Raw genomic sequence first — 71,752 nt, 5'->3', positions numbered from 1 at the left:
GCTGTCACTGCCAATAGTGGTACCTGTTGACTTCATGACTGCTGGAAGGACCAACGATGTCCTCCAGTCCTTTTGCCTCCATCAGGGCACCTTCCTGCATGGGGAAAGCAGCACCAAGACGCATTGTTTACAGCGGCATTGGGAAGAGAGATGGGTGGCAGGGTTGGGCAGGGTTGGGCAGGCGCAGCCTGAGCTTGCCGTCAGAAGTTTATCACCACTTGGCCACCTACCATGTCTGCACCACACCATCAGGGCTGGGTCATCTCTCACGCTGCCTGGATGGAGCTGTGGTGCAGGGCAATGTTGTCTTGCCTGCTTGGCTCTCTTTGACCTTGCAGAAAGAACTAACTCAGTCTTTCTTGAGCCACCTGTGACTGCCTCCAGGTACTGTTCTCACCAATATGAAAATAAGAGGAGAATTAAGCTACGTTGGGTTAAGTGAGCTCCTAGCTGGGTGACTGGTTGACTCTCTCTGCAGGGATTTCAGAAGCATCGCTATGCTTTGCTGCCCCATGAGATGTGGCTTCTGGGCTTGCCATGGTCCCCATGCTCCAACCTGCCCTGGGGCAGTGCTCCTCAGCAACTTGCTGCTTCTCCAACTCCTGCTGGAGACCTCAGCCTCAAGCTAAAGGTAACGTGATAGAAGTCCTTCAACAAAATGAGATTATCAGCTGTCGCAATCCAGTTTGCTCCTTTAAAAGATGTATGTCAGTTTACATCAAACCCTTTGTTGGCTAATGGAATATATCAAAGGGACACTGTCAAGGATTTTCAGGCCACAGGTTTGACCTACCTTAAAATAGCTGTTATTAAATGGGATAGGTATTTGAAATCTGGATTTATTTTTTTTTCTTAAGGGGAAAATGACACTCTGCCAAAAGAGAAAGAAAAGAGCTCTATTTTGTTAGGGTCTGTAGAAACACAGTCATTTCTGCTTCTGCAGCTTCCAAGCCTGGCTAGCTGAAGCAACCTGTTGCTCTAGCTGCACTGTCATTGCTGCTGAGGCTGATACACATGCAGAGAGATTCTGGCATAAAGCTCCCTTCCATTACCATATTTTTTCTATGAATGGCACTGTTTGTCCTGCAGAGTGGAAAATCCCTCTGCTTGAAAAAATGGTCTCGAGGGACCACCTCTAAAGGGAAGAAAGAAATTTATTCATCCAGGCTCACACCGTCTTGGTCCCTCTGCCGAGAATGACAACCAGTGTGATTCCATGTGTCAGCAGAGGTCCTGGCTCAGGAACTGGGCTGAGAAATATGGGGTAATTTGATGTTGACATTAAAACCTGTCACCATCTGAAACAGCAGGGGAAAAAAATAACAATATTTGCTAAAAGGCAGAGATAAAATCACTAGATGAAATTACTGCTTCAGAATGACCTTCTAAAAATACCTGCGGTGATCAGTCTGGATGGCTGGAGAGCTCCAAAACGGGAAGGTGGAGACTCTGCTCTGTAGCCAGGTCCTCCCTGGAGGGAGGTAATTTGCACCTTGCAAAAACACTATCCCCAAATAAATTACAGTCATAATGAACCACAAAGACAACAGAGGAAAGGAGACCTTTCCTTGTAAACAAAGAAGCAGGAGGGAAGGCTCCAGCTTCAGCCAAGAGCCTGGTCGTTATCTCCCATTAGTGCAACAGCTAATAAAGAAGGTTAGGACCTTCTCAGCCAGGCAGACTGGGGCTGCAGCTTGGGCAGACCTAAGCAGTTTCTCTTGGTGCATGCAGCCAGTGTGTCTCCCAGTCACCTTCCCCTACAAACCAGACAATGATTCATTTGCTGCTCTACTTTTCCTGCATCCAATGACACCTACTTGAGATTTCCAGGGAGCTCTTTGCAGCAGGAGCCCTGTTTGCATTTCCCACTGCCTCTCCACAAAGGTGACATTACTGACCGACCCATGGTAGGGCTGCATCTCCTATTCCTTGCATAAATCCCTTTTGATTTCACAATCTCTTTGCTATAGGCAGGAGCACCAATATGCAGCTGGGTACAAATCACCCCACAGGCCCGTGTACACTCTTAATTTCCAGCGCATTAGTAGCACACTCCAAAGCTCCATTCCAAGACACAGCCAATAAAAATGAATTAACTGAACAGTCATTAGGAAATAATGTGGTAGCGTTAAGGTGAGTCACAATATAATTACCATTATTTCTAATGGAGTTACCATGCCATTACTGCAGAACAACACACCTCACCTCTGCCTTCGAATGGGCACACACCTCATTGCACACACACTGTGGTGCATGGTCGATTCAAGCACAAAAATCAAGGAGAGAGATCCAGTGTTTGCTCAGAAAATTGCAGGCCCAAGTCAGATGTGTGCAAAAACCACAGGTGCTGTTAGCGACAGGACTTGTTAGAAAATCTGGCTCTGTGTCAGTGGCATCAAAATGAGCCTTTTATTGGCTGCAGTGAGTTTTGGATCAGGACCCTCAGGCTTCTTGACATGGATTCCTAAAGAACGGTAGATTAGGCATTCATGATCTATGGGTGTTTAAGTACGTTTTGAACCTGAAAGCCAAATTCAACCATGTTCATGGAAGGAGTAGCAGACAGAAGGTCATTGACTTCTAGCAGACTCCAGCAAAACATGTGGCTGAGGCAAAGGCATGGGCTCCCAATGGCCCCATGAAGGAGAAGGCTGTGGCACCTGCTTCCCGCTTCAGCCTCCAAGGAGACTTTTGGCTTTAGCAGTGTCCTCCACAGGTTTTGGGTCTGCTGATCTCTGGACTCCTGTTTTACGAGGTGGTCGGTGGACTTTTCACAATGTCCATTTCACAGCCAGCTTTGGGACGCGTTGGCTGGTTCCTGAGAGATTCTCTGTAAGGAGCCTGCAAAGGCAGGGAGTATGGGATGTGACATAAATGTATTCTGCTAATGCTATAAATTAGTCATCTCAAATATGTATTTAATATAATAAATTTGGAAGACAGCTACTGTAGGTTAAGTGGCAACTGACAGCACTTATAATGAGGATTAATATACATACAGGTCCTACAGATTTGTTAAACTTCAATAAATATTTATTATAATCCACTGGTTCTTAACTTACACTTGAATAAATTGGCTAATGTTAAATAAATAGAGAAGCATGACCAAAAGGAATGGGCAAAAGCCTGTCAGTGACACCATAAGCTCATGATGCATGAGGGGTATGTCCTAACAAAAAACAGCCTACTTAGGTTTGGCTTCAATGCCAGGTGGTTTAACAAGATTTGTATTAGAGCCTTCATTTCCAGATGTGTTCCAGAAGGGAATTTCTTTACAATTTAAATGAGATGATACTTTTCAGTCAGAACATGGTTAAGGGTTACTTGTGTCCTTCCTAAAGAGCTCCAATTATTCCAACAATCCCAAGAGGAAATTAGTTATTTTTGACTGTATTGCATCCTGATGCAGCCTGAGCATGGAAAACTAACCCAACTTTTGCAGCTTGAGGAAAAAATACCATTTACTTTCCCTTATATTGGTTCCATATTTTTTAGGGAAAAGGAACTAGGGCTGTAGCTGTAAGTTTGAAATGTAGCAAGCACCAAATTTCTCCCATCAAGCTGTTGTGTCCCAGTAGTCTGGGAAAGCTGCAGTTGGAGATACCTGACCAGGGTCTAGGTGCGGTCTAGATGCCATCTGACCATCTCTCAGCATGGCATCTCTGACATGGCTCTTCCAGAAGTGCTTTGGTCACAGCTAGTTCAGGTACATTGTGCTTAGATGGAGGCACAGCAGTGTGCCTGGAAGGAGTAGATTTCCAAAGATACTTGGGTGTCTTAGGATGTGGGAGGAAGTTCAGCTGAATTTCAGAAGTGCTTTGCCGTAAGTAAGCATCTAATTCACTGCTTGTGCTTTTGGAAATGTTACCAAGCACCTATCTGTCTGCATGGGTTGGTGCCTAATTGCTGTTGAAGGTCTGGCAGGGGCAGGGACTGCATTAAAATCTCCTCAGATATTTTAGACCGCTGTGAAAGCTCTGCACAAGGCAGAGATTAAGAAGAACAGCAAATTTTTGAACTGCCTATCACGATGAGTACAGAGCACCTTGTTTTGCTAAATTAATTTTGCTCACCGCTTCACCTATGCTTTTTTTGTTGTTTTTTTTCCTGACTTATCAAAGGATTCTTGGATCTTTCAGAAGAACTTTTACCCATATCTGATGATAAATTACCTTCTGTAAGTGCAACACGGCGCACACTCTGCTGGCTGGCACTGCCGTTCATTACCATCTTTCATGGATCATCTTGTTGGCTTACTCTCCCATCATTATGTTTTTGCCTATGACAACCTCCTTGACATTGTCTTACTGATATTTTCTTAGCCTTCCTGCACCCTTTTCCTACCACTGTCACGCACAAGCTTGCAATGAATATTTCCTCAATCCCATGTGACAGATAATAATGTTTTTCTTAATTGCTAATCACGTCTATTAGTGAGTTACTTGCAGGAGAACAGTTAATTCCAGACCTCTTAGAAATTCTGCAGAAGGGCTGAGGGTACGTGCCATGCTTCCCAGGGCGACTCCCGAGCCTCAAACGCTGGTGAGCTGGTGATCTCTGCACCACCGACACTGTATCGAGAAGTGATGCGGTTTCATTCCCAGCCCTGGACAAAAGAGAAGGAGATATTAACCTTATGGATGAGGTTGACCCCATCCAGCAGCACAAGTCTTGTGTAATATATTCGGGGGGGGAACACAGACCTTGCAGGAAAGCTGAATTTGTAGAGAGTGGCTGATCTGAGCAAGGGCTTGGTTCAGCAGAGCATCAGGTACAAAGCTGCTGGCACTGGTCCCTCAGAGGATGTCTCGCTTGCTCCTGGGCAGGCAGTGGAACCTCACCCATGCCCCTGGCTGCAGCAGGTTGCTCATTTTTAACACCCTCGGCACAGTGCTGCAGGATTTCCTTAGCTCAGATGTCAGAAACTCAGAAAGAGTGTCAAGGATTAGATAAAGGTGGTGGGGTGACATTCAAAGCCAGGCAGTCCCAACAACTTCAGGGAATTGAAGTGAAGCCAGAAGTAAAGACTGAGTGAGAGCCTAAAGCATCTGTGCAGCACAGCCTGATGGGGAGACAACCGTAGGCAAATGAGAGGAAGGGAGGGGGTAAAATGAAGCAGTGAGCATTTGTAAATGGGACTCCTCAGGAACTGAACATGATTGCCTAAAAACTCCCACACTTCCTCTGAACAGCTGCTTTCTCTGTGTTAAATAAATCATGCATCTTGTTACCTTATCCCGTACACACGGAAAAGATGTGTTTGAGCAAAAAAGCACAGGGCCCTTCCAGCACTTCATTTCTCCCACCAGCCTGCACATCTCTCATGTCAGTTCCTGATCTGGCTTCTCTCCCATCCTCCACAGTTCCTCTGCTTCCAATCCTGTCTTGTCCAACCCTGGCTCTGGCCAGCCATCAGCAGTGACCCCAGGTACTCCTGGCCTGAGATTTGCCATGGAGGAGCCTGATAAGAAGCCTGAGAGCAGGTTCATGCTCAGTGGGGTGGTGTGGAGGTGCTCAAGGGGGCTTGGACCATCTCCACGGGTGGCCCTGCCACAGGCCTCATCCTTCCAAGGATGCTCTTCTTGCTCCTCAAAACCTCACTGAGGACGGTACCCTGCAGCAGGCTGCATTTGGGGGCGCAAAGGGCACCGCTGCATTTCAGCTATGAGTTATTCAAGGTAGCAGGTCTTTGCAGAGAAATGCTGCAGTGCTCCATTAACGTCAGGAGATATTTCTGTAGCGTGCACCAAGCCACGAGTGTCCTTTTTGCTGTTAAGCACCACCAATGTTAATCTGGGAGGGAGCGGGAGGCGTGCTCGCTCAGGGAAGATGTGGGAAACCAATTACAAGTTCTTACACAAATCCAAATGTGTCTTCCTAAATACACCGCCTCTCAAAATGAGGCTGAGATTTAGCTTTCACAATAAGCCTGAACTGTGAACTTTTTAATTTGCACATGGTTTCAGGAAATCTAACTCATCCTATCAGAAAAAAAAAAAAAAAGCCACTCTAAAAAAAAATGCTCTTTTGCTTGTTTCTTTATTCCAGGAGCAGAGTAATTTATGTACTCATTTAATTTTGTTCTGCCACAAACAAAACCACAGTATATAATGTGATCTCTGTTGCTGGAATGCTTATTGTTGGAAGGACATCGGAGAAGACATAAATGTCCCTGACACAAAAGAAGATCCCAGGTTTCAGAGAGATCACACAGATTAGAAAATATGGTTGTTTCGGTTAAATTTATGAGTGGTCCTTTGTTCTTTCCTTTATAGTATGATAGCTTAATAATCTTTTAAAACCACAGTAGGAGCCAGGTACCTGAGAGATTGGTGCTTTATAAATACTTAAACAGATAGACCGCTATGAAAATCTTTTGTTCTGCTGCATTTTTGCCCGTTGTTAATATTGCTCCAACAATGCAGGGGAAAAACCTCTAATAATTGAAAAACATTTGTGTTTGGAGATGAGGTGGTTAGTGTCTTCAGAGAAATATCTTCCAAAACAAAGAGCATTATATTACACACGCAAACTGCAGAAACAACGTGCCGGTTTTGCATATATGTGCATATAGAGATACTGAAAATCTCCCAGCCAGCCAGTGAAACAGCCGTATTTCATTGTTACGATAGCATCCAACGGCTGTATTTCACAACTTCTGAAAAGTCGAAGAAAAACCCAAAGCAGCCTTTACATCTTGCTGAACAAAAAAGCCCGCAACATGTGAATGAACTCGAGTCAGCTGGTGGGTAATTGGCTGAGTTATCTCTAATGTCACTGTTTCATCCTCCAACAGCAAGATGCTGATAAGCCCCGGAGGTGGCTGAGCTCACCGGGAGGATGTGGGGAAGCAGCCAGGGCTGTGCCCTTGCTCCCAGGGCAGAGCAACCCCTTATCCTGCCTCAGTTTCCCAATTAAAAAAGGGAGAGCATCACTCAGCTGAGTCCTACATTAGGATTTTGAGAGGGAAGAATTTTATTTTCTTTCTCTTGCCAGAAACACCAAACAAAAGGAAAAGGCTTGGGGGCGGGCAGGAAAAAAAAGCACCTTTTGCATCATATCCACATGAATTGTATGTCACACATGTTATATCCATGTCCATTGGAAAAGGCTGGAGTTGGCCTCTGGGAGAAGTTAGGAGAGGTGTTTTTAAGCACCATTATGTTACAAAATGGTGATGCAATTGCTGCTTTCATGTGATGGGAGCGTTGCAGGCAGCTGCTTCCCTCGGTCGGTCTTTGCTGGCGGGGCTGAGATTTTCTCAAGTAACGCGAAATTTTTCAATGGGCTCAGTTAACGGAGAGGTGGGACCCTGCGCCAAAAAAATGTGCTTTTTATTAAGAAAATGAACTTAAATTACCAAAAGGAAGAAAATTAGCTTCAGGAAGATGAAACTGAAATAAACACTCTTCTTTTGGGTCAAACTATATATCAGGTGTTATAGTCGTGTGATATAAGAGCCAGATCTCATGCTGACTTAGGGAACTTTGCAGGCAGCTCCAAAGCCTAGCTGGTCTTTCCCACTCATTAATAAAGGACAAAGCGAAGAAAAATTTATGAAATAAAGAACAACTCATCTTTTCACTAGGTGTTTGGAATATGTGGGTTTTGGTAGGGATGAGTCAACTTGTCAAGACCTTAATTTTCAGAAAGAATTTATCTGTGTTGAGACAACTACCACTGGCAAAAGCTAATTCTACCTACTGATGGAATTTTGGGTCAAAGTAAGAAAAAGAGACAAAGAAGAGAGAAGGCACATCACCAGCAACCTTATCAGCCAGGAACAGGACAGAGCCACATTCAAGCTTCTGTGCCAATAAAAAATTATTTATTCATACAAGTTCTTATGGAGAACAGAGGAAGACCAACCACTAGGTGACCAAGAGCCTCCTCCTACCAGCGAGGTGGGAAGGTGGCTGGGCCAGCAGGTTGCTGAGTGGTGCCTGGCTTTTCCAGGAGCTTCCTTGAGCTGGAGGTGTTTGGGGGTGATGGGAGGGTGAATGGGGTGCATGGTTCAGTCAGTCTGGCTTCATCCCAGGAAAGTGCAGCATCTTCTGCAGGACACGGAATAACCGATTGACCTGACTCTTATCACAGGGTACTGTCCATTCTTTTGGTTCAAGATCAGATTTTGGCCCAAAGAAAACCAGAAATCAATACAAAAAATGCTCCAATTGGGTCAATAATCTGCATTTTTAGTTTTTAATTATTGGAAATATTTATATTACAGTAGCTTGGTATTTTAGAAGGCTATAAATGCGTTTTTATATAATCAGCATTTTTAAAAGTCTATAAACATCCACTATGTTTGCCTAATGTACTATAAAAGCTTCCAAAGGAGCTGTTATTATCCAACTTGTCACCTCACACATGCTCCGAGGAGGAATTTTTTTTTTTCTCGTCTCCTGTTAATAAAATGAAGCAAACCATTAACAGCTTTGGAGCTGCAAGAAGAAGTAAAGGGGCTTGTAATCTTGGACTCCAAAGGAAACGTCTGCAGCTTTGCTCCTCGCCTCTTTGAGATTCCCAACACGCAACAACAATTTCAAACAGACAAAATCAGTTTAGGTTACATAAATTCAAAAGCCCAAGCCTGCTTCTTTTAAAGTAACATCTTGCATTTTGTTTGGAGTGTTGCAATCTCTCACATAATATTTTGAACTGGTTCGGTTTTACAGTCTGCCGTGCATCTTCCTCAGGTTTCTTTGGTTAAAGGAGCTTTAATGCAGAATTATTATGTGCACACATGCATACATTATTATTACCTACGCACATGCATATATGTATATATGTATGTGTGTATGCAAATATATATATATAAAGTCTAGCAGGCTGTCGTGGTTGCACATTCAGGACTCATCTCTCCTGGCACTCTCTGCATGCCAAACTCCCAGCATTATCGGCGCATGGAGCAAGCTCCAAACAAAGTCCTGTTAAAAAGATGCCATGCATTTTGGAGAGGAATGCAGATATTTTAGTCCCTGTGGGCTCAAGGGTAAGTGTGGTGTAAATCACTTAGTGAAAGGAAGAAATCTGTGTGCAAAAAGCAGGTTTGGGTTTTAAACAATCTCAATTCACATCTCAGAGATTTGCTTTTGGTTCATCTCTGTTTATAGTTTGCTCCTGTTCCCAACATATCTTGGTGTCGGGATGGATTCTCAACCCCGGGGAACCTGTCAGGGATGTGATAACAACTCACTCAATCCAAAGAAGGGCACGATTGCGCCTGCGATAGTGAGTGGCTCTTAACAGCTCCTGGGCCACCGGGGCAGGGTCCCGCTGGAGCACAGGGAGCTGCTCCTCCCGGGGACTTTGTGATTTCGGAGGGGGCTGAAAATAGTGTGAGAACCTGTCACTTTCGGCACTCAGGTTCTCAAAAACCCCAAGATGCTCCCAAGAGGGTAACAGGCAATGAACTCTCCCTGCGCTGGCTGGGCTGGTATTTCGGATAAAGGCCTTTGTGGATGAATTTGGGGTGGCCTTGGGGTGACCCAGAGTGGAGAAGGGCTTCCATGGCTTTGAAAGGGCATGGGCTGGGAAAGCATTGAAAGTCCTGGCTGATGCCTGAGGGGGAGCGGCTCAGACATCCCTGCTGTGATGGAAAAGAGAAGGACAAAAAACCAACGGATGAGGTTTATGCCGGAAAGTCCCAGCTGTTCTGCAGGGAAGTGAGCTGAAGGTGTGAAGGAGACGTTGGTGGTCACAAAGACCACGTTGGGGCAGAGTGGGGAGCGGGGACAAGCACTCGCACAGGCTCTCTGCCTGCTACTAGTCCCATGGGGAGTGGTAGGTTTGGTCCCTGGGGTCAGATAGAGCTGCCCGAGGGCTGCTCTATGTTGTGGCCACCGCAGAGATAGCTCTGGCACCTCAGGGACACTGGACGTCATGGTTTTGCTGCCACACACGCTGTCCGGGGCTATCTGAACAGTGACAATGTGGAAAAGCCTGTCCTTGGGACCAGGAGGGCAGAGGGAAATCCAGGTTCCCAGCGCGGGTTCAGGAGAGCTGTCAGCTGAGAGAGAGCCAAAGCAGCCCAGGACAGAGAGCAGACGTGTCAGCCGTAGTGGCTATTTCTGGCATTGTCCTCGGAGCTGGGGAGCTCAGACATCAGGGCATGGGGAAGCACCGCTGGGACCTCCTGGGAGCCCTTCCCACCTCGTGGTACTATGGGGCGGTTCCTGAAGGAATTTCCCATCCTTAGATGACTTGCTATCAGCTCCCAACAAGTACAACAACCTCAGATGAGTGTTGTCTGACGGTCTCACACAGATGTCCTAAGCGGAGGTGTCCGCCGGGATCGGCACCGCCGGGTGTCTGTGCAGCAGTGCACAGGCCCTGTGGGTGGGCGTCTCCATCACACGTCGCTCCACGTTCACTGATTGCTGGTGGGAACAGAGGGTGTTGGGCACCTCATTGGGGTTCATGCAAACTTCCCACCCCTGTTCCACATCCAGCCACCAGCACCCATGTCTGTGTTGGCAGATACTGGTCCCCCCAGGCCCGATCCCCCAAATCCTGCCCATTGCGGTGGCCCATCAGCAGCATGAGGTGCCCTTGGGGTGTGAGGAAGTGTCATGGTCCTTCTGGGTGAGCCTCAACAAGGTGGCATGGTGTAGAGACCAGGTGTGGGTAGGGCAGGGGGGACACATTGGATTCAGGAGCTGCTCCTGATGGGGGTCTGCTGCAAACAAGTAGGACGGGTTGGCTGAATGCAGCCAATGCCATGTCTGTCATTATTTACCCACTCTCCCAAGGTGACCACCCCAGGGCTCTGCTGTCCTGGACATCTTTACTTTGAAGCTGGGTCTAACTTGAGTTTCTAGAGACGTTCACCTGCTTCTCTGGGTGCAAGCCATGGGCAGTGCCTGTGCTGCCAAAATTACGCCTCCTTGGTGTACCACTGGGTGAATCTTTGGAGGCTGGAAAGCTCCCATGACCTCAAGGCCCAGAAGACACCACTATGTTGGTGACCTGCATTAACCCATCGTGACGGGGGTGTTTCCCTGGCTAGCAATGGTGCTCCCCAGTGCTCCCCATGTAGGGCAGAAGGTCCAACACCTTCCCAGCCTTCAGCACCTTTGGAGATGCAGGAGGACAGATGTGGCTGGACAATGAGGTGCCCAGGACCTCGTGGTGAGGGACTTGGCCCCAGCATGAGGTCTTCAAACCCCAGCTCTTTCATAAGGTGAAAGTCAGAATCCCTTGAGCTTCTTCCCCACCTTCTTGCCTGGATACCTTTCTACCACAGAGGAAGAAATACAAATTGAAATAAAGGAGAGGAAAAGAATAAATACAGGAGGAAGCCAAAGGTCTTCTGGCACGGAGAAGGTCTCTGCTCTGTGTCTCCCAACGCCGGCGCTTACCAAACATAGCCAGGGCCCCGCGAAACCTCGGGCCAGCGGAGAGTAGTAAGATGAGCTCCCGCTTTATTTGGCCTAGCTAAAAATAGCGGAGGGGAAAAAAAAGGCAGAGTCAGGACCCTGCAGGACCAGTAGTCAATGGGCTGCGAGGAGCGATTGAACTCCAAATACTGCTCACAGCCTCCAGCTGACAGGCTATTTTTTGCCGTGGTTGACTAAATATGGTCAGGGAGGGAAGAGCACGGGAAGGGGCCGCTGGCCCGGGAGTGCGTGTTTCGGATGCTTCGCTGGGTATATAAGCACTGGAAAGGTGGACTCGCCTTCTGACCAGCGCTCCCCCCCTCCCCTCCGCCACCCCCCCGGGGTGGGTGTGTGCTCCCCTCCTGGCAGCCTGACCCCCAGCCCGGGCTGACCCCCGGGTGCGGGGGGGTGGAGGGGTGGTGGGGGGGGGGTGAGGAGGAGGAAGGGGGGGGGCGCAGGCACTTCTGCAGGCGCAGCCCTTTCGCATCAAGGTGTGCTGCAATCCGGGCGGGCAAGGTTGCTTCTCCTTAACTCCTGAGGCGCCGGCAGCGCTCCCCGGAGCCCCGCTCCCCCCGCTCCGGCTCCGCCGCTCAGCCCCCGCTGTACCGCGCTGCCTCCCGCCTTCCTCCCCCCCCACCTCCCCCCCCACCCCCTCACCCCCCCCCCCGCCAAGCCGCGATGCAGCAGCGGGGATGGAGTTGTAGTGGTGCTGGGTGGAGGGGGTGAGGTAAGGGTGGATGGGGAGCGGAGGGTTTGCCTGATGATTTTTTTTAATTTTTTTTTTTTTTTTCTCCAAGTGAGGACTAATACCATTCCTGGGCCTGCTCTCTTTTTCCCTTCCTGCATTAGAGATTGGCTATAAGGAGAAGGCTGACGGCTGCAGCATGAAGCGCATTATTACCTTGTGATTCCATGACCCTCCTCTATGCATCCCTAACTCTCGAAAGCTGATTCAGCTTTCAGCTAGTGCTCTGGTGAGTCCTCTGCTGCAACAGAAGCTCCTAACTGGTATGTCTTTTTTTTTTTTTTTTTTTTCTCCCCTTTCCCTCTTCGGCTCCCTGCCTTGTCTTTAACCGCTAGCAGCTCAGCTTGTTTTTAAACACTTTTTCTGGCCAATGCAGGACTGAGTGCCCATCCAACTTACCCGGGGACTTAAATGTGGGCTTTTGCATCCGGCAGATGTATGTGCGTGTGTGCCGCGTGTGTGTGTCTGTGCAGGGATGTGCTGGGTGTGTGTTTAATCTGTGGATGGGTTAGGAGACCTTCCTCCCCCCCCTCCTTTTTTTTTTTTTTTTGTGTTCTGCTGTGGCACACTCCGCATTTAAAAAAAAAAAAAAAAAACTAACAAACTGCAGAGCAAGCAGTGCACTAGAATAATCTGAACTGAAATGTTAGAACTTTGACATGCAACCGTTCTGCAAGGTTAAACCGGCCTTTAAATGCCTAATTCAGACACAGGCTGGCTAATGACACCTGGGGGGATTGGGGCTTTATTTATTTATTTGCCACAAACTAGTGCTATGAGCTAATACCAGCCAGAGCAAAAGGGTAAAATGTGGTTAAACTTAGCCTAACTTGCAATGATCTCAATGCTGCGGTGATTAACTGTTAAAATGCTGAGAAATGAGCATTAATTACATGTGCATGGTTTGTGGACAATCAGAAAGGGAATATGAGGAGGAGGAGGAGAAGAGTTAGGTTTTCCCTGCAAGGGTTTGGAATTCAGGTTACACTTCATACATCAATTGACTGTTACTGCTTCTGCAGCTCGGAGTTGACTATGGTCATTGTATTTTATATGATAGTGGTGATACCTAGTCACATAAATATATAGACTTCAGTATTGTGGGATGGATACTGTGGTACATACACACATGCACAGAAATTTAGGTATGTTTTATAGCATGCATATGTATATTTTACACCTCTTTATACATAGGTATATAAATGCTATACATAAGCAGGTGTAACATATCATCCAAATACCAGTGCATCTCCAGGCTGTGTTTAGAGTACGGATACATGTATATGCCTGTGCTGGAGAGGGTGTACACTCAGTAATCGTGTGTAATCGTGTAGGCAGAAGTCTGTGATTTGTGCTGTCAGTTTAATTGCTGGGTTTCTCTCGAGTGGATGGTTGTGTCTGTGTCTCGCAAGGACTGAGCCCTGCGCCCAGCCCAGCCCCGCTGCCATGGGCTGTGCTGGGGCGAGCACACGCCTCTGCCTCAGCCCCGCTTGCCTTTCCCTTCTCCGGTGCCCAGCCCTAAATACGGGCTGTCTCCAAAGTCCCCAAAGTTTTGTGCTGCACAGCTCCAGCTCGACTTTGCCACCTGGACCTGAGCAGCACCTCGAGCCTGGGGCAAAGGAGGGATATAACATACAGCATCTTGCTTTTCATCCCTCCCACCATCCTCCTTCCCCCTCCGCCTCCAGGCAATACCTCAGGCTCTTCCCTTTTATTTGCCCCTTGGCCTCTGCACTATCCAGGTCTCCATCCATTTTTCTCCTTGGAACAGCCATAATTTTATTGCACATGTTTTTCTGCTAAGAGCAAGCCCAGGAGCTCAGCAAGCCTAGGTGGGTCGAGGATGTTGGATGACGCTCGCCCACTGCCACTTACTCTTGGTAGTAGCTGCAGGATGGGAACCACAGGGTGCCTCTGGCATCACCATTAAAAGCGCCGTCACGCCATTTATCTGTTCCTCCACCAAAAGGCAGCACAACCCTAGAAAGCACGAGCTTCCACACAGAGCCTCAAAGCAAATTTAAACCTCCAGGATGAACTTTGCTGCCGTGGTTGTGTCATTGTCTTCAGTTTCAGTAAGGATTTAAAAAGTCATTTTTTTAGCTCTTACACAGTTCTCTCCTCAGGGGCCAGCAGCCGCTGTCCCGCTCATCTGCAGAAGTTGGGGACCATTCAGAACAGCCCATGTCAAGTGCATTTGAAGAAAGCAAATTGGGTATGAGTGGCAGATGTTTAATGGTCCAAGAACTCCAGTAGCTCTTCTACTGTTGTTGGTCTGAAGAAAATTCAATACCATGGAATGCCTTGGCTGTGCAAAACCCCCCACCAGCACTTTGATTTTTGTGGGGGTTTTTTTTGAATCTTAAGCACTCAGACTTTCCCTCACACTCCTCAGCTCTCCCTTTGCTTTAATTTCACTGCAGTCATGCATTACAATAGTGCCACAGCTCCATCTCTCTTCCCCTTAATCCAAACTAAGGGTTGAAATTTGCCTTGAAATGAGACAAATAATGATGGTTAAAAAGGCCAACAAACTCAGGGAATGAGGAGGGGAGCTGCACAGAGCCAGAATCAAGGCATGTGCTGGTGTTGCATGAGTGGTGTAAAGCCATTTTGGGGGCTGGGGGCTGAGCACAGTGGATTTACACCCCGGTTCCGTGCGGCCTTTGCTTTTCGGTGGTGCTAGAAGTTGATGGGGCGCAGGGAAATATTTACTCCCCAGTTGGCAGTGATATTTTAAAAAGCAGTGGAAAAGCATTGATGCAATTAGGTATTCCAAAGTGCTTAGTTTGCCGCTTGCTAAGTTTACTTAAACCCTCTTTAAAGGGTTCATTAGAAGATTGTGAGGAACGGTAAAATTCATTAACACGAAGGCGGCCATTCTGCATTTGCCTGTAAATTGGTATCGATCGGCAGCAGCGGGGCGAGGGGCGGCGGGCGCAGGTGAGCGTGCCCTGCCCGCCCTGCTGAGCGTGCAGGCAGCGAGCAGGCAGCGCCCGGCGTGACCTCCGCCGTCGCTCCCTGCCTAAATCCTGCCTATAATAGTCTCCTATTCAGCCCGGGCAGCGTTTGCAGCTCTGCCACTCGGCCCACATTGTTCGGGGAGCTTTAAAGCTCAGCGCGGCTGCGAGGAGGCGAGGGAGAGGGGGAGAGCCAGCAGCTGCACGCGGGGCTGAGCCCCATGGGTGCACAGGCGCACGGCGGCGTGCACGGGCACGCATCCCACGGGGGCTGCGGGAATAACTCAAAAAGACTTTGGCCCAAGCTCCCGGCACCTTGCTTTGGCTGCCTTTTACGTTGCACATCTGCAGGTGTCTCCCCAAAAACCTTTAGCTGGCGTGGAGCTCAACTGGATGACTTATTAGAAGCAATTTTTAATTTTTTTTCTTTTTTTTTAAATACCCTGAACTCCCCAAAAGGCGTGTGCTATCTTTTGGGGTTTGCTTATCTGCGAGGTAGTGTCTCACTCACAGTGACCAGCAGAGGAAAAATCATTGGATTCACTAGGTAAGATGCTTTCTTCTTCCTATGCTTTAATCTCTACTTACTGATGAAAGCAATTGCTTGTCTGGGGCTGATGAGTTTTCATACTCTGGCAAATGGAGCAGTCCTTCCCAGTGTCGGTTTGTAAATCAGTAGCTAGCCATTTGATTTTTGTCTTTCTGAAAGCAGATTGGCTTTTTGTTTCCAAATTGCAGGATGGAGGCAATTGGGAAATAATACATATTTAACTTTCCCCCACATGGCTTTGTCTAAAATTATATCTCTATGCATATAAAGGAAACCCCTTCCACTAAACCCCGATTTGGTCTTTTTAATTGCTGAAAGTTTACGATTTGCAATGAAACACCTACTTTTTAGGTGGAGTGGGAGGCTGGCTTTTACTCTGTGCTGTTTACGTGACAAAGAGCCCCTGCCAGGGCAGCCACCGGACCGATGCCGCTTTGTGTCCGGTGAATTATCCAGTTCCTCTTCCCAGGGACCAAAATCCATCACCTGCCGAGGGCAAAGCCCGGGATTACCGGCCAGGAGCAGGAGCCGGGGCGTGTGTGTGTGTGTCTCTGCACATGGGCTGGGCAGGAGGAAAGTCTGCTGGTTTAAACTGAGCCGTAACTCACTCTCGGGATGTAAATTGTAAATCAGCGTTATTTTTCCTCCTGTGACCATATAAATGCGCATATTGAAACTACCTGCTTGAGAGACATACTTCTTTATATGCCCATATGAACCTGGCAAGCTATGGAATGTAAAGAAGTATGTATTTCAGGTGGGAACCCTTCTCAGAGGAGCAATGTGTGGCCCCGGGCAAAGCGGGGGAGAAAGACAGACAGATTATTTTATATATATATTTTTTTTTAACTGCCTGACCTGGCAGACCGACTGGGGAGTCAATTGATGATCTTGTTCCAGCGCGTGTATTGTTCTGTCACTTTGCCTGTGTCAGCAGGTGGAAATGCTCATCAGGACATTAAATATTCAATATGCTGACTGCGGCATGGGCTTTGAAAGGCGATGCCAGAGGAAAGCTGGCTGTCCGCTCCTGGGTTTTAACAGGGATGCAGGCCAATCGCTCCTTTTTCCTGCTTCCCCGTCAACCCTTTTTTCCCCCAAAATAAGGCTAGTTAGCAAACAGAGCTGGCTGATCTTTAAATCTAGGAAAAACAAAAGGAGATGGAGGAGGGGGAGAAGAAGAGAGAGAAAAAGGATACCACAGTTGTGACTCGGGCGTGCAGTGTTTTAGCTTTAAATTAGCGTGCAAACTCCACTTTTTGAATCTTTCCCACGTTAAAACTTTTTGTGCTTAAAACTGGAGAGAAAGAGATCTTCCTTGTTGGTGTGACGAGCCATCGAGCCAGCAGATCGCTGCTAAAGCCAGAGGAGCGCTCTGAATATAAGGGACTTATTTTCCCAAAGGAAAATAAGAAAATTAGCTCCTTTAATTCTAGAAGCCTTCACTGGTTTTGCTTTTCCTTTTTAAGATTTTCCAATGTAAAATAGCTGGCTATTTTTCCAGGATCCTACAATAATGAGACAAGATGAAAGAAACTGGGTTTAAATACAGGTTTAATGTCCTGCGTAGATGGGTGTTGCGTCCGAGGGTTTAAAACTTTCAGCCCCAAATGTCCTCATGCTTCTGTGATGCCTGTAATGACGGGGCAAAGCCGAACTCCACAGAAAGCCACTCCCCAGCTCCCCAAACTCACGTTCCCATCTCCGCGGGGCAGCTGAGAGCAACATTTTCCTTTAGAGTGATTTCCCTGCAATCGCAACACCCCTCTTCAGTTGGCTAACGGGCTCCGAAGGCATCGTTTGGTAGGTGTGATGCCTCGGCATCCCGCACCGAGGTTAATCAAGTCTTACCCATCACAGCATCCTCTCCCGGGCACAGGGAGCGGGCGAGACTCAGAGTTTGGATTTTGCAGAATCTTTATCTGGCTCTATTCATGGCGAGCGCCGTTGTCACTTGTTACATGTACGCCAAAGGGGATTTAACTGTAAGCAGGCGCTTGTGAATAGCGGGTTAGAAAAGGCAGGCTGAGTTATCGGGGAGATTTCCTACATACAGGATTTGGTGGGGTTTATTAAGAGCTTTTTGTTTGTTTGTTTAAAGTAAATACCGTGGCTGGTGGAGGTATGGGAAGTGCTGAGCCCCTTCCTAGCAGAGGAGGAGCCTTTTCTTTGCCAGGTGGCTTTGGGAAGGCCGGGTTTGCGCTGAAGGATGGTTGATTTGCACATCATCCTGTTTGCGTTTTAGGATGCTCTGGTTATGCTGGGCCCTGGCAAGCTGGGCCTTTCCTGGCTGGCCGTGGCAGGGTCCCTCGGGGCCTCGCTGCAGGGATGTGACGTCCCCTGGGCTCAGCCCCACCAGCAGCCGCCCTGTGTGACAATGGTCCCCAGCTCCCGGGTCCCCACAAGGATGGGTGCTGCGGGGCTCCAGCCCCAGTTTGGGGTCAGATTTAAATGTGAAGCTGGTGGATGTTGGGATGTTGAGCCTGAGCAGGAAAGTTCTGGTGCCCAAGCACCGGGGTTGCAGTTTTGCTGCCTTGTAAATCACTGATGTTAGCTTGAGTCTCTGGATGAAAAATGAGGACAATTCTCACCATTCTGGTTAAAAGATAAAATTATATGTTATATATAATTTATATAAATGATAAAATTTCTCTCCTTTCTTTGCTGAGCCTTTGCCCCATCTCTTCTCCTTTTCCTACCTTCTTTCCGTGTCTTTTTTCTTTTTTCTTTTTTCTTTTTTCTTTTTTCTTTTTTCTTTTTTCTTTTTTCTTTTTTCTTTTTTCTTTTTTCTTTTTTCTTTTTTCTTTTTTCTTTTTTCTTTTTTCTTTTTTCTTTTTTCTTATTTTTTATTTTTCTATTTTTTCTTTTTCCTTTTTTCCTTTTTTCTTTCTTTCTTTTTTCCTTTTTTCTTTCTTTCTTTTTTCCTTTTTTCTTTTTTCTTTTTTCTTTTTTCTTTCCCCCCTCTTTTTTTCTCTCTCTTTTCTTCCCTTTCTTTCTTTCCTCACCACAGCTTTTACTCAAACTCCTGTGCCACTGTGTGTTGCTCTTGCAAAGGTGCTCATGGTCTGATTTACAGTAGATACCTGCATTCCTAATGCAATTTTTGTCTCCTTCCCCCCCTCTCTGAATTAATATGCTTGTTAATCACATGGAATTGCTAACTTTAGGAAGTCACTAAGTGCTCAGATTTATTTTTTATGTAAATATTTTCAAAGCTATAATTTTGAGCGCTGTCTCGCAGCATGGGAGCGGAGGTGGCAGGGGAGGCTTCGCCGTGGTATGCGTCCCAAGGCACCCGGGCTCGGATGATGTTAAAAATGAAATGGGGTGTCCGTGTGGCCCCCCCAGAGCCACGGCAGCCCCTTGCTGTTGGCATCGACGGAAGCATGTGATGGCTGCAGGCCTTCGGCAACCAGTTTGCGCCGTTCTTCTGTTTCATGGCAGCTCCTCTTCCCTTTCACACTTCTTTGGATTAAAACTGCGGCCGTTACATTGCACTAGGTCCCCTCTATTTGGTAGCTAAAAATTAAACCACTTCTCTTTCGCGCTTTATAAACTGGTGAGCATCTCCCAGCCTTGAGTGCCGTCGCGGGTGCGCTGCGAGGAGCTTCGGTGCTGGACCCGCTGCCGCGCAGCAGCGCCGGGATGCTCAGGTGCGCCCATCCATCCTGCAAACTGAGGACTGTGCAGTGCCAGGCGCGGAAAGAGGAGCTTTGAGAATTGTAAAAGCCATAAATCCAGTGGACCAAATTAGTTAAATTTTTCTATTCTATGCCTCACAAAATCCAGCCGTTCTCAAGATGAATGCTCCGCATGTAAGCGGAACTACCGGCAGGTATAAGATGGATATTTTGCACGTGCACATAAGAGCAGAGGGACAAATTTGTGCCGTGTGGTTTTCCCCAGCGGGTTTGGGTTTTTTGTTAGTTTTGTGTGTTTGTTATGTTGATGATCTATTATTACTGTTGTTAGTATTACTTAATATTGGAAGACAGGTGGTCCCATAAATTCCAGCACCCTCTTTTGAAAAAAAAATAAAAGGGGGGGCATGTTTGCAATTCAAGTTTAATAGTGCATTCATCAAGAGCAATAAAGCATTTTATTGCACAAGTATTTCAAGGGATGTGCTGGCCCTGGTAAAAGCATTAGTAAAGGGGTGCATCAGCAATCTCATTTAAAACTGTCGACCCAACGTGAAAAATGTTGCGTTGAAGAATAAACTGCTATTAAGCATGATTAGATTGACCTGCAGGACAGATATTTTAGCTGCAGCAGCACAAGTCGATCAAAGTGAGCATCGCTTAGATTGCAAATTTTTTTTTTTTAATGCCCTAAATTAAAAATGAAAGAGCCTCAGAATATTTAGGACCAGAGAGTGACTTTGGGGGTGAGGTCTGTGCATTTGATTCGAAGCGGTTTAGAAAGGTGGGGAAAGGGGGAAAATGTATTAATTGCTGCCCCTTTAGCATACATTGAAAGTATGTTACTCAGATCAACCAATCAAAAAAGAAATTGTGCTGACTCAGCATTCGGGCTAGTCTGCACGTCCGATTGCAGAAGAGATCAGCACTGCACTGCAGTATCTTTCCCTGCCTTTGACACCAGCCTAGCTGGGCAGGGCTTCCCTTGTGTTTCCCAGGACTGGTTTAGGCCAAGAACAAGAGAAGGCCCTGAAGAGAGGAGGAGAGAGTCAAGGTTGCACGAGCCTCAAGCTGCTAACGATCATTTTTAGTCAGTAAGAAAGAGCTTCCATGCTAGGTTTGCCCTGCCAGATGCAAGCGGCATGAATTGCTTGGGAATATATCTATTTTTAAAGACTTTCACCACATCTTGCACTTAGCAGTGACTGTGGGCGAGGGGGTGGCGTGTTCCTCGCAAGAGAAATATCCTCGCTCCTAAGCTTGGATCCCTCCCCTGAAAGCCCAGGGCTGATTTAAGTACCGCACTTGCAATTGCCTCCCAGAGAAGATGTTAAGTTTAACATTTGCCGCTTGACGCTGAAGTTGCTCTTGGCTGCGGCCAAGTAGGAGCAATGCTGCGAGATGCTTTCCCGTTGGGATGCAGGGGATCACGAGAGAGCAGCCCAGTGCTCCAAGGATGGGAGCCGAGGGCACAGCTTGCTGGGCTTGCAGATGAGTCGTGTAGCTCCTCTGCCTCAGTTTCCCCCAAAGACAGAGTAGGTGCTCACCGTAGAGTTGTTGAAGCTGTTGTTTGCACTGAGAGGCTAAAGCTGGAGAAGGCCAAAGTGGGTTGATGCAACTACCCAAGGACAAGGTCGTTCTGGGTTGGTAAGGACTTCCCTGCTTTGGTGTTGGCTTGCACAGTGATGTCTGGGACATGTTTTGGGGAGATGGCACAGCCTGGCTGGACTGTGCCCCCTCTGCCCTCATGGGGAAAAGCAAAGACTCATCCGGACTCCCCAACATCTCTGAGTGGGTGCAGGGTGAGAGGTGCCAAGGCCAAACCTCAACCGGGACCCCGCGGGGCTGTGGCTGCCTGGGGGATACCCAAGCAGGAGTGAGCCGGGTGATGGGGCCCATGAGATGCTCCAGCACCGCGGGTCTGCCCTCTGCCTCACGGATGCTGGTTGTCAGTCTGGGTCCAACACTGCTCAGTGCCGCATTGCCAGGAGACTGTGCCAGGGAGGGTGCGCCGTGCCAGTGCGGCCCCCAGCCCTGCCCAGCTGTACCCACGCACAGCCGTGAGCTCCTCGGTGGATACCTTCCCCGTGGGCTGCCTCCTCCTGCCCACGGCTGCGCCCCGCGGTGCTCTGAAGGCGTTTCTGCTTGCACTGTTTAACCAGCGTCAGCGTGCATCTCTGGTTCAGTTTGTATTTTTGCAAAGCGGTCTGTATGGAGGAGCAGAGGCTGATGGTGGATATTCTTGTGTACAAGGGGAAGGCTTCCAGACGCAGATATGTCTTGAATAAAGCAGAATTTCATAGTGAAAGGTTTTAGCAGTCGGAGCAGTTGCTAGTGGTGCTCAGGAAGCAAGCTACATGCTGGGACTCAGGGGAAGCAAGGCGACTGACATCTCCAACAGATGCAGGGTTTTCCTCTTTTTTTTTTTTTTTTCCTTTTTTTTTTTTCATGAAGCACAGGGCTGTGCCTGTAAATGCCTCGCCATGCCCAGATATGGCTTGTGCTGGGACCTGTGCCGCTATCTAAAAAAGCCCTGGGCAGACTGATGAGCCCGGGGGGACCGGGGAACAAGTGCTATAAATAGTGCTCATTCTCAGCTGCCCTTCTGGTGGGACCGGATTAGGTGGCATCTGGGCAGCCAAGAGGCGCGGGACTCGTGACCACGGCCTGCAGAAGTCACCCAGCAGCTGTAAGGCTGGGAGCCATCCCTGCAAAGCCCTTACATAGGCAAGTCAACCCTGGCATTTGGGGAGTCGGATAAAGCTACAGGAGCAGGAATCCAGTGACCTAAGAGCAATCAAGAATAAAGTTCACTGTGACGGCCGGGGCAGTGCTTCCAATCTGAGAAGTGACCTGGCATCAGAGGTGGGACTTGGCCTTCGGCCGTGGAAGCTGTTCGGTGCAGGCGAAGGAAGGCGTTGGGAGGGAGCTGGCAACGTGGGAAGAAAAGTGTCGCAAGGAGTTGCCAAGATGAAGAAACTGGTGTCCCCTTCTGGGATGCTGTGGGTTAATTTGTTGGCAGTGAGATTATCGGAAGCTCTGATTTAATATTTGTGTTTACTTTGGGTAAACAAATTAACAAAAAAACCTCAAGTCTTAATAATTTAAGGCATCAGCTTGATTTAGGCTAGTAGAAACTAACGAACCTCATGCAGTGATTTCACTCCTAACCTTGCAGAAGGTGGAGTGTGTGTAGTTTATGTCCACGTGGATGCAATATAACCGGTCCCTATACGCGAGGGGTACGTGTAGCTGCGGGAGTGTGATCCAGCTCCCATACCAGCAGTGGAAAAGGACTGTGTTTTGCTTGAATTAAGCTCAGACTTGAGTAGTTGATGGGAGAAGATGGAGCAGGGAGCGGGGATGGTTTGGCTGAGCAGAGGAGATGGCTGTGCAAGTGATACCTGGAGGGAATATACTGAAATATGTGCAACGGGGGACTGGGAATAAAAAGCAGGGAGTGACGCTGCAGTTTGTCCCTGAGCGGGTCTGCTGCAGGACAGGGACCAGGACGCGCAGGCAGGCAGGGCAAGACGGGTATTTATATCCGGGCTTTGTCCCTTCCTTTCCTCAATGGTGTCAGGGCTGTGATGCACGGGGAGCTGCACCACTTTGCTTTCTTTAAATTAAGCCAGCTTTGTCCTAAAGTCTTGTCTTTGAGACAATAAGACGCACCCGCTAAAATCTATTGTGCCATTTTTGCAAAGACCAGCAAAAGTCGCCCATGTGCTGTCCCCTCCCTGTCCTCCACACTCATTTGGCCTATTTGAAGCTGAATTTATTCCTGGGAAGGTCCCCATCAATTTGCCTTGCTCTTTTGTTGACAAGTTTATTAAAAACCTGGGCAACTACATATTAAACTTTTATCAGTGTCGAGGCAGAATACGTCCTTTGAGCGGCCACAAAAGTTATGGATTGGGTCTTAACGTTTCTTGTTCCACCATTCGGCTGAGTCAGCGTAACAAATAAAAGCTGCCACTTCTTTTTTTTTTTTCCCTTTCTTGAGAGACAGTTCTCTTAACAGTGTAAATAACAGTGTCCAATAACACAAAAAGGTTTCAGGTCTGGGTGAACATGAGCTTTTTTTTGTTGCTGTTGTTGCTGTAAGTCTTGAATAGTTTGAATTATTAACTTAAAATGGGAATAAGATATGAACCCTGGAGAAAGTTATTGCTTCTGAGCTCTGAGCCAGTAGTTTTGGTAAAATAAATGATACTTTATAGTGTTTATATAAAAAAAATGCCCCCGAATTAATAATATTTGCTTTACCACAAATGATGTGCTTCCATCCACTGCAAGGGCATGAAGGGTTTGGAGCAATGCTTGGTTGGGGATGTACCTTTTGTGCCGCTGCGATATGGGATCTTTGCTCTTTTTCTTTAGTCATAAGATGAAACAAAGAGGAGGCCAATATGTTGCACCAAAGATGTTAAAAATAAAGCGTTAGAATCGCATAACCTAGTTCCCGTTTTGCCATGCAGCTGAGTTTTTAGAAGTTGAAAGAAGCCTGAAAAATAATCGGTGAGAAGGAGTTTGAACTGATGTAACAACAGACAGGCAGGGAAAAAAGTGAGTGTCCGTGGGACTGAGCCACAATTCTTAAACTCCATTGGATAAATAAATAAATAACTGTCCCCAAACAGCATCTTTCTCTGCCTGTCACTGTGTCCAAGGATTTTTTAGTTCTTAAACAGGTTTGCTGGCATAATTTGTCAAGTCCAACAGGGAGGTTTCCGTGTGACAGAGGATCATTTTTCACCACGCACAGTGGTGCACCAAAGCAGTCCTGCAGGCTCTGAGCAACTCCATAATTAGATAACAGTTAACATACGTGTATTAGATGGATCATCATTCATGCTATAGGATACAGCAGAGCCCTCCACTGCCAATACTGTGCCGTGCCGAAAGCAGGCAGGGAGCGTTCTGGACAAATACGTCTTCCTCCAGGAGTTTATCTGCATCACCATTTGCTCCAATTATAACTAATTGGACACATATTGCATTTTCATAGCATCTAATTTTCTATTGATTTTAACGGGACTGCTGGTGTTTTGTACTATTAAGTGGTATCTCGTATCAGTTGCTGTTTAAAAATGCTGAGTACACTCCCCTGTATGGAATTATGCAGTCAGCAGATGTTTTAAAACCTATTTAATTGTTTGGTCCATAAAATGCACAAACTGTATTAGGGAACGGCTTTGTTCTCTTTTGAGTGTGTGAGTTGAAAAAAAAATCCAACGCCACAACTATTTCCACTGCTTGTTTCAGGAGATGCAGCTCCGAGACCTTCTCAGAGCCTTGTGTTTCAGGTAAAGAGCTTTGGAGGATCCATCTTGGTGCTGTGTGGAGCCAGAGCATTTGCAGCTCCCTCCAGGTACCGATGCTCTGCATTGCCAGAACAGATCAGGTCTGTGCTTGAAATAGGATGGTTATTTTTACAGGAAGCCTAGGACCAAAATTTGGATTAAGACAGAGATTCTTATATGAAGATCCAAGATTTTGATAAGGTCACTTTTGGCGTTCTGTACAACTAAGGAATAAGGTGATAACTGTAGGGTTTGGGGCTTTATTTTTTGTCATAGATATTGCTGTGTATCTTGGCAATGCATCCAAATAAAACTGGACTATCAAATTAGCCACTGCATTTGAGCAGATACTCAATGAAGCAGGATGAAAGCAATAGTCCTCTGTTCAGCATCATTTAAAGAAGAAAAGATTTAAAAGAGAGATTTAGGGGAGGAACGGAGATATGGCCTGGCAAAAACGTGTTTCCAGCAATGCACAGTGGATCATTGAATCATGGATATTGGATAACGGTATTAATGGCAGAGAAGGCAGATAAAAGGTGATGGAAATTATATTATGGGTCAGCTGAGTTACCCTGGGGTGCTGGTGAGTTTGCTGTCAACTTGCTGCCTTCGCTGGTCATTAGCAAGAACCACATTGTGTCTGTGGGAGACAGGTGAGTTCATGGGGGTGTATAAATTAAATAGACACTTTATTAAGTTCAGGTAATAGTTTTGATTTGAAAGACTGAGTGGCTACTGCAATGTCAGCAACTACTTTAGTGCACAAAGGAACTGAGTGCTTTTTAATTAAGTCAAATAAAATCCAAGCGGAAGACTCTCGAGCCTTGTCTGGAGTCTACTTTTTGGGTTGAATATCTATAATTTTAGAAATGTTAATAAAACACAGTCTACTTTTTCCCTGTAATAATATAAGCTAAATTAATATTTGATGTCTGTAAGGAAAAGGATAAAAGCGGTGAGGTTGTATTTTCTGGTTTACAAATGGCAAATTGTGCAGAATACAGCGACTGTGGCATTGATTTAAGCATCCTCGCAAAGACACCATGCAATAAAGTTGAATCATCTGCAGTACAAGTATGGCTGTTTGGTGGAAAAAATAGCAAAGTGAGAGAGTAGACATTTTCCTGTATTGTCAAAAGCCACTTCATTTTGGGGAAATTTCCTCCAATTTAGTAACGTTTGGATGGAAATCAAATAACACATTAGCTTGAGGAAAGGGGAAAAAAACCTTCCAAAGCTAATTACGAAGGGAATGTGCACTTCATTAAGATAAAGCTGTAGGAAATCAATGTTCTGTATTGTTGTTTTTCCCTTTTGATTGGATTTTAGAATGATAAATTGTTAATGCATTTGATCTAAAAATGATTTGTTTATTCAGATGAAGAGCAACAGTACTTTGTCTCATTTGGCCTTTTAGCTTATAATGATAATGGCTTCGAGGGATGCTCATTTCTCAAAAGGGTATCGGACTGGAGTAGGCAGGAGATTTCTGGACTCAGAAGGATGGGCCCTACGCAAGGGTTCGTTGTAGGCTAATTCTATTGCATGTTGAATCTTCTGCTTCATTAGGAATATCGACAAATGCTGATAAATTCTTTGGCTTTTCTGTCTGTCTATAACACGTCTTTATTAGGATATTGAGACTGAAGTGGAAGGGTTTTCGATAGAGCAGATCCTCATATGTTGCCTACTACAGATCCTACTTGCCATGGAAATGGTTTGGTAATGCAGGACTTTTGCCTGTTCTCATGCCTGTAATCGTTAACAGCGTAGCTGATACCTGAGCCGAAAGCAAAACAGATGCACTGTGCATCTATTGTTTTGCACTATGTTTTGTTATTTTGGCTTTAATTTGCCTTGAACACATGTCGCTCACTCGGTGTGCCCATGGCTCTGCAATGCCATCCTGCAGCCTGCGCGGACTCTGCCCCGCTCGGGGATGTGCCGGTGCCATGGGCAGTCAGGGGTGGGAGCAGGGTCCCATGAAGGGTGGCACCAGCACCAGATCCTGGGCCCCAGGGGCCAGAAAGGACCTTTCCAATGCAAGACCCAATTTTACGAGGCAATGACTAGACCTGGCTTCACTTTGGATGACAAACCTAAATTTTGTGGTGTCAGTTCATTGAATTTTTGAACTGGGGACATGGTGCTGTCGCAGACTGCACTTGCAACATCAGCTTAGGCAGGAAGGGAGAGCGACCCCAAGACCCTGCCTGGCTGTTAGGGCTAGGCAAAGCTCTCCTGCCAGATCCTGCCTGCTGAACCTGGCAGCACTGAGCAGGCAGAGGTGGATCCTGTACCTCCACATTTCACAGAGGTGGGGGCCCACAGGCATTCAGAGGACGAGCACTGCCTTGCAGGAGAGATCAGGAGCTTCAACACAGCTCAGACCTTTGAACATGTCTGAGGGAAGCTGCTGTAATTCATCTTGCTCAGATGACTTGTACAGCCTCAGAGCCCAGCCTGGCGGTACCTGAGCCGGCAGAGAGCTGTGACCTCCCTGCCGGGAGGCTACAAGCCCTGGTGGGTTGCAGTTCCCTCCAGCCGATAATGCAGGCTGCTCTTTCTTGGCTGCTGGGAAAGCCTCACCACCAGAGAGACATCATTAGTTTTGATTAATGGCATCCAGAAGAGAAAACCTAATTTTCTAAAAAGGAAAACCTCACCCATAACTCACTGTGGAGAATTTAAACAAAATGTTACAGAACACCCACGCCAACTCGCATTGATTTCAAATGTGTTCCTGGGCACTCCCCAAAGCAAAACAGGGGGGGAGAGGGGACAATACTCATCCCCAGCAGAAGACGCTCTGTGGATCCCCCGCACCACTCTCCCACAGTTTCCAATGACTGTCCCCAAATCAATGGGACCGGGACAGAGCACGCGTACCTGGGGAGCAGAGTGTGTTTTAGGTGTGCAGTGGTGATGCTCAGGCAGCTTGGTGCACACAAACCCAAAATCCACGTGCCCATTAGGGTTTAGCTTGCAGGCTCAGTGCAGCATCAGTCACCAATGGCACTTCCACCTCCACCCAATCACCAGTAAATAATTACTTTCCTTTGCCTCCTGTAACTCACCAAAGGATGAATTTAATACTTCCAGGTCTTCACTGTCTAAGTTTCCATTTAGTTCCTTGGCTTGATTGTCTCTTGAAAAGGTACCTAGAGATAACTCGATTAAATTAATTGTAGAGCTCTTTTTAAAAAGCTGTTCTCTCTCTTTCTCTCTCTCTCTCTGGCTCTCTCCATTTATTTATAGGCAGCTTAGAGTAACGGGTTTGGGCAGTTAAGTGATCTGCAGTACTTACGGTTACAATGCAAAGCCTGTATTTCTTGGGGAGCTATAACGCTGGCCCACTTGCAGTATTTCTGCGTGCAGTGGTTATAAGCGCAGGTGCTTTTTCCCAGTATCATCTTGCAGCATGGTGGGCTGTGAGGAAGAGGGGGGAAAAGTCACCTTTGCCTTATGACGCATATAAATTCTTTAAATAGGTTATGCACATGGCAATGTGCAATATCTGCGTGTGGCTCTGGGTTAAGAAGGAAAGGCCTGACTTTATTGGCTCCCACTGCAGAAATGATTGGAGCTGCTGTGATTTTTAAATTTGATTTACTGAGTTATTTTTAGCAGTGGGGTGTTCATGCTGCAGGGCTCTCCAGGAGAAATCAACTCCCCAGTGCTGCAACATGAACCATCGCGCGAGTGACTTGGGCAGCGGTGGCGTGACAGGGCTGCCTGGCAGGGGCTCGCTTTCGCCGTTTGGGGGCAAATTGCCAAATTATGAGATTGCAAGAAAGAAAAGCCACTTTTTCTATTTCCTCCCCTCTTTCTTTTCCTTTCCACCTCTTTCCTGTTGGTTTCTGGTGATGGCAAATGCAACCATTGCTTGTCGCAAGCAGATCTTAAAACCGCTGAAACCACTGATTTTAATGCCAGACAAGAAAACACAGGAGGTTGCACAGTAGGGAGGCAGAGTTTTCTAACCTCTAAAAAAGATTTCAGGTATTTCAGCCTTTTCCCTCCCATTTGCCAAGGAGAGCCCCAAGGGGAGAAGAGCTCTGCAGCCCTGAGTTACTTGTCTGGGGGCTGGGTTGATCCTAGCAAAGGACATCTCTCTGCTTTACCTGCTGCTGCGTGTTAGGTGGCACTTCAGATACCGAAACACAGGGCACGGAAGAGGACAGCAGACCTTAAAACACTGAAAGGAAGAAGGCAGGAAGTGACAATTAAAGTACCTATCTGGATTAAAACAATAGCCTTTACTTATGTCACACTGTAATAGCAATGTGGCTCTCAAAACAGACAGAGCCAAATATCAGGTTTAAAAATGCTCCAGGCTGGTGGTTACTGCTGCAGACTACCCCACTGCTATTAAACCTGCCTCTTTAATTCAGACCCACTCTTCAGTCGTAGCCTCTAAGAAGCTTAAATAAATCCCGACTGTCTGAAAGTGAAGCTATTTGAACCAGTGCAACGTCAGGCCATCAAGTTCAGAAGAGGTCCAGGCAGCTGGGAAGGAAAAGACCCTGAGGAATTCCTCTCTGCTGGCCACAACCCATGAGGCCAAATGCTTTGCTAAAGCTGGTAAAATGGAACCAAATCAACTGTTCAATGGATTTGGTCCCCTTCAACCAGCTGTAGCTGTGCATTGATCTCTCAGACACACCTTGGCGGATAAAGCACTTGAACAGGACCAAGGAAACTCAGGTAGCAGAAGACAAATGGCCACGTGGATGCTGCCGATAAAGAAATTATGATGACTGGCATCTGCAGATCTATCACTCGGGCTCTAAACTGGTGGGCTGAGCCTGAGTCATTATGTGGTTGCCAGTCAATTCTGTCTAACGGAGACCACTCAAGATTGATAATCCCTATCGTCCTCCTATATTGATCTCAGCTGTAATTCAGGACTGTGTATTTCAACTGCAAATGCTGTGCATTTTCATATATATTTGCTCATGCCCACCCAGGAGCCCCGTGCCTCGGTGTTTCATCTGCTGCAACGAAGAATAAACATTTTGATCTGAAGTTCCCTCCTTGTGTTTTGTACCATGCGCGGAGCTGCTCATTCAATAGGCTTTAGTGAAGAAATGGGGTGTTACAGGGCTACCAGAGCTGGGAATGAGTTGGGACTGCTGGCTTCTTCCTAATTATCCCAAATTGCAAATAATCACAGCCTGTACTAGACAATAATGGGTTTTTTTGTTTGGGAAATAATAGCTATGCTCCTAAAAAAGGGTCCCCCATTTGACTTTGTTGACCTAAAAGACCTGTAAAGTGTTTACTCCAGTCTGGTCCTTATAAGCACTAATGTTATGCTAATGGAATTAAAGAAAATCGCTTGCTTTTCCATGTAATAACGATTGGTGGGAAAGTAAGCTGGGCGTCATCTTTTCCTAACCATCGTAAATCTATAGGACTATCACAAGCTATGAATATTGCTGGTATAATGAGCCATTTGGATGCAAAAGTCTGATGTGAGATTATTCATGTCCTTATTTCTTAACACCTGGCCCAAGTTAACCCCTGGCATGAGAGAGTCCAGAGATTTGTCTCTTTTCACACCCCAGAAATTTGGTTCACTCGATTCCATGTCTCTTATCTTTTAGGTTCTTACTAGGGCCAAGAGTATTCATGTGCTTTAAGATAAGGGGCTATTTGATGGATCTGAGGCTTAACATGCATCTAATATTATGTCACTGGGTATTTAAAAGGGAAAGACATCGGGAGCAATGTTACTGCAGGAGCACCTTTCCACAGTGAAAAGGAAAACAGTACTTACCCAATTCTGCTAGCTCATTTTTCTGCACTTTAACAGTGCCTAAACATCCATGCCAAAATCCTGCTGAAGTCTACATGGTTTTTTTTTCCCATATACTTCAATTAGATCTGGCACCTACTTGGTACTTCTGCCCAAGAACAAGTTCAGATTGAAAAGCGAGTGTGGAGCTGAGAGCTCAGGTCTCCAGCTGTCTCTTTTGGGATGCAGTGATCAGTTTTCATACTGAAAAGACTGCTAAGATGTCAAAACATCACTAAATGGGACTAGTGCCTCTATAGCTGCCATGCAGTGAGACCATCTTCCGTGGTGAACTTCCCTTTTGCTAGAGCCCAGATCTGTACAACAGTGATGACAGATACATTTCCAGGTTGCTGCCGGGAAGATGTAGGTACTAAGCTGTTCTGTTAACTTCTTCCCTTTCTGCAGTTCATCAGTATTGAAGTGTAAATACACCAGCAAGAAGTGGTTGTATCAGAAATGATCAGAAATATTTCCAGCTTTTTTTTTTTTTTTTTAAATGCAAAAGTGGGAAGCAACAGATGAACTCTTGAAGAGGGATGTTTACCTTCATGCCACCAGGTGGTTTCCTGAAAACATATAAAAGAAGCTACTGAGATTTTTATTTCTTTATTTTTCACAACATCTTTCCAAACACCTGACAGTGCATCCAAAAGGGCTTTGACCTGGCCTAATAGAAGAGACCCAAGCCTTTGCAATACGCATTTGCTGACATCCGTGCCTTCAAACAGAGGAAAATGAGCAGCTACAACAAATCCTCCTATTAGCATGGAGCCAGTTTGCAGCTGTGGGTAGTAAGGATGCTTGTGGCTTTCCAGCTACAGACACACAGCACAGCTCAGCCCTTGGCAAAATCGCCAAGTGGCCACCGCCTCTGTAGCTCCAAGTCACATCTTGACACATTGTCTTTTCCCAGCCAATTACTTGCTTTGTAATTAGCAGTGCTGGTTTCCCAGCACTACCCGATCCCACCTCCTAATTTCCATCTCAGAAACATCAAGTGAAGGCATCTGCTGAGACAGGAATGACTGCGTGAGTGGCAGTCGCTGAGCAAACATCATCTTAATGCTGTCAATCCCAAGATTCATAAACAAGGAAGGATGGGGACGAAAGCACAAGGGAAGGGGAATCCTCAACACAAGTCCCTAATTGCTGGCAGTCTGGGCTGTGAATGATATCAGGACTCTAGAGGAAAAGGTTGAGTAGAAACAGATGCTTCCAGCAGGCTGTGTCCTGGGTTTGCAAAATACCACGCTCCTCCCTCCTGCTTCTGCAATCTGGGTTATTCTCTCTCGTTCCCCAGGGCTGCATCCAGTGTAAACAACACCATTATTAAAATTCTTCCTTGGTAGTGATAATTAAGTTACTAAAAAATGTCAAATGGGAAAGCTGGAGGCATTGCGACTTGAACAAAACCATGGAATGTAAATGAAAATGTTTTCTCCTTAAAGAAGTGTGGTCTGTATTTAGGTACCCCAAAGCCACCTGAGCCTCGAATAGTAGGAAAGCTTCCAGTTCTCTTGAAACAAGAGAAGAAATGAATATACAGGGATCCCAAAAGTTGGGCCGTGTATTTAGATGCTTAAATGTGGATCCCACCTTCAGGCACCCATGCTTGAAGATATCTGCCAGTATTTTTATTGCCTGATTATATTTTTATGGAATGAGAAATTCAATTCACTTAGCAAGGAATTTCTATAGCAATACAGCCTATTATGGTCTAGTCAAGGAAATACGAGGCCCAAGAAGAAGGCAACAGGTAGACTTCAAGGGAACTCTCTGGGGACTGCTAATATATAGGGACAAACCTAAGACACTGGCCAAAAAATTACAAATATCCCTCTCAACAGTTTCAGCTCTGTTCACGCCTAAATCCCTCCTGATGCAACAGCAGGGTTTTGGAGCAAACGGAGCTCACTCATGGCTGCCCATTGCAGTCAGGAGCTGCCCAGGTCACAAATGTATCTGTGCTCTGAAAATTGGATCAGCTTCGGTCTCCCATAAAGCACAGCTCTGAGTGGAAGTTTTACTGCTGACTTTGAAAACCCCAGGATCAGGTCTTGGCTAAGTCATTATAAGCCTTTAGCCATCCACCCTTAACTAGATCAAATCTAATTGTCCTCCATATCCACTAAGAGGCTGCTCTGATGGCCCACCAGACACTGCTGGTTTCCTGGAAACCCTATTAGCTTCTCAAACAAGGCAATCCTGAGGACTCAGTCCTGCAAACCTTTTGTGCAAATATTAAATAACATTGAATAATTAGCAGAAATAATCCTTTTTTGCTTGGCCCTCTTCTGAATAAAGACCTTAGCTGGCAAATGCAGATGTTATTTTGAGGAGCAATTCATAATCTAGAGCTGCTAAACACATCAGCCTAAATACACTAATACTCTAATATACATATTTATATAGGACTTAAGACAGATAAAACCAGACACATTATCTGTCCCAAAGACCTGAGAGCATTCATCAGTCAAGTGTAGGAAGAGAAGGTGCCAAAAGAGTTGGTAAAGAAGGGACCCATTTCTAATTTTGATACATCTACAAGTGCATCTCTGGGTGGTGCAATCAGATCAGCTGGATTATGTCCATGGAGCTGTATTATGTGTGTCCTTTTCCTTCATCTGTTTCTTTCCCAAGAGAGAAAAGAAAGGACAAGCAAACCAACAGGCAGATAATTGTTCTGTGCTGACAGTTTGTCAAGTGAAGGAAGCACAATTTTAGTCAAGAGATCTGCGTTACCACGGCGCTTGAGCAGAAGTCTCTTCTTTTCTTCCCAGATGGCATTGACATATAGCCTGAAGGGGCTATCAGGATACAAAGCTAAAGATGGTTAAAGACATTAAAAACTGTACAATGTGAGCACCATCTACACCAGGACCATCACCTAGGAGGAAGATTCATCCTGACATATTGGGCAGAAGACAGACCTTCTACTGGTGTTATGTATAGCTGTTGAGCCAAGGGTATTTTTGAGATAGGTGAAAACATATATATTCCTGCTACTAACCATGCCTTTTCTAGTGGGTTTTTATTGACTCTTGAAAAACTATGACCAATAAATGTAATGATCTGCCTTCCCCTTTCTTTCCGGGTGAATGATAGCTCCTGCAGGGTGTTTATCACTGAGTGCAACGACCGGCTTGAGCCGTTCATGTCTAACTCCACTTCCCAGCAAGCTACTGAATGTACCCCCTTCATCACAGGACCACCAGCGCTTCCCAGGTCCTGCCAGGGCTTCTGTTAATAATAAATATTGCATTCAGAATAAGACTGTAAATCTTGCACAGGATGGAGGGAATTTGAATTTCTGCATTCCTTGAGTTTGGTGTTGCGTAAGTCGCTGTAATTTACTTGCACAGAGAATGAGCTTAATACTCTTGCAATTTTTTTTTTAATAAGCTGCACAGCCCTTTTGTACAGTGGGAGCAGCTGGAGGGATAGAGAACTGCAAAGAGAGGACTTCACCTGCAACAAAATAGCTTCTACTTCCCCCAAAAGCAATGAAAATGTCAATACTATTGACACAATTCCTAATTAAAAATGACTGCCATAATCATGCATATGATAGCTGTAGGACATTAATTTGGACTAAACATAAACAGCGAGATGTGCTGCATGTGTTTTCCAAGGGAATAAAGGGTTGAATGATGGTATCTTCTGTACATCTATACAAGAACGTAAGAAGGATGCCTCAGCTCCTACACGTGGGCTGCTCCTTTGCTGCCCAGCCCCGGTGAGCTGTGCAACGGTGACTGTCTGCACAGCCTGAACTATTTACAGCCATGAGATAAAACGTGTCCATGCGTACTTCTTTGGCTGAGGTTTAAGCAAACGTCCTTTACTTTGTGTTTGACATGGCCAGACAGCACGCGCATGGCTGGTCGTAGCAGCTTGGCGGGTTCATGCATTACCTCAGTGACTGCGGCAGTGCTGAGCTGTAGTAACACCCCAGCCTGGGATGTGGATGAGCCCTCCTTTTTCTCCCAAGGAGTAAAATCCTTCATTTTGGGGTATTCAGCAAACAGATTTATAACAGAAAATAGCTTGTCAATGCCACATGCAAAGTATTTTTTTATGCAATTGGTCTGCATGGATTGGACAAACTCCCTATTTTTATGTTCATCTGCTCTTACCTTATGCCTGTGATATTAATGTACGCCCAGGCATCTCAGCTGGCTAGAGGTAGTCCTCTTTTATTTTACTACACCAAAAATAAACACTGTGATGTTCCATGTAGTCCCGAGGCTGCAAGGTAGGATTGCACCACAGAGCTGGGGCTGAGCACAGAAGCACCATCTGCTACAGGTGGGCTACAACGAGCTGAATAACTGGGTAATGAAGGCAGAGCATGGCCAGTGTTGCTCTTGAAGGTACAAGAGATTGAACACCAAGGACTTCTTTTCCACCTCCATGTGCGACAGGTATTTCACATCACTTAGCACCTCCCTCCGATAACATTTGCCTCCAGCTCTTTCTGCCCTCCCCCTCCTATAAATCATTTTGTGCAGCGTATGACAGATAGCTTCTGCTTTCTCCTTTTACTGCTAAGGGCGGGGGCGGGGGGAAGAATGAGAGGGAGAGAGGGAGAGATTTGAAACTATTTCCCAAATATGCAAGTGTTCAGCCATGAGCTGATATCCTGGCAGGGGTAAGAGGTGGCCCTGTGCTGCACTCAGGAACAAATAATGAATTATTCTGCAGTCCCTCCTCGGCATTGTGAAAGGAGCTAATTTCTATCCCCATTTTGTGAGGCAGTTCATTCTTCTGAGCCTGGGATCCCCCCCTCCCAGCCTCTGTCACTCCCTTTCTAAGTGACATTTGGTTGCTGGACAATTTACTGTAGGACAATTAGGTCATACTGTCTGCTCCTGCCCATGACCATGGATGGAAAGATCTGTGTTCTCCCAAACACCTGCTCTAAAGACCACAACCCTCATTTCAATCCTTTTCACTCTGCAGATTAGCTGCCAGAGCTCCTGATTTTGTGCCATCGTAGTTTTACTCAAAGAGTAGGAAAAATGTCCCCTCATGGGGTGGCTTATGTGGCTGGTCATGCCCTGCACTGAGCTGATCTGCCCGTGTGCTTTAGTGAGGTGTGCTCATCGCTTTGGCTCCCAGTGCCGATGGCTGGGAAATGGCTAACGAAGTAACTTTCTGTTTGAGGGACTCCTGCAGAATTTAAGGGGAATTTCCAACCCTGAGCCCTCTTCTCCCTTCCTGTGCTAAAACTCCTCTTCTGTGAAATTCCAGCATGCTCCGTGCTTTAGTAATGAAACACAATGAAATCTAAGTAGACTTTTGTCTAATACCGTGGCAGCATTATTCCCAGATGGACAGTAATCATAGCGAGTTTGCCCCATCTATCTTTGCAAGAGAGCTTGAAGTTTTTACGTAAAGACAAGACGGGGAGGGGGAACATGTTGGTTGTTAAGTATTTAGGGGGAAAAGTGGATCACCTGGAAGGTAAAGGCATAATCCATCTTTTCATGGTGAGGAGCATGGCCCAGTGAGCCAAAAGAGCCTGGGAAGGACAAAACCTGGGACAGTTATAGAAAGAAGCAGGAAAAGAAAAAAAAAAAACAACTGCAGCATTTGTGTCATAGGGCAGTGTTCAACAGACGGCAATTCCAAAGTCTAATGATCCTGGCCCCAAAATTACCACTGTAGAGGCTTAAGAGTTGTATCCTTCATCATTTTAAAGCAAATGATGGAGTGTGAAGCAGTCAATTAAAAAAAGGGATTTGGGGAACCAGGGAACAGCCAGAAAGTAGCTATTAGCTAACAGTTGGGCAGAGACTTAAACTGGCTCCAGACTCCGTACCTCCTAAACGTGGGAGAAAAGTTGAATCTGGATCCAGAGCTTCCGCATCGTGGCTCAGGTCCATTGCGGCAACTGCAGAGGATTTATCTGGTGAATACGCCCCAGCCTGACTTTGCAGATTCCCCGTGGGCAAATGCCCGCCTTGACATCTGCGGGAGCCTCGCCTGCGTCAGGGCTGCAGAGAAGCGGGTGCTCGCTTAAGCCTCCCCATCGATCTGCCGGCAGAGTTATTGCAGGATCCGGCCAACGTTCACCGCAGCCACACTACCAGGTCCTTGGGTTTGTAAGGGCCTGTCAGACTATGGGGTGCAGTTAGGAAGGAGCTGGTAGGTGTCTTGGCCCTTGTTTTAGACACTGTTGGTCTCCAGAGCTCTTCTGCTTGTAGTTGTCGGTGATTTTTGCACTTCTGAATAGGCAGGGTGAGGCTGGAAAAGCCCAGCAGTTTGCTGCTTGTGCTGATGTTGATGGATGCAGTTCCATGACTTTAGTAAGACAGCTTCATCTCCTGCGAGTTAAGCTGGAGTTAAGCCTATTGTAACACCCTCACTTCGCTTTGGGGATGAGCATTTCATTCTCAGCTGTGTTGGAAGTGCTAAAGACTTCCCGATAATACCTTTTCTTCATTTTAAAACTTTCATTGTTATATCCAGCATGCAGTTTGACACTGGAAATTTTTATGTGGGGTGTTGGGTTTTCAAGCATGGACAAATTGATTCATGAGTGGATTAATCTGATGCATCTTTTAAATGGAAAACTGACATAATTTTCCATCAGAGACCCGCTAATAAAGCACATTTACTTGGTTAATCCATTTTTTTCCGTACTAAGTGCACTACATAAGGTATAAAAATACCAAATCAATAGCCAAAGAGTATATAAAAATGAGACTGAGTGATCAGAAACCATGTGTGAGCCACCCTCTCCTTGGCTTCTTGGAGGACTCCAATTTCTGCTTCTGCTGCCGAAAGACCCATTCCCAAAGTCGCCCCAGGACAACGAGGCTGCAAAACCCCAGGTGTCCTTGCAAGTCCCGGAGGGGAGTGGGTGCAACAAGCCACCTGCTTCCAGGGGACTCGTGGCATCAGCTCTCCTGCAGCCCTCCCTATTTTTAGAAGTAGCTAGTTTGAAGGTGTTGGGTTTTAGTTCTTCAGTATTATTTTTATTATTGTTGCAGAAGGAACTGAGTAGCAGGAATGTGTGTAAAAGACAAAAGCATCTTCCAGTACATTTGTGCGAGGAGCCCATTTCAGCCTGCTGGGAAATCTGCACAAACTCCCCCTTTTTTATTTTTCAGTTGGAGTACAGCAGTGTTATTTCAAAGAAAATGCCTGCACAGCCTTCTCTCTGCAAACACTGCAACCATCATTTGATCAGTGCAACTCTCTCGTGTGAGCTAATTTAACAAGCGGTTGCTTTGCAGGCTGTGGAGAATTGCCTCTTACCTAATAATTCTGCTAATTTGCTTAACTTTCCCAGATTGCAAACAGCCCTACCCTGAACAAGCAGCTTTCTAAATGAACCCCCAGACAATTTCTTGACAAGAGGGGAAAGGAAAGGTGGATGGCTCAGGAGGTTAAAGCTCACAGTCTTTTATTTTTGACCTTTGGGCCAGCATTCAGATTTGCTTGTTGGGAAAACCGCATTCAGGATATTTTCTTCAGGGATTTACACTACCCTTTTGCTTGTAATTATTCTCACTTGATGTCTTCCATAAATTAAAGATGCTTTTATTAGTGAGCTCCAGTCCTCTCAATTATCTTGCTAAAGTCTCCTTATCTGTGGCTGTGAGCTACACCACCAGAATTGCCATCCTTGCAAAGCTCCTGGTCGGTGGCTACAGGCAGAGAAATAAGGAATGTACATGGGTAATACAAATGTCTGAGCAATCCCAGAAAGAAATGAAAACTGCAGTAAAGGTAAATGTCAGACTATTTAAAGACAATGTTAACTATTGATTTTTTAGAGGAGACTACCTCTTCAAAGGATGGCAAGCATGCTTTCAGATATAGACGACGCAACCTAGACGGATGGTGGAGAGAGGGAGGCGAGTGAACTGGGAAAGCAGAGGTTTTCCCGGAGAGCAAAATGAACCCTTTACGAAGCCTTTGGGATTAAAGAGGTGGCTTAGTTCTTTCACAGCGCCCACCCTTCAACCCATTTAAGCACCATGCCTTTTCCAAGAAATGAAGGGCAAAGAAGCACCGATGAACAATAAAGAGATAAGCAGCAAAGTACTCGTTTCACTGGTGTTTCCCAATGAAAAATGAACCCTCAAGCACACCCGGTGATTTGTTGTCTAAGTGGCAAAGCTCGCCCAAGTTCCTGATTTTGCTTCCAGCAGAGATGCTCATTGCTCATTCTCATACCCTGAAGCAACGCGGACTCATTACGCGGCGCTCGCTCTTCCCACCCGCACCTGCCTGCACGCGGGGTGGGACCACCACTGCCACGGCAGGGACCTGTGCTGGCTGCTGGGGCGGAGATACGGGCAGCTGGCAAAAGGAGGGAGCAGAACTATCATTCTGCCTGTACCTACAACTAGGAACTTGTGGGGAATTATAACCGACTTGGCAACTTTTATTATCCTTTAGTACAACAGGATAAGTTATGTTTTCATATGGTTTAAGAGAAAATCAAGACTAGAATAAAAGCCTTGTTTTTTAAGAAATACATGTGTGTATATATATATTAGAAAAAATATGCCTATGTATAAATACACATTTATATATATATATATATGCTTGCCTTATGGCCCATGCTGTGATATCTGGCCTCAATGCATGCATCTGCAGGGAATTGTTTCTTTCAAGCTGTAGTGCAGAGATGATGCTATACATGGTGCTTTGGGAAAACGGCATGATAAGAATTTAGTTAGGGGATTTAAAGGTCTTCCAGACCTGCATTTTCAAAAAGGGAAACTTCTTATCTCGATGGGTGTTTTGGAACAGGAGGAACGAAGGATCTAATCTAGTGAAGTGTAATGTCAGTGAGGGCAAATTAATTTTGCATTTGGATACAACATCTTTTTTTAGAGGCTAATCTGTGTCTTAAAAGAAACGTTATTATACACATCCACACAACAAAGGAAATGGGTGACACAGGGGATCACTACTGACTTTGGCAGGTTTTGAAGCGGGTACACGAGAGGAACTGATCCTCCCAATTCCTTGTGTTTCCCCTCTACAATCTTTTGGGTGCTTCAGTTTGAAGGTCCCCACAGGGCTTACAACCCCAGCTCGCCTTCTGTGGCAGCCAGCTCAAGTTGCAAAAAACCCCAAATCCTGGTAGATCCTAAACACAGCACAATACGGTATTACTGCCGGGGGTAACTTTGGGTTTAGATGTATTATTTCAATAAGGAGGTCTTCAGACAGTGTTAAATGACAGATGATACAATTTTTGAATGTGATGTTCATCTGAATTTTATTTTCTGATGTTTTGACTCATTGACTTGATGTCTCTCTATTATGCACACACCTCTGGAGATGTTGCTGGCAATGATTATGCATAGCATTGAGTTAGTGAATAAAACCACTCCAGGAGCTGCTTTACAGATCACACTATCGTTTTCTCTATAATTGTCCCACAAACGGTGGAAGTTATATGGAGAGAGCAGTGTGCTCTGACAGACTGCATATTTTTGCAGTGTGCATCAGATCTCACTTTGGCTTCTGAGACTTATTTCTGATGGTTCTTGGGGATTTAACTTTAAGACCAATGTATTTTAGTATCCATATACGCTCCACTGTTCATGTCATCTGGCAGCAACTGAGGATGAGCTGTCTCCTTAATATGGATGAGACACCAATTTATCTAAGTTATCACCTCCCAATCTCTCATTCATCTCTGCTGTTAACTGCTGTGTTTCTGACATCCATACCTAAACTATCAGCAACTTCTTCTCCTTCAATTGAAACCATAAGTAATTTCTGGCTGGAAGTTCTTGTTGTGTATATAATGGTTTCTTCATCTCCCAGCTGGAATTCAACCATCAGGTGACTGAATCAGGCTCTGGACACTGCATTTTAAACCCACAACATTGCATAGATCCACGCAGCGCACTAAATCAAAAGTCAGGGTGTCTTTCCACCATCTGAAAATATATGACCAAATTAACATGTCCCAGACTTACTTTGAACAACACTGCAGTCCCAGTTGTGTACAGCCCAGGCTTTTGACTGCAAAGTCAGCAATACTTTCCCCCTTCCTGATACACTCCCAAACTAGCAAACTTAGCCCTACTCCTGGTATTCTCTTTATAGAAGGTCCCAGTGGTATTATGTATCAAATAAAGATCTCATTACTTAGTTTCTGGTTCCTTCATGCCATTGCTCTCATTAATCATCCTGTTCTTCAAGCTGGTGCTACAAACCATTACAACTGTCTCACTCCCCACCCTTTAATTAGAGATTCCCTCCCCTGCAGTTCCCTGCCCCTCCCTGCTGCACATCCCACCACGAGCACTGACCCACCAGAGACCACTGCTGCTGGTTGGGGCAGTGCTGGATGGCTGGGGACCTCCTGGCCATGAGCTCTGGACCTGAGACTTAATGCAAAGAGATGGTCTCCCCTTTCTGCCCAGCCTCGTCTCAGGGCACCTGGGGGTGCTCCTGCTGCTAAATACCCCAATGCTGTCAGCTTTGTGCCTTGCAGCATCTCTAGATGCAGCCCCCCTCCCAGGCAAAAAGAAAAACTCTTTGATTGTGCCCCAAATCTGTTAATTCAATCCCCGATTTCCCTCCAAATATTGTTGCGAACAATTGAAGATGGGGAATCTGCATCATGTCCTTCTCCCCCATTCGAGTTCCCATTTGATTTTATTTCCAGGGAGCTCCAAGGTCTGACACAGAGGTCACTCAGAAGAGTCCCACCCTGCATTTCCCCCCGGCAGAAGCACTTCAGCTCACGCTTCCCACCCCTGCTCCCACCAGCTACTGCCCTGCCCTCGCCACGCAGCAGCACTTCTGTTTGCAGCGTGGGACCCAGGGAGTTTGCTACTTTCTCTGGGTAATATATTTTTCAGGAGCACGAATGACTTGTTTAAAGCACTGGAATGTAATTCTCTTTGTGCTGAGGATGAAATGCAAAAGGGCGGAAGAGCAGGGGAGAGCAGATCCCCCCTCAGCTCTATGAATTCACCAAATCCGATAGTTTATTCATTTTAATTAGCCCTGGAATTCACATATAAGTGTATATATATATATATACATATGAATTCTTATAATGACACATAATTAATTTAGAGTTTGGCATTTCAGAACAGGTAATTAAAATAGTTCATTGTTGATTAATCACTTGCTAAATAAATTATTAGCAATATCACTGTTAGCATTATGTTTATTACTACAATTTAGAGAAATTAAGGCAGTTCACTTACATTAAATTAAACATGAAAGCACAGCTGTAATGTACCCTAGACAATATCTATTTACTCAGAGAACAAATGTGATGTGTGCATTACAGTACATTTGCTAGGTCATACATCTTGGATGGCCTCTTCATGTCACCACCAGAAACCTAATACCAACACACAGACAATTCCCATCTCTTTCCGTAAATATAAAAATAGGATCTGCTGGACTTTAGCACTTGCTCTGCACTGCAGCGTGCTCCAGGCAGCTCTGGCTGATCTGCGGATGCTGAAGGCAGCTCAGACCCGCATTGGATGGAGGGTGACTCTGCGGCACCGCAGCCGGACCCAGGGAGTGGGGACCTAGCAGGGGCATGAAGGGCCACACCAAATGCAAACCCCCAAAAAACAGAAGTGGGAAAGAAAATCAAATATTTCACTCCTCAGCAGCACCCCAGGCCACTGTTATGAGACAGATTATAGCCAAACTGCACAGAAATGGAATAAATCTCAGCCTGACTCTACGAGGTGCTAAAGGCTTAAATGGATCGTTTAGGTATAAGTTGAATTTGATTTTTAAGCAGCTCTCTGCTGGGGTGGTGAGAGATTTTGTCCTGTGGGGAAATAGGTATCCCTTGCTTTTGACAACTGTTTTGTCTGGAGGGTATTCAGCCTGGAGTCTAAGGGAGCAATAAGGAGAAGTCACGAGATGAAGAGGACACAGAGCACCTCACAACAGGTTTTCTGGATCTGTCTCTCCGTGGTTTTATAGCTATGGGAAATAATCTATAATTAGGTGTATAAAATAGCTCTCTGATCTCTTTGCTTCTGGTCCAAAAGAGCACAAAATTGATAACTCAATTATCGCTGCTGGAAATACAAATAAATTAAAAGCCCCTGGTAGGAGGAAATCTAACGGAAGGACGCCCATGCAGCATAGTGGATGCTGCTCTTTAATCGCAAGCTCGGAGGCAATTAAAGCCCTGGGACTCAGGCTGGAGCAGGAGTGGGTGCAGACTGAGCCCTTCGCTCTCAGACACATGGGAATAGTCACACTCAGTGTGATGGAGCCAAACGTCCCCTCGAGCTGAAGGCACGGGTTGGCAGAAGGACTGGGGATGGTGATATCACCTTCGCAACCCAGGAGCAAAGTCAGGGTGAAAGCTTTGGAGGTGGTGACATCCTCCGGGAAGAGAGGGATCTGTTGAATGACTGGTGAGCTTAGCTTGGTTGTGGGGTGAGGAAAAGCAAGGTCAGATTTTAACAGTTTTCAGCATAAGAAAATAATTAGTGCCTAATCCTGTCCCCAGCAAATTCCTGGGAGTTTCTGTTCTGAATTTACAAGCAGAGCAACATAGGATATTGAGGGTCATCTTCATTTTTTGCCAAGTCATCTAGCATTTACAAAAACCCCCTCTCTCCACTGAGGCTTTTTTTTAATGACTCCTGTGCTGAATTAACAGTCTACACCGGTGTGACAATGACAACAGTCACTAATGACCACTCTGTTTGTCTAAGCCACATGCTGAGCACTGATTTCAGTCCCTGCCACAAACTCTCTTTGCAGAAAGGCTTCTGGGTCTTTTTAAGCAATTTAAAATGTGTAGGATGAGCTGGCCTGTCCATCCTTGCTCCTTTGATATTCTGCTGCCTGGAAGTGTCCTTGAGTCAACAGGGAGCACCTGTAGGGAAGTGTGACCTAGAATGATGTGAAGAGCAGGAGGAGAAAAGCCTTTGAAATTTCATATCCCATTCTGATGACCCACTCAATAACCAGTGAAATTATATTTAAACAATCTGCCCTTTGATGCAATCTCAACCAGATCAGAAGGGCAAGTGCAGTTTCGTGGAAAGGTCTGTTTTTATTAGGCAACACACTTCGTGGCCCCATGGAGAGCATGTGATGGTGCACACACATGGGATACGTGCAGTTATTATTTTAAAAAGGAAAGCAAAAGTACTCCAGATGATCCCCCAAATCTTTGTGCCAAAACCATTCCACCATATCACGTTGAACAGGACATTCTCACGCATAAAATTGTTTCTTGGATGAGGGAGGGCATAGATTTATCTTTGTGTAGTGCCATTGCATGGTTCAAACTATGCAAAACCCAGCCAGGGTCACACACACCCCGTGGCAGCGTGCAGGGAAGAAAGCATCACCTGGGGATGGTGCCAGCTCTTCCCATCCTGGGCACCATTCCTCCTCCCACTCACCTTGCTCATTGTTTTTCTACTGGAGCAAAATAGGGCACCACAATAATATTCACTAAGTAAAAATACGACAGGTTTTTACTTAGGCATCAGCATTGCCCATGAAGAAGCCTGGTGAACGTCATCCTTCCTCTGCCCATCGTGTGGGGCAGATGTTAGAGCAATTCTATCTGAAAGCTTTTAGCTCCAATAACTGATGATTTATATTTGTGCTGTAATAGCCAGATATGGCAATAATAGTAAGGATTTAATTGTTTTAATGAAAGTAGCTTTTTCTGCATTCGAATCAATTTGCTGAGTTTGGATGATGGAATATAAGACTGGATTTGGCCGTGGTTTTCGTGTGCCCTGAACAAAAAGGTACAAGCCATTTCAAAAGAACTAGCTTGGCATACTGAAACTTTTAATAAGTAATATCTGCATAACTAAAGGCAATAGGAACAGCCCAACCTGAAGAAAAAGGGTTTTACAGGAATTAGTGTCTCGCTGTCACATTTGTAAAAGGGACACATGCATTTTTCAGATCTTTGCACATTAATGGCTGCATTTGATTCAAAATACAGTCAGTGAACCCTCAGTAAATGGAATTAAATGGTATGTGTCTGATTTGAGGGTGACAATCCACCAATTGTTTCTTGTTTGAATTACTACCTGCGTGGCTGGGCACAGCGGTAATTGAAACTATAATGTTTCATTCCTCTTTAGCTATAATTTATCTGAAAAGTTCATTCACCGCTCTTCTATTCTCCTTCCTGAAATCTCTCCCTTCACCATTACCATGCTGTCAGGGACCGCATCCTTTCTGTGTGCCCGGATTTTGACCTGGTTTGAGCTTGGCAATTAAAGCACACGAGCAATCAGCATTTCACTGGACCAGCCCCATCTGCCCCCTTTGCTCTGGCCACGGGCAACTGACTGGGGGCTCGGCCGTACTGCAGGGCACAGGGCTCCTTTTATTTAGCCTCAGGTCTCTGCTTTGCCTTTGGCTCAGAGCTCAGGTGAGAACATCCTTACAAGGTTCTTCAAATTTCCCTTGGAAACCAAGAATTTGCAGTAGCTTTGAGACCATTTTATTTTGTGACACCAGAATTATCGACTGCAGGACCTGGACCTACTTGTATAGCAATAGCTGTAAATGGAGAGGTGTCAGAGGTTACTCTTTCTTCCATCTGTGCCTTGCTTTTTTGCTTTACGTGGCTCTTACACACTATGCAGGTGTCTGTGGCTGTGGCAGTGCTGGGCACATGCTAGGGGTAACAGATTGCCTCCTCTTGACACTACCCATTTATAAGCAATTTCTAGTCTGTTTTCACCCAATATTGATAAACAGAAGAAAATGGAATGTATTTTATTCATCCATAAAATCTGACATTTCCAAAGATGGAATCAAATTATCCTCCTCATGTATCTGCAGATGGCTGGATTGCTGGCTAGGTATGACTTTATGCCCGCAGAGAATGATACCTAGTAATGACACCTAATTTCCGAGATTTCAGAACAAGCTGGTCTGAGACAAACAAGGTTATTTTCCTTACAAATAATATGAACCACAAGAGCCAGACACTGTGGCCCAGGATGACAGCACTTATTTCTCCTATGGGACCAGCCTGGAAATCCCTGGGAAGCCCTTGTCAGCAATGGGGCATGTTCCTGGCAAAGGCATTTCTACAAAGGCATTTGCATCTTCTTGAGCTGGTGCCACTGCCTGTGGTCTGGTTGTGATTCAGGAGTGATGAACCTTGTAATTTGTCCTTGATTTTGGGATGATTTAGATTAAAATTTCGTGTGGCTTGTGTGCAAGTTGTCCAGGAATGTGGTGGTGCTACGAGGAATTGCAGGGAGAGGCAGAGCTCTCAGCTGCCCGCAGACACTGAGGGGTGAAACAATGAGCAAAGACGAGATCATAGGAAAGAGGATAATGAGATTTAAAAGATAATTAAGGCTGCTGGTTCCCAAATACCACAATTTTTATAGCTGAGCTGGTGAGCCCAGAGGAAAGCCAAGTGCTGGAGGAAAGCTGGCAGCTGAGGTGGGGCTGCAAATCTGGAAGTACCACTGCAGGGAGGGTCCTCAGCATCTCCGAGCCCTAGGGCTGGTCCCTCTCTCCAGGCACAAGCTGTGTGGAGATGCTCATGCTCTGGGAGGCATTCGTGGCATTGATCTACCAACCTTCATCTCTGCCGGGGGATCCTGGCACCTTGACAAAGCATTTGCGTTTGAAACTAGGCTGAGCTAAGGAGATGGGTGGAGAATAGCAATGAGCAAGGACAGACTGGCATCTAAATGTGGAAGGAGTGTGGCAGCCCATGAAGAGAGATCGGGGGAAGGGGTGGGGATGGAGTGAGACGAAGCACCTGGAGGACAAGTGCTGAGAGGGGAACATGTCACCCAAGGGCAGAGGAGCACAGTACCTCCCCGGAGACTTCCCTGCGTTTCCATAGCAGCACTGGGAGGACCCCTTGGTCCCTATGGCGATGGCAGATCAAGGGAAGGAAGTCTCTCCTCCATCCTCTTCTGGACCCCAAGGCTCTTGAGTTTCCCCTTCTGAAGCTGATGATTTCACAGCCACCAGTGCAGAAAACCACAGGGCTCTCAGGGGGCTCGAATGGAGTTACTGTGCTGGGCAGAGAGAGAAATACCGATCCAGGTCATGGCACTATTTTCTCTAACCAAATCAGAAGCAAAAGCAATCCCAGCTGCCTCAGACAGGAATTTCACCCAAAATGAGACCTCAAGAGTTAGTCCACAATGTTCTCCCACTCCTTCCATACTTTCACACACAAACCATTGCATACACACAGACTGTCTTTGTTAGGAGTTGTACTCCTTCATGCCTGGAGTCACAACCGTACCAATTTAAACCACCCCTTGCCTTTTCAAGTTTACTTACTAAATTTATTTTTTTTTCTCACCTTAGAGAGCAGGCTGAATAATTAGAGCAAGTGGCTGCATTTCTCAGAATAAAACTGGGATTTGTAAGTGCCAGAGGACGTCGGCGGTGCTGGAAGGGAAAGGTAATTGACATTCCCTTCAGGAAACCTCTTCAAAAATTCGGGCCCCAGTTGCTTTGGATTTATTGTCAGTGGTGCAATACAGGTGGGGAATATGATGATCCTTGCAAGCAGACAAACAGCACCACTAAAAGCAACCAAAGCAGAAGTTGAACTCTGCTGTGTGTCTAACAGCAGAGAGGGACTGGCCGTGAGCTGGCTGATCTTCCAGCTTTTTTGTACCAACCATGCTGTTAGGGCATTACAATGCCAAAAAAAAGATGATGAAGTTCTTCTAAATAGGGCTGGAAAGTCTCATCAGCAAGCGCAGGACCCTGCAGACAAAGCCAACAAGGGGCTGAGCGCTCAGCCATCCCTGGGGTGCTGGGGGGAATGTGGCTGCCTGGGCTATGGCTGCTCCAGGGCTTCCCGAAACGCCGCAGTGAAGTCCTGCTGCCCGCAGCGGTGCACGGCGACACGGCGCTGATTAACTGCAGGCTCCCCTGGGCTTGCCAGGATTTCCAGAGAAGCGATGGAGAGAATTTGTGTGGCATCCCACACCCCACCGTGGTGAGAGGAGAGCTTGTCTGCTCCCCAGCCCACATGCCATAGATAACTAAATACCTATATATGTGAGAGAGAGATATAAATATATATGTGCACCCACACTACTGCAAATGCGGTGTGTATGTGCTAGGTGCACAGCTCAGCCTTGATTAACCCTTGCCTGAGTCACCCCTTCTCTTGCAACAAAATGTGCATTAAGCGATACTCTTAGGAGATGAGTTTGCACCAGACTCTCAGCAGTTTCTGCTTCAGTGGCAGCTTTGATGTCCTTGCTGTTGGGATATTTCCAAATAGGAATAAACTGTTGTCCCCTATCCCAGCCCCCTTATTACAAACCACTTAGTCTTTCTGAGATGGGCCCATGATGTCGGTACTTGTAGCAGGGCTTTGCAGTACCCGGCAATCCAGCCTTTGTGTGTTAGGAGGTTTCACTCCCGGTTGGGTTGAAGCAAAGGCTCAGCTATTGCTCATTCATCTGGATTTACAGAAGCACTTGCAGTGCCCTGAGCACCAAACTGTTGCAAAATGACTAACATAAAAAAAAAAAAAGTTTTAAAACCCAAAATAAAGCAGAGCAGCTCGCCGTAACACAGCCCCAACAACCCCACTGTATCGAGTGCTCTGCTCCTGCAGTGCTGGGGGCTGGGGAAGGGCTTTGGGGGTGCAGTGACCTTGAGGCAGGTTGGGCAGGGAGCGGTGCTGGGGGCTGTGAGACCTTGTAGCCACTCTAGCTCCCCCTTCCCCACCTGCAAAGGGTTTTGGGGGGTTTTCCAGTGATTCCCCTTCAGCTGCTCATTTAGAAGGGGCACAGAACCATCTCCTCCCTCGTCTGCTTTCGACAGTGCTGCTCCCCACCCCAGGCTGTGCCAGCCCTTGACATTGCCACGTCTTTACTACTCATGACCTGACGGACCAAACGTCTCATTTCTGCCCAGCATCTCTCTTTTCCCATTTGGTGATTTCGTAAAAGGGTGTCTCCAAATCTCCCCTCATTGTACCTCTGTTTCCAAATTGCAATTAGGTGTCTTGTGGTTTAACTGCCGCCGAGAGTGCAGCAGCCATGGTGCATCTAAATAGCTGATTTTTTCAGGATCTGATTCAGGTCTTGCCTCCAGTGATATCAGCTCGGCTGCTGCGGTGGGAACACGGTGTTAAATGTGTTGAAGTGAAGGAGAAAAACACTTGGGAGCATCAGGCACAGCGTGGGGAAGGGGCTGGCAGGCTGTACCTTGGCTCCCCTCCACCCATCATGGTCCCTGGGCATCCCGCTGCTGCCCGTCTCAATTGGGTGCGTGCCTTGAGCACAGTGTCTGCCCTCCTGGGCTGCCAAGCTTCTGCCTGGGAGAGGATGAAGACGGCTCATCCCCAGTGCTGTTACGGACACCCCGCTTTGCCTCCAGCTCAAACGCCAAGGTGCTGCCGTGATATCGTGCCCATGTCCCTAGATATTTTTCCATGCTTCAGCGGCATACATGCACCCGTGATATCCCTGCGTGTCCTTGGCCTGAGGACATGAAGCACTAAGATCTGAGGGTGCAGCTAAATGCCTCCCCATGCGGGGCTGAGAAGAGGAGGGCAGACAGAGGGGCTGGCCATAGTTATCACCGCGAAGGAGCAGGTCATACCCTGATGCTTCCCCTTGATCTGAGCAGGGTTTCTCTGCAGGAGACCCGGAGGAGAGGGGGAGCCCAGCACTTCAGCTGCAGTTGACCCCCACAACCCCGCACACGTGCACACACCCAGGGAGAGGTTGCACCTCCATTCTCCATCCGCCGCTGTAGCTCCAGGGGTGCTGTGGGAATGCAGTGAAATGGTTAGAGTTAGAAAGAGCCTGGGAAGCACTTAATTCGTAATCATCTGCAAGCACTTATCCCATGGAAAAGCTTCTTCAGGGAGCCAGGCACAGGGCAGGGCGGCTCCGGCAATATTTACCTCCAGTCACAAAGATTGCCTTGAGACCCTCAGCAAGCTGCAGGCACCGCGACCTTCTGCTTCTGGCTGCGAGCAGAAAGGGGCTGATCCAGCCACGCAGACCTTGCTGAAATCAATGGGAGGTTCGTGCCGCGGAGCTGGGCTATGCCACAGCCAGGGAAGGAGCAGAGCCTCCAGCGGGACGGTGATGGGAGCGAGCTGCCAGGTCTGCAGCCAGGACACGCACCGGCACCGCTGCCCACCGGGCCACCGTGGCTGTCAGAGGAGGCCACGCGGGTCCCACTGTGGCTGCGTTGGCCGGGGGTCTGGCCACCACATGCTCACACATAATTCCTGACCTCAAGTTGAAAGTATAATTCTTTCTGCCACATCTGACATTTAGCTGTACAGCAATCCTTGCCAGGAAATTGCCATCATTTCAGTTCTGCTCCCAGCTACCGTTCTGATTTATATTTTTGTTTTTATCCAATTTTTCTGACTTGTTTTGGTAGGGTGGACAAAATGTTCTCACTCAAGACGGATGACAGTTTGCCGATAAGAGGAGCAACTTATCACAAACAGCTCCGATTCTTTCTGAAATGCTTAGTCTGTTGGAACAGCTTTAAAGTCTAATGTGATATTGCAGGTTAGCCCCAAATCTGCTTTCCCTCCTGTATTTCATACTTTATGGCTCCAAGCATCAGTCCTTTTAAAACAAAACACTTCAATCTTTTCCAGATCATCCATGCTTTTCTTCCTTTTTTTTTTTTTTGGTTTTTTCCCTCCTCTTAATGTAACTGTTTTAAAACTTCTTTTGGTATGGCAAATAAAATAAACACTGTAGATGAGTGACCTCTTGGAAGCTTGGTGTCCTTGAGTCTAACTTTAGAAATCATTTGTCACAAGCGCAGAAATGTGCACTGCAATCAGAATTAGCTGCCAGAATTTTTTTTTCAGACAATTATATTGTAATTTGAGTGGCATTCTTGATAATAGTACAGGTTCTCCAGCCTTCCCCCATGCCCCAGCAAACTGTGCACTAAAAAAGAAAACTTCTGTCCTATTCTGGTTTAAAAATCCTTTTTTTATTATTTATCATATGAAAAATAAATGAGAGGGAAAAGAGAGAGGAGGAAGTTGAACAGCTTTGAGCTCTGGAGATAAGCCCAGTAGGCTAAGAGGGTATTATACAGTTGGTTTTAGTTCAGCAAAAACAGCACATTCTACCAGAACTGAGTGAATAATTTGCAATTAGTAATTTGGGCCAGAAAAATTCAGTTTAGTTCGAAACTTGCAGCTTTACTGAGTGAAATGCCCTCTTTTGCTTGTGATTTGTATGCTAGCAAAGCATAACATGCTCTGATCAGGTGCTTTCGCTGCTTGAAATCCTAGATTTTGTAGCAAAATCACTTTTGGTCCGTAAATGTGTTATTTTGACGTGACCATTTGTCGCTAACACCCAGGCTGCATCGGTGCCTTGCACGGCACATGGGATGCGCTGGTGTCTGCAAAGGGATAACCCCCTGGACACACACAAGTGTGTTCAAACTGGTATCTGAAGCTCAGAGTTCAAACCTTCTCCTCGGCTGGGGAGTGATGCGACCAGAGCTCGCTTCAACTGCCCAAAATTCTATTTGTGTTGCAGATGCATTTTTATGATACCTGTTCCTGTAGAAGTGCTCAGCTATGTGGGACAGGGCTACAGCAGGGCTCTGTCAAAATTCAACCAGGATTGAGTCTTTGTGAATAATCCATTGGATTGCTCCCTCTGCCCTCCACTAAATAGATAGTTTCAATTTTTCTACATCAGCACAATCCCCAGTCACTGAAACCACCTTGTGAGTCTGCATGTACCAGAGTGACCGAGTAACTGAGTAACACCGGAGATCTCTGCTGGGTGCATGTCAGCTGCAGAACGGCATGGAGGGATGGGGGACATCACCCTCCTTCAGTGCAGGATCAGTCATGGCACCCCAGAAACCTCCTGAAATCTTTTTGGGAGCTCTCACTCCTGTCCAGAGCGATTGTGGGTGGGTTTGCATCGTCTCGGGATATATGGGGTGGGAAGAGCATGTTCCTGATCGCTGGATTTTGATCATGGGTGAGAACTGTACAGAGAACTCACTTGAATTAATATCTTTTTGTTGAAAAGCCTCTGGATTTGTAGAATTAATTGAGAGCAGGAGAAAGAGTCAGTGTCCTGAAGCTAGGGTTACTGAAGCTGCTACATGTCGGTTGCTCGGGGGTCAGGTCTCTTGGGGGATTTTGGCAATCCATTTCAAAATCTTGAAAGACTTTTTTGGGGCTCAAAATACAGCTGCCAGCTTCCATTGCTAATCACATCGCTACAAACACCTCCCGTGTATTTGGAAGGAAGGTGTTTGGTGAAAAGCAAAACTGCCCGGTCCTACTTACCGCACAGTGTCAGGGGAGGGTTCATTTATCAGACCTGCTCCTGGATGCCACCGCAAAGCGGCTGCACCTGAGCAGCACTAACCTCTCCCAAAGGGGATTTCACAGCTGCGCCCTGGCTGATGCGGAGCCGGGCTGAGCATCCCGACGGGCACAGCACGGATCCTGCCACTGCAGGAGACGTGGCAAGCTGCAGCCTGCACAGCACCAGCAAACCTCTCCCAAGGTCAAATCCCCCCAGGCAGCATGAAGGAGCCTCCAGGGACTCCTAAGACTAACAAAGTGTGAAATTCAGGTCTAAACACATGTACAGCCAACAAGGTGCCTCTTTCACACCCGGTTGTTACCTGGAAATAGGGCACATGGTGTCTTGTAAGGGCATGAGCTTCATTTTCCCTGTGCTTGAACCCCACCGGTGCTGGCAGCTCCCCCTGTGACTTCCCGGGCCCCGTGTGTGCAGAAGCAATTGAAGGAGACACATTCACTTCTCTGTGTGATGGAGTTATCCTCCTTCCAGTAAATAAATGTCCGTGTGTGTACTTCTTGCTTGTATCTGTAGAGGAGATACTGTGTGCCCGGCTCTTTCAATTTTTCATCCTGCTGGAGGGAAAATGTGATAGGAAAAGCCTAAAATTAAAAAAAGACGAAGTGAACAGCCATACCTAGCACCTTTTTCAGCACAATCCACCCAATTATTTTCCTTCCCCTGCCTTTTTTAATTTTAAAGCTTCCTCTGAATGTAGGTCCCAGGTCAGCAAGGCATTAAGTCACTCCTGAAGTACCTCAACTTTAAACCATATCCCACAGAAAGGACACTAGTCATCCCTTGCATCTTCAACTAAAGACACAGCATTTTATCTGGGATCCTGAGTGTGTCTATAAATATCAGCCCATCTCACAGCCAGGAAGGTGCTCAGTCCGCTACAGAAATGGGTAATCTAATTCATGGAGTTGGTCGGAGCTTGCCCATGGTTAATCTTTATAATAGGAGGAAGCCGGACCAAAATCTGTATAGCTGAGAGGACATACACAGTGCGAACATAAGGGAAATGTATTCCTGTAAAGGTGTCCAGAATAATCCCATCTTCTCCAGATTCTCTCACAGTCCCATGGGCCACCTCGCGACAGAGGTGAGCGGTGGTGGCTTGGGTGAGCAGTGATGGCTGCTCTGGAAGTGTGCAGGTAGAGAACACATCTCGAGGGGACCCTTCAGAAAATAAGATGAGCAAAAGCCTATTTCTCAGCTCTTCTGCTGATGGAGGAGGCTGGATGGGTGACCACAGTGAAGAGAAAGTGGGCGACCTGCTTGCTATTGCACTGTACCTAGATCACAGTCAGAGAGCTCCTGAAATGCACCTGTACATCTAAATGTAAAACCTAATGGGATTTCCAACCCTCTGATTTTTGCTAGCATTCTCTTTCGGTTTATTATCCCAATTACATAGTTTTTTAAGGCACTGCTCCCTCAAAGAGGGCAAACCTATACGACACCAAAAAAACCACCTTTTGTGAAGCGGAGTGGGCTGTGGGTTGGGCTGGAAGATGAGATCTCCCTTCTTCCCCAAGCACATCCTGGTATCCCTCTGCAAACTCTAAGGTAGATGCTCACCTGCAAAGGCTGTTCCCGGGGACACGTTGCCATCAGCAGCGATGCTGCTGGGGACGATGCCAGGCCATAAGGTGTGGTACGCTGCTCTATGTGTTGTTAGAGTCATTTGTTGTGGTTTGTAAGCAAAACCACTCAAGCACGCTTCTGTTCTATTAGAGGAAGAGAAGAAAGGGAATAAAATAACTTTTTTCGAAGTAGTTTTCTGGGTATTTTGTATATGAGCAAGAGGTCTGTAAAAAGTGGGAATAGTTGCAAAAAATCTAAAATGGCCCTTTAGGGAAAATTATTGCAAAGTTATCAAACATCAATGAAGTGAGACCAAAGTGTTGTGGTTTCAATGCGTTTTGCCTGTCTACAGATCACAAACTGCCCCGCTCCCATCTACCCAGTCCAGAAGCTGCTTTTCTGGTTAGTTTGATGGGGTTTTAGTCAAATCTCAGAGGGGTGTCACTGAGTTGGCTAGTGGCTCCTTGGCAAGGATTTGGTCCTAGGGCTTGGCACATACAGGGTGTGATCCTCCTCCTCCTCCGTGATCAGCCACCACATGGCCCTGGCACAGGTCCTGATGCTCTTTTCTGTTCCTCACATCTCCGGGGAAGAGCAAGGAGATCTGGGGTGAGCAAGGTCCCCATCCCATGGGACACAAAGCACAAGAGTCCCTCCAAACATGGAGATAAATTCCAAAACTGCCACCGAAAGACAGCCACATCCCATAAAGTGCTAGCCGCTCTTAGGAATGAAATGGAGATTTCTCTTGCTAATTATAAAAATGGCAGGCAAAACCCTGCACGATATGATTTCTTACATTAAACAAATTTTATGGCGGAGAAGACTTTTAGTGGCACTATTTGCAGACCTGGCCTTTTGCCAGCTCGCTGTCATTAAATCTGCCTATCTTAAGTATCAGCTGCACTTATTCAAAGGGGCTATAAATAAACCCCTGAAGCCTATTAAAGGAGCCGGCTTCCTCGAGCTGTTTGTCAAGCCTGCGGACAGACTGACATCGCAAGCATTCGGGTGACTCTGGCTGGTGCTGAGCACAGGCAGCGCAGCACGTTTCGGGACAGGTCTTTCACATGCTCACAGATTTATCTTTCACACTGCAAGACACACGCGACTTTTCCATTAAAAGAAAACCTCAGTTTATGCTGGCAACAAATAGCACTTGTTCTGTTAGGGCTGGATGAGTCCTTGACCACATTCCTGAAGCCTGAAACTGTTTAAGCTGCGCCTAGCTGCAAGGGTTAAAAATGAACAGGAGCGTGAGGCGAGGATAAGAAATGGCGCTGGGATATTTTATAAGACAAGGGGGTGTTTTAATGTAAAATATGGAGAAGTCACCACTCCCAGGACGTTTATATGCTATCAGTCACACTCATGCTCTGGACTGCCACCGTTCTGGCTCTCCTCTGGGATTTGCCTGGTAAAAAACTGCCAAGCCCACAGGTTACAGGTGCCCCCCGCCACCCTGAGATGACCACAGGTCACAGGCAGGATGCTCCAGGACACAGCAGCTACACTCTATGTCGCTGGTGCAGCCCCTGTGAAAAATGGCTAGCAGTACTAATGTGTGGTTAATGACCCATGGTTCAGAAATGACTAAGATGCAGGGATTAAATTTACAATCAACTTCCTTTTTTTTTTTTTTTTTCTTTTCTCCGCTTGAAACCTTGAAACCAAAGTTCCTAATCAGAAAAGTCCATGAAAGTACCTCTTCGCCTCCAGGTAGGGCAGGTGACTGCAGGCAGCCGCAGTATTGAAGTTGGGTGCTGTCACCGTGCCAGGCGTGACATGGGGCTGCTTCAGTGGCAGGGTAAATTGATGACACAATCTCAGGAGAGCTCACTAGTTGATGCCAGGTTTATTTTTGTAAGTGCAAACTAATGAAATTTAGAGGTTTTTATGACGACAACAACAACAACAAAAAAGTAGAAGCTACAATTTAAAAATGAAATTCATAACCAAACCAAGCGCCAATCGCATTAAGCAAACGAGCATCTGAGGCTTTTTCCCAGAACAGCCCCCACATTTTGTGGTGAGAGGCAGGGAGCTCCAGTTTGTCCCAGTGAAACTCCTGGCTCTGCACAAGTGATGGACCAGGGCTCTGAGCAGGCAGAGGCCGTGCAGGGTCCCTGCAGAAACCGCACCGTCCGTCTGTCCTGGACTCAAACAGGGGGAAACCATGGTGAGGGGCTTGCGATGATGCTTGCCCTGCAGCAAGCACCGACCTCTTACTAGAGATGATTTATCCCTTTCTCATTCCCACACCGCTCAGCTGAGAGGGGACCTCACTCATCATGTTCTGAATTTTAAAAAGTAGCAAAGAAATTGTTTAAAAGGCAGCAAAAGGGAAGGAAAAGTAACCATAGACCCACAGCAGAGGCATCCCAGAAAATGAAGGTGAGTATCCAGGAGGAGAGCCGTTCAAAGAAAAAGACAACCTTGAACATCTCACAACAGGAAGGATGCATAATTTAGAGCAACCTGGAGGCATTTTGTATCTTGTTTATTTTACAGGCTTTCTGCTCTCTTCTCTCGTACTTCTCCACTTCTCTACTCGCAGATTTGCCCCTAAATACTCTGCTGGATTAAAGAAGATGGAGTGAGTTATTTTCAAGAACGGGGACAGGCACATCCCGAGTCCCTGAGCCCAGCTAGGGCCGAATGTGGATAATTGCCGTGGTTTGACTTTGCTCTGAAACAGTGATTCTCTAACCATAATACATTAACGTGCACCAGCTGCAAATAAAATCACCCAGACGGGAGACTTTTCAAAACCATCAGAAGTCTCTGTTCCAGCCCTTGGCTGCAAACCACTTAGGACCTGCAAGAACAGAGTTGGTCATTTTTTTCTTGCTTTCTAACAGAGCCAGTTAAAATGAACACAAGCATGTTAGGCGGTCAGCACAGCTTGGCCTGGGCTGGACTCAAGCCAACACAACCTTGAAACACGTGTCAAAGGCAGGAGATGAGGAGGTGAGAGGACACTGTCAGATCTCAAACCACATGTGCAGGTGCCCTAAGCACAGTTCTTCCTCTCTCTTGGCTTAGCCGCCCCATCACTGGGGTTCGCAAAACCTCTGGAAATCCCCTGGGGACCAAAAGGCAAGTGAGATTATTCCCCAAATGTGATGGTTTTGTGGCAGCCCATTAAAAGCGCTTGTGTGTGCCTGGGGAACAGTCACGGCAGGTTGAGCTGAACATGGGAAGTGGTTTCCAGTAGAAATCAGGATGTTGGAGACTGTCTGAAGCAGATGCATGACAGATTGTTTTTTGAGTCATTCTGCATCCACCGCCATGATGACCCTGAAATCCATCTGTGCTGCAACTGGCAGTGGTTGGGCTGAGGTTTTCCCTTCTACTGTGTGTCTCCTGCCAGCTGTTTGTGCTGGTGGCCTTTCTGGAAGGAGGGCCACTTAGACTGGTTGAGCAGGAACGGGCACTGGAGAGCACAAAGAAGCACAGAAATCCTTCAGCATCCACCCCCATCTATGGCCCAAGGAAGGAAATGAAGCTGCTGAGAAAAGAGCTAATGAACACACCTAGGGAAGTGAAGAGAACATTAATTGCCTATACAGCAGTGTGGCGAGTCTGAGCAATAAAAAAAAAGTGGGAACAACTAATTTATGAGTACAAATTCCATCTGGAGAGCATGACTTAAACTTGGGGAGAAAATCCATGTCCCTGGAATATTAAAATCAATAGTTGTAACCTATTTAGAAAGAATTGAGTGGTCAAAGAAGGCGCAGGAGAGACAATCAATATCAGAAGTGACATTGCTGTGTTTCAAGCACCACTAGAAACTTAAGAGAAAGTGACCTCAAATACAAATAAAAGCCAAAAGAAGACACTTCTTCAGACCATCAACTCTCACTAGAAAAGAGGGACTACTGGCTCCTTAGTCACATACATATGATATTTAAGAAAATTTCCCTACCCTCTCCAGGAGAACCTCAACTTGAATTATGTCAGCTGGAGGGCTCATAATGCTGGTTTTGGGATTTTCTAAATGTCGTAGAAGAGTGTTTCCTAACCAAAACTGGAAGGATTCTCGACAAGATCATCTTGGCAGCTGGACAACTGATCACAGATCCAAAAGCTAGCCACAGCCAGCACAGAGGAGACCCCGTTTCAATCATACGCGCTGGGCACAGACAGAAGAAAGCCTGAGCTGACAGTAGGACCCATTCCTTTTCAGTGTTGTAAGCCAGGTCACCTGGAGGATTTTAAACAGAAAATGTGAATGATATTGGCAACTCTTTGTTTAAAGGGACTCTGGCTTCTAGGGAATCTAGTAAAATCTCAGCATTGGGAAAGAGAAGGTTATTCTGGTTAAAACAAGAAGCTCAAAGTGGAGTGAGAGTAGGTCTAAACTCACAGAAAGGAAGGAAGGGAAAGTGAGTAGTAATGAACTTAAACCAGCCTCAAGCAGAAGGCTGTTAGGTGAAACCTATGGCTAGAAGAGCTGAGGGCAATCGGGCAGTGCTCTTTAGATGTAAGAGACTAAAAGTAGTTGTCTAGACAGAATAGCAGACATTAAAACAAGAATGCATAAAAGGCAGACACTAAATATTTAATTTCTCTATTTTGGGGAAAAAGCTAAGTGAAGTAGCAATGTAATATGATGATGTGAAATATCTTCAGTTCCAACGCAGGATGTTAAACAGCTGCTACTACAGCTAGAGGATTTTTTTGATCAGCATTCCTCAGTATTCTGCGCCTGAGAGTTTTAAAATCTGTCCAGGAGTGCCCCGGGCCGGCAGTGTCTGCGAGGCGAGGAGTCTTCCAGAAGACCGAAGCATTGCTGACTTTGTGCCAATGCATAAACATTGATGAGGAGGATGACTTGCGTAATTATAAATCTGATTGTTTGATGTTGATTTTGTGAAAAATAATGGAAGAGCTGATAAGGGACTTGATTAATAACAATTTAAGGAGAATAACTAATTACAATCAACATGAGTTAATGGAAAACAGATCTTATTAAATGGAATTGATATAATTTTTCAAGAATATGATTATAGATTTGATTGATTTAGCACATTTCATCAACACTGTTACATTTGACTTCTGCGAGGCATTTAACAATGTTGTCTCATTTATTAGGAAGCTAAAACAATGTAAAATCAACACGGCATGCACTAAACAGATGAAAACCCTGCTGATATGTTTAAACATATCAGAGAATCATCCCAAGTGGCTGTGCTTCAGTTCATCACTTTTAGCAAATGGTAGAAAATCAAAACTCATTGCAATCAAAGTTTGCTGATGACATTTGGAGTAGGACCACAGCTGGGATGTGGATCGGTCTCTTCCTCAGACCTGTACCTTTCGTGAACCAGATATAAGCAAACACCAGCTGGTTTAATGTGGGCACACACAAAGCCGCACTTCTAGGAACCAGGATTTCAGTGGGGGGAGGAGGGATCCTATTACACAACGTTGGAAACTTGATAAAATAGCAGAGTGAAATATCTCCGGTGTAACATCTAGTGGGACACTGCAGCTATTTCTGGTGTCTGTGACTCAAGAAGGATGGTGATGAATGGGAGAGGGCACACGAGAATGACTGAAGCGTTGCAAAACATGCCTTATAGTGACAGATTCAAGGACCCCAATACGCTTAGCTTAACAAAGAGAAGGTTAAGGGATGGCTTAATGACAATCCAAATGTATTCAGACAGGGTACAGAAATGCAGAAAGGGAGAGCTCTTCAATCTAATAGACAGAGCTATAAAAAGAGCTGGTGACTGGAAGCTGACACTGTTAAATTCGGACCGGGAAGGGTGTGCTTTTTAAATTGGGAGAAGTAACATCAGAACTAATTCCCAGCAGACGGTTTCATTATCACTGGCCATTTCAAAATCATAGTGGGGTTGTTTTGTTTGTTTCAAGTTGTATCCTGGATCCACCAAAGATCACTGTGAATCAACATACAGACACCCACACCACATGGAAGGGGTGGTCCTTCTTTCATTTTATTATGTTCCTAATAATGAGTATTTAAGTCATCATCCCCGAGCACTGAGTGGGACAATTCCCTTTTCTCAGAGTTATTGGTCTGGCCTTGGTGGAGACTCACACAGACACCTCAGTGTTATTAGTACTTCATCTTTGTCAGTGGAAAGGCTGGAAAAGTACTATAAAACCAAATAAAACAAATCCAGCCTACATCCCTCTGCTATAAAAAACCCTGAAATGCAGTGTCAAAGAGAGCAGCTCAAAGCAAGAATGTGAAGGACCCATGTTCCCGTGGTCCAGTTAAATCCTGCTGATCCTCATCTGCTGCTTTGGTTTGATAGACTTTTCAGGGAAGTGACACATCCATATTCCTTAAAAGTTGCTAAAACTGTGAGTAAAAATGCGTAGTTTGATAACACACTCATCTACACCCATCGCAGAATGAGAGAGAGCCACCATCTTGCATCGCTGGGCTTCCTGCAGGAGCTCCACCACATCTCTGCTCTCTCGTTTGGGAGCTGCTGAAATTTCTCCTTTCATGGAAATTCTTCAGCAGGAGTCCTGGCTGCAAACCCTTCACTCAGGCAGCTCCAGGAGCCACCCACTGACTTCTCCCGGGACTGGTCTGCAAGCCCCAGCTGACATCTTACTGATGCACTGGGGACCAAACAGGTATATGTGCAGATTTATTTTTTTTCTTTTGGTGATGGGACATTATTTCTGGGTTGTCAAGCTCTGAAAACAGTGTCAGGAAAAAAGTTTTCCTTCCAAAGAAATACTGTGATGGATGGAGGTGGTTAGATAAGAACTGTTATCCAGGAGCGGGACAATATAAAGTTGTTTCATAATTGATTTATATATAAGGGCCTTTATCTTCTGGTAAGGTCTTTACCTTTAAAAGCAGGTCTTTACCTTATATAAAGGATATAAAAGAGATGTAATTTGTTATCTTAACTTGTAATGGGATCAGCAAAGAAAGACTTTTAAGCCCCTCCACAGCTTATTCATGATTTCACTGTGGTTCTTCAACAGCAAAATCTATTCAGCTCTAATTTTAGGTCCTCGTCCCTGAATCTGGGAGGCTGGGACCTTGTCTCATCCCTGCTGCCCACACCATGGAGCTAGCTGTGCACCATCAAGGACTCTGGGGCCTGAGCTGTGCTGGATTTAGCTCTGGCATGATTCAAGCCATCACTGCTGTCCCCACCGCCTGCCACCTCTTTGCTGGTGTGACCAGCACCTGAGAGCCACAGCTGATAATCCAGGTTATTAATTAGTGGAGAGGAGGCAGCACTGTAGGATGCTGCCAACCACAGTCGCTAACCCCCCCCACACTTTGTACCTCCTGCTCAGGGCAGAGGGCATCAGGCAGCAACTTCTTCAGCAGCTTCAATTCAGTCTGCCAGAGCCCTCTGCTCCAAATGCCATTTAATTCAGCTCCGTGTCAGCCAGCCAACAAGATTTCCATTGATTTCAGTCTTTGGCCCAGGAACTGTGCAGACGCTTTTGAACTGAACAACTTAAGCACAACGCTTATGTTTTGTCAGAAAAAGCCTGAACCAGCAGAAACTCTTTTAAAGCCAGAGCAACATCATTACCATAGAGATAAACACTACTTTACTGTGGTTCACCGTAACAACAGACCGTTTATTAAAACACTTCACCATTTAATTTATTCAGCATTTTATATTGAGGAGTATTTTCATTAGGATTCCACTGCAAAACTGAAGAAGGCATTAAATCATTTAATATACTGACAGCTCAATTTATTTAAGCACAGGAGTGTAATTCAAAAAAGCGGACCTTACGCAGAGCCCTGTCTTTACAGTCCTGGCATACAAGGTCCCATTAATTTCAGGGTAGGGTGTTACATGAATTTAGTTTGAGATCCCACTACGGGCTCTCCTTTGGTCAGCAACCTGCTGCGTTGCTGCACCTGCCAGAGCTACCTTTAGGAATCCCTCCTGGTGCACACCAGCCCAGCTCCATGCCTTTTGCTTCTACTAGTGCTATCTAGCCCTTTGCATTTGGCATCTGGCTTTGCTTGGTCCTTGATGGACCACAGAGCAACCAGGATGGCTGGAGCAGCAGAGATCAGCAGGGAAACAGTGGTAAATGCAGGAAGCCCTGAGGTTCTCAATGAAGTCTTCAATTTAATTATAATTAATTGGTGTTCCTGGCTCTGGAGCTCTTGGTGAAGCCTGGGAGATCCACTGCAATGTACTCTTGTCTCGGTTTGTATTGAATTAACTCGGGACACTCAATTCTTCAGCTCTGGGGTGGTGTATGGTGAGGCTCCCCCAGCCCTGCCCTGGCAGATGCTGAGCAGCATCAGGACTGTCCACAGCTGTCACATCAAAGTTCTGACATCCCACCTGAAGCAAATGCTCCACTTGGTATTCTGGGTGCTCAGCTCCCTGGACAATCAAGCCCTTGTGGCTTATTACTGATGTTCCCAGATCTGACCTAATAAATGGGGAAGAAGAAAATTGTCACCTATGACAAAGCCCTGGGTGATATTGGGGTCCCTGGTGGTTCCTGGTATGGCTGCTTTCCAAGATTGGTGTTGAAGCAGAACTTTGGAAACAATAGCACATTGTCAATAGGGATGCACAGGACATCGTTAATAAACATTAGGGAGCTTGATATGATCTGGCAAAAGCAGTACAATGAAATGAAGTACCAAAAGCAGGATGGAGAGGAGGGAAAGGGACCTGAACAGGGTGTTTAATGACTCACCGGACTGTGAAATGCAGTGGAGAGCAAGGCTGGGGTAGAAAACCTTTTAATGAATTCAACATGTGTGCACCCTTTGAAGGCTTAGCTCCCCATTCCCCAATAATGTTTGACCCACCTGAAGATACTGATCATATAGAAAATAATAACCAGTAAGTAATAATAATAGTAATAATAGGAAGAGCAGGACCCTCATCTCCAATTCATATTTATAATCCAGCAAATATCTCACCTAAAGCCAGAAGATTTATGGGTTTGCATCTATAATTAATATCCTTCCTTAAGCAAGAAAGGGTATATTTTCATACAAATAAATCTGGTGCTCTAGACCTGGATTTTGAAGGCTAATATTTAAATCCCCAGCAAGACACCGTTATTGATTCTATAGATGTGTATACAACAGAGACAAGCCATGCACATAGATATAGATAGCGTTGTACGTTTATTTTTAAAATAAATAGATATAGTTTCTCTTTTAAATGCAATAGACGAAGCTTAAGCAGGAAAACGGAGGAAGATGGAGAGGTCGACTTGGCGTCTGCTTCAAACTGTCCCTGTTTCCCAATGATTCAATTTGCATTAGGCCTGTTGCTAACGGCAGGGCTTTTCCTGGACGCCAAGACACATAAAGGGCTTTGAGACAAAGCCAGTCTATCTAGTTTTAGTTTTATGAGGAAAATAAACAGGCTGATATAACAGTAAAAGGGTCAAACAGGGTCAGGGCTAATGAAGTGACTCACAGCAGGTTAAAATTAAAACACCCTTCCTTTTCTCTGTCCTCCCTTGCATGCCTCTCCTCTGGGAGTGACCCCTGTGTCTGCCCAAAATCACACACGTGGGCGACAGCAAAGCACCAGCTCAGGGCTGAACCAGCTCGTTTGGGGCTCGGGGCAGGACTCGCCTTGGCTGATGGTTTGAATCTCCAGCAGCATCCTCTGAGAGATGGAAACCTCTGGTCAAGGCAAGCCCTTACCCTTCAGCTCCTTGCCATGACCACGGCATGGACCACAGCCACTGCACGCTGCCAGGGAGGCTCAAAGGTGCCCCAAATCACCCCTCCAGTGCTGAATTGGCCACTGGTGAGTGGGGGCTTCCTTTAAGGAGCTGTGTTGTAGGCTTGGAGCTTTGCAACATCAGGGCTAGCCAAGGTCTCGTGGGGTAACTCCCTTGCTAGCCCACAGTAGAGCAAGACCATCTTGCTTGGTATCTGTGGGCTCTGGTCTGCACTCAGAGCGTCTCCTCACTCCCCGAATAGTCTCTACAACCAGGTTTCAAAGGTTTATTTGTTCTTTTTATTTTCTCGGGGTTTCTTTTCACTTTCCTGAGTTGTAACTAGCAGAGTGGGGATGTGCTGGGTAAGCAGTTGAATCAAAACTAGGAAAGGACAGCTTCTCTGGTACAAGCAGGGATTTATGTGAAAAATTTTGAGAATTACTGGAAATTTAAACATAGGCACTGTTCCAAGGTCAAGGGTGTAAACCACCTCACTTAGTGGTGCACTTACAACGGAGGTGAAGTACTTCTGCTGTTCTGGATCCAAAGAGTAAAGACATGAACAGAGCCCAGACATTATACTGTCCTAAGCTGTATAACATCCCCATTTAACCAAGATTTTAGTTATTCATGTTTAAATACTATACATAAAAAAAAAAAAAATCCTTTATGCACTTGGTCATTTAAGCTGCTCATCAGTGATTGTGCATCAGTGTGGGAGTCCCGTTCAAACCTCACAGCACTGGCTGCAACGAGCTGGGAAGGAACTTCTTCCCCCAAAATCTCAGAAGAGATTATATCCATGGGAAGGAGGGACATGGCAACAATACTGGTGTGGTGCAGCAAAGCAGTGACGAGCCCCCAGGCAGGATGGCTTCACCTTGCTTTGGTGTGTCAGCTCCATCACCCGTGGTCTGCATGGACAGGCAGATGCTCTCCTTCCTCCAAACATTAATTTCCAGTGTCAGGAAGCCTCTGTGGGAGGAGGGAAAAAAAGAAGCAAAGGAAACTTTCTGGCAAGCACACGAAGGAGCTGTGCTGTTCCAAAACCTAGTGACCATGGAAAAGCTTTCCCTAGAGACATGTTGCCCAGTGCACGCTCTATATGATTTTTATCCCCACGAAGAACATGGGCTGTGGGTGCCCAGACACTGCTCTTACCTGCGGCTGTGAAAGGGGGAATAAATCCATGGTTGTTGCTCTGCAAGGCCAAGTACAAATAGCACAGGGGCTCGGGAAGCTGCAACCAGTGTGGGGTACTTAGCCAAGGCAGAGCTTTTCTGCAACTTCATTTTCATGATTTAGCATTCCCGCTGTAAATAATTAATACTAATGTAAGTGAGATAAGAGACAGACTGTCTATGGGCCAGGAGGAAGTGGATCCTGGTGACATCCACCCGAAAATGTGTTTGCGGATTTATCTGAAATAAAAACGTTGAAAAGCCAAACACAAAATCTGAGAGGCGGGAAGGGAGGAGGGATAAGAAAGGAAATCTGTGGATCGGCTCTGAGGATTCTCATCTCTCTAAGAAAAAGCTACCGATATTAATTTCCCTAGCAAGATAATTCCTGCACTAACTAGCACTTTTTAGCTCTCCCTAAACATTGCTCTCACACTAGTCCATAAGCTGTGTTCATGCATTGCCAGAGAACTGGGTGGGTATTAGCATGGGCTAAGGAATTAAAGTGTCATTACAGGGGGTGTGTGGAAGGCACCCCTCCTCATCAGAGACCATGCCGACAGGAAAATGCCGGTGAGCTCAGTATATTTGATGCCTTTGGCTTAGGTTATCTACAAACCAGCTGAGCACCAGGAAGGAGCTCTCCTGCATCTTAGTCTTTGAAACCAGAGAAGGCAAAATTATATATCTGGTCCTGCGAGGGCAGCCGTGAGACGGGCGACAGAGACAGCCGCTGCTGGGGTGGAGAAGGGAAGATTTCCCTCTGGGAGTGTTTGAATCCAGCGTGTCCCAGGGGCCATTACACAGTATCCATTTCGAAATCCTGATTTTTGAGGCCGCTATTGGCATTTCACGTCCTCTGAGCAGTCTGTGCCCAGCGGCAAACAGATATTCACTTCACCCAGCATGATGTAATGCCCGCTTTGATCCTGTCTAGCATATATAAAAAAAGATAATGTCAGCTGGAAAAAAATGACACCATCGTTGAGCCACCTTACAGCTCTCCACTTCTCTCTCGTATGTCTCCATCTTTACACCCCACCTGCACTACCAGTTGCTTCTCAGCTCAAGGACCTTCCTGTACCAACTGTAAAATGCAAGCGTGCCTGATGGTTTTAAATTGCTGGAGGATGCCACACATAAGAGAAATAAATCTGCAGGGGCAATTTCTTCATTTTAAACTATTTGCTTGTAAATGTAGCGGAGGGTCCCTCGGATCATGGGTCTCCCATGCCTAGAGCAGGCAGGTTTGTTTTATACTCATGTCCCAAAGGCCATGACTTTACACATCACTCTAGTAAGCACATATTCAGAGCTCTGAATTTGTTTTAAAATATACTTCTTAACATATAGATTTCATGCAGGAAGCCAGATGAAAATTGCTGCTTCGGAAATGCTAGGAAAGAGAAGCATTGCCTCATCTGTGATACAGATGGAGAAAGCTAGAGAGACTTTCTCATCTCTAACGTGATTTTATGATTCAGTGAATAATGCATATTAGCATAATACTAACTTAAAAAATCCATACTCATCATTTACTATTAATTAGTTATCAGCATTATCCTATTATTAATTATTAACATTTACACTATCAATCAGCCCCTGGCTGACTGATAGCTTAAAATCCTGCATAAAGATTGTTACAACAATAGCTACAGTACATCACATAATGTGCTTCACAGTCGGGTTGTCATATCCTCATCTATAAAGCTTTTTACTAATGCACTTTACAACATATCTTACAGTACATGGATGAAGAATGTGGCTGCACCCAGTAATAATTCCATTAATTATGAATAAAGCATTTACAAATGACATCCTTATTTAAAAACGGTGATGAACACATTTTGTTTTAATGCGGATGCACTGTGTAATTTGTAATTCCATAAAAAGCAATGCTGGCAGCATGGGTCAGGGAAAAAGGGCCAAGATCTTATGATATTTACATCAGAAAGGGGAAAAATACAGTGGAGAAAATAATTGACAAACAACAAATGTTGGGATAAAGCTGCCCAAACTCCAAGGTGGTGGTGGGAAGGGACATTTAAAGGTGCCATGCGAAGCTGAAAGGCTGAAAGACCGTATGGAGTGACCTTGCACTGCAGTTGTGTCAATAAAACTCTATCCTACATTAACAGTAGGTCTATATTTTCATTGCTTTCTCTTGTTTGCAATGTTTTCAGCTGACTGGCAGCTCACCAGGACTCGTTAACCACGTAGAGTTTGCCTTTGCAGTACCGCTTTGTCGTAGGGGCTTTTGGAGACGGCAGAATATTTATTACATACAATTTTTCAGCAAGGCTACTTACGTCAAGAGGCTATAAATACATTACTCTTCCTAGTTTACTTAAGGGATAAAAAGTGAGTAGCTAAGTTTACAGATCAGGCTCAAGCTCTATTAATGTGTGGTCTGTTCATTTTCGTATCTATCTCAATTGTTTGAAATTATTTTCCAAATTAATCCCATGAGTGATTCTTGACTCACTGATCATTTCTGAGCGCTGCTGGTCGAGTTGTGCGGCAGTCCTGTTCAGGTTATTGCATGTATTATGCAAGAAAGATTAATTTAAAGTCGTGATGCTTTTGGTAATAAAGCTGTGAATATCTATGTTGGTCATAGCTTTCAACTGAGAGCTGTGAGCCAAGAGCTTCTTATACCAAGGTTCAACCATTTAAATGTGTGCTAACTGGGGGTGCAAAAATCCCAGCAACTCACTTCTGACAACACTGGCAGGTGGCTGAGAGACTTGGTGGTCAGCAGAAAGTCAGCAAACTCCTCCAGATTATTTTTTTCCTTAAGTTCATCAGTGTTTACATCAGTCTGGATGCACAAGGTGCCTGGATAATTCACAGCCATGGTGCCACGTAGCTGTTAGTACATAGCCAAAGCTGTGCATGGTGGTGAATGCTGAGTGCGGTGCAAGTTTCTGCAGAGTCAGGGAAGAAAAGAGACCTAGATCCATCGTGGCAAGATGAGAAAAAGCATTGACTTGGGAGGGATCCAGTTTTGGGTTCAGCCAGGCCTTTTTGCAGGTGCGCTACAGAGATGAGGCTGCAAACCAGAGCCAAGCCAGGCAGGAATTTCATGTGAATTATTTTCGCGCTCCCGTTCAACGTCCCATTCTGGTCTTCACGGGTGACATTTAGGCAGTGCCTTTCCCCATATTTTCAAGTCAATAAACACAGTAAAATGTTCATATATAGCGTTTATTGCCAGCAGGATTCTCAAAGAGGACATTCTGCAGTCCCCCTCTCCTCTCAAACCCAGGGAAAGCCAGGCAGCGTAGGAGAGGCTGCTGTAATTACAGGCCCCCTTGTGCAAGGCTGCTTTGAAATTCCCAATATTTCTCCAAACCACCAGCAAGTTGGTTTTCAGAGCTGGCTGACAGAGGATTTATTTATTAGGGTTTTGGCTGTTTGCAGCAGCGGCTGGGCAGCAGCAGTTCCGCAGAGTTATCAAAAATCTATTTCCTCAGAGTCACAAGTAAAATACCAAACCCCCTCTGAAAAGCCGAGTGCAACATTTACATTTTAATCTCACAAAACACTTTAGTTTCTGACAAACTGGGTTTTTTGGTCTGTGTATTACAGAGACGAAAGGCAGCAGGGTTACAGGAGAAAGCTTTATAGCCCTGGGAGTGAGCGCAGGCCGTTTCGTATACGTGACACGGCCAGAGTGGCACCGTGACCTCCCCATCCGCAGAGACAGCAAAGATTGTCACCCTCCAGCACTGATGGAGCCAGGTGAAAAAGAAAAGCAACCTGGCCCCAAAAGCTAACGGTGCATGGGCATCTAGCACCGGGTTTGGTTAGCAATGGCATTTGCATGTGTAAACAGGTCGGGGTTGGAGGAATAAGCAGCCCTGTACTGCTGGCTGCTGTGCATAGTCACTCCTGGCTACAAACAGAGCCAAGAGAGGGGTTTGGAGGTGGGCTGGTGGGGGGTTTGCAGTGCCATCTTCAGCCTCGGCTGCCAGCCACCCAAGAGCAAAGGTCCGCCCGGATGCACAGCTCTGAGCCACGCGGAGCTTTTTGTTGCACCCCTCAGCAGGCTGCACACGCGCTGGCAGCTCGTCCTTCCCCAAACCCAGCCGCAGCACTTATTTCACTGTCTATTCGCATCTTTGCCTAGAGGGCAATTGGAATAAAGTGGAGGTGCTGGCTGGACCCACGCTCTACAGTTTGCTGTCTGGCGACAAAAAGCATCTCTTTTCCTCGCTATCACCGGTGCTGAGGTCCTGTACTGCCTCCGTAGAATCGCTGCGGCAAGATATGAATTATGGATGAAATGAAAAATCCCAGCCCGGTGCACAGAGGGAATATGCAAAGTGCAGAGCAATCACCTCCGTGCGTGAGCCTTGCTGTGTGCTGCCTTCAGGTGCACGATGCCCGAAAAACTCTGCTCAGCCTCAGCCTGCGACTCCCTCACCCCCCAAATCTCAGGATTCCCTCCTCCCAAGGGCTTTAGGTTTTGAAATGATGACATTCATTAATCTGAAAATCATCCCCTTATGCTTTGTGGGATCTTCATGTTGAGGTATGAAGGGTGCTGTAGGGATAAATGTTCTTTTGAATTTACACACAGAGCATCTCCAGCAGTGCAGACACCAGGCAGGATGGGTGTCTGCTCCCAGCGTGGGAAGGGCTTGCCCTGGGGAAGTCTGGCATGGTGCAGATCCCCCCACTCCAGATTTGCTCCTGAGCACATGAATGCATGTTTGCAAATGAGGTGATGCAGGGAGCGGTGGGCAGGAGCCCCCAGCCGAGGCTGCTCTGCAGGGGGGAGCCCGGCACAGCCTCCCCGGGAGCAGAGGGGCTCCCGTGGGGATCTGCAGAGGCGATGGCCGGCTCCTGCCAGAGCTCCCTTCTGCGGAAACGGAGGAGCGAAGGGTTGGAAAAGTGCTTCAAGGTAGTCACAGACTCCGGCTTTAAGGGTCTGTGATTTGGGGAAGCTCAGTCTCTGCTCATAACTCCTCTATCAGAGAATAAAATGCCTTTCAGAAGGCATCTTTAAATGTCTTTTAATTTTTAAATGCTTTAATTTCTCCCTTGCAAGCACAGCTTTTTGCTTTCGTTCACCATCTAATAGCACACTGCAAATGTGTTTTCACGCAGCCATTTCTGAGTGTGCAATATCAACATCTGTGCTAAAACCAAGCAGAAATTTTTCCCTGAAGCAATATTTTGCTCAGTATTATTGTTACTTTTTCTTTTTAATAGTTTGCTTGTCACGGGGGCTCTTCAGCCTCTTACTTTCAGGAAGTGAAGGCTCCCTGCTTCTCCCTCCTTTTCAAAGCCAGCCCCAGCAGGCAAGAGCAATGTCACCCTTGTACCTTCTCCTAAAAATGTTTTACTTAGCACTCACTAAAATTATGCTGCACCGAAGCACCTTGTTGAACTGGGGCTTGGTCACCCTCTTCATCATCACACAGAGCCCAGGTTGACATGCCCAGGAGAAGGACCACGCACTGCAGCCAGACCAGACATCCTTCCTCAGAGCTCAGCTTTGCAGCAGACAAAGACTCCTGGTTGGAGATTGAAGAGATGCAAAATAACTAAGTAGATTGCTGCTATAAAAAAAAACTCCACAGGAGCCAATGCTTACCTTCCTGCAGTAGCTGAGATGCTGCAGCTGCTGCTCAAGGTCTGGTTTAGTTAATCCCCATGCAGTGCCATTATTCTGTCCTCACCATGAGCAAGCAGGACAGTCAAAGCTTGTCCTGTTCCAAAAACCAGCACTGGATAACTGTGGGTAAAGAGGGACTCGCTGAAGGTATCAGCAGCACCTGTGCTGAAGGTGCTGATGAAGGTCACAAACAGCTGAGCAAAGTGCTGATTTCTGCCTGGGGAACAGCATTTAAGTGCTGTTATTTTACCAGGGTTCCCTTGTAGAAGCTTCAGTAGTCTTCTGTGTTTGCTCTGGCTTGTTACCTCCACCCTTTCCTTTGGGAACTGTTTTTTCCAGGCCAGTTCATTGTCCCTGGTGCCACAGCCCTCCCCATGCCCCCCAGAACACCCTCCTCCAGCAAAGACCATGATTTGCACAGGCTGTAGGATGCTGTGCAGGTGAAGTTCACTTTCCCGAGAAAGGGCTAATGTGCGGGATTGGCCTGGGATGGGGAAAAGGAGGGAGAATCGCTGGTTATGTGCATCTGTAGGATCTCCAGTGGGAAAGGGCATGATCAGTTTTCAGCTCTCAGAAGCTGCACTAGGCTTGATGTATGAGAGTCCACTTTTGGTTTCTTTCTCATTTGTGTTCCTGTTACCTTGCAAAGGGTTTGGGAGGATTTTTTTGTGATGGTGGTGGTGCAGGCAACAATGTCTTACAGGGACTTCCAGAGTGGCTGCAGTTGAGGGAAAAGGGAAGCTCTGGGATCACACTTGGAAGTGGAAGCAAAGCGAAGAGCTCATGTCTGGGCAGGGCTCAAGTGGATGGGCAGCGCTGCCTGCAAGTGGTGACTCCAGCTTGGCCTTCTCTGCTGGCAGTTTGCAGGTCTCTGGGCAATTGTTTCCTCACCCATCACCCTTCCCCTGCCCGATAAACAGCTGGCTGGAAGGATTAACTGACCTGTGTTTGAATTTCTCCTGTTAAGTAGGTGTTAAATATTATTATTAATATTATTATTATTATGGTTTTTCCATCATAACTGCAGTGGCAAACATTCCCCTGTGCATGTATTTAAGCTATCCAATGTGGGACACTTTGTTCTTAATTTTGATTATTTTAAGAAGTCCTTTAGCACATCAAATAGTCTCTGTGGATGAGGATTTATAGGAAGGTCTTGAGAGCTGTCAGAGTAATGTTTTTCCAGCAGCAAAAACTTAACCTCCTCTTAGATCTTTATTTCTGCTTTGTCCCGAGTTTGACGAAGAGATGGTGTAGCTGTGACAAGTGCTCAGTAATGGCTATCAGGATGAAGGAGATGGGTTGTCAGTTGTCTTATTTTTGATCCCATTTGAATGTGTCAGTCAACTGCCTCAAATCAAAGAAAGTGAGAAGGAGCCTTTAATAGTTGTGATTTGGAAACTGCAAACTTACTTTTTTTTTTTTTTTTTAGAGAGACTAAGTAAATGGTTGGCGGGCTCTTGTAAATCATAACATTTCTAAATATATCAGAGAGGCTCTCTGCCAAGCTGCTGGCGAAGATGGTGTCTATTTCTATTGACTTCTTTTCCCCCTTCAGATTACTTTTGCGTTGAATAATTCCAAATCGTAATGCAAAAAATCAGGGACTCTTAATGAGACTAGCTAATGCTGTGATTAATGAAAGTGTAATGCGAGCTACTGTACAGCCATTAGAAACCAGTTAGCTAATTAGTGTAATCACAGAGGTGGAACTAATTAAAAGACCATAAAATAGAGGTAGCCCAATAACAACATTTTCTTTCGACCCAGAACTGGTGAGAAGAGGATTGGTTTGCTGGGTTAGGAACAGAGAGGAGCAGAGACTGAAGGGTCTGGGAGTAATCACAGTCAATGAGGTCTCGGGGCTGGATCAGACAAGTGGAAATAGAGCAGAATTTACAGCAACATAATCCAGATTGCAGCAGAGTCCTCTTGCAATGGCACTTCACGTTATGGCACCCATCTTTATCCATTGCCACAAGTTTAGTG

At 46.1% G+C, this 71,752-nt stretch overlaps 2 long non-coding RNA genes across 7 annotated transcripts; one reads left to right on the top strand and one right to left on the bottom strand.

Annotated features, from left to right (window-relative positions):
* Positions 1-11,662: 11,662 nt before the first annotated feature.
* LOC141931327 (uncharacterized) lies at positions 11,663-33,470 on the top strand. Of its 6 annotated transcripts, none has more exons than XR_012625551.1 (4): positions 11,734-11,872; positions 12,231-12,389; positions 15,546-15,633; positions 28,994-29,614. It is a non-coding gene; the product is annotated as an uncharacterized LOC141931327 (long non-coding RNA). The 6 variants fall into 6 exon arrangements; XR_012625553.1 differs by having other exon boundaries at positions 28,728-29,614; XR_012625550.1 differs by having other exon boundaries at positions 28,624-29,614.
* Positions 33,471-41,343: 7,873 nt separating this feature from the next.
* Positions 41,344-49,043, bottom strand: LOC141931328 (uncharacterized). Its single transcript, XR_012625555.1, has 4 exons — positions 48,960-49,043; positions 48,333-48,466; positions 46,189-46,396; positions 41,344-43,262 (listed from the first exon to the last, which is right to left on the bottom strand). It is a non-coding gene; the product is annotated as an uncharacterized LOC141931328 (long non-coding RNA).
* Positions 49,044-71,752: the final 22,709 nt, after the last annotated feature.

Source organism: Strix aluco, chromosome 17 (genome assembly GCF_031877795.1).
Source record: "Strix aluco isolate bStrAlu1 chromosome 17, bStrAlu1.hap1, whole genome shotgun sequence".
Lineage (NCBI taxonomy): Eukaryota > Metazoa > Chordata > Aves > Strigiformes > Strigidae > Strix > Strix aluco.
This window is presented reverse-complemented; position numbering and strand designations above follow the sequence as displayed.